Source organism: Gossypium raimondii, chromosome 7 (assembly GCF_025698545.1).
Source record: "Gossypium raimondii isolate GPD5lz chromosome 7, ASM2569854v1, whole genome shotgun sequence".
NCBI classification, from domain to species: Eukaryota; Viridiplantae; Streptophyta; class Magnoliopsida; order Malvales; family Malvaceae; genus Gossypium; species Gossypium raimondii.
In genome coordinates, this window is record NC_068571.1 from 39,069,531 (window position 1) to 39,131,736 (window position 62,206).

At 31.4% G+C, this 62,206-nt stretch overlaps 5 protein-coding genes and 1 non-coding gene across 20 annotated transcripts; 2 read left to right on the forward strand and 4 right to left on the reverse strand.

The window, feature by feature from the left end:
* Nucleotides 1-27,173: 27,173 nt before the first annotated feature.
* LOC105792333 (putative phospholipid:diacylglycerol acyltransferase 2) lies at nt 27,174-30,512 on the forward strand. 2 transcript variants are annotated; one of them, XM_052633260.1, is made up of 6 exons: nt 27,174-28,124; nt 28,207-28,429; nt 28,615-28,901; nt 29,000-29,339; nt 29,440-29,708; nt 29,775-30,512. In XM_052633260.1, the coding sequence occupies exons 1-6, from the start codon at nt 27,649-27,651 to the stop codon at nt 30,256-30,258; spliced, it is 2,079 nt and encodes a 692-aa protein (XP_052489220.1). In that variant the 5' UTR covers nt 27,174-27,648; the 3' UTR covers nt 30,259-30,512. The 2 variants fall into 2 exon arrangements, with proteins under 2 accessions (XP_052489220.1, XP_012476314.1); XM_012620860.2 differs by having other exon boundaries at nt 27,178-28,124; nt 28,618-28,901.
* Nucleotides 30,513-32,264: 1,752 nt separating this feature from the next.
* On the reverse strand, nt 32,265-32,337 carry TRNAA-UGC (transfer RNA alanine (anticodon UGC)). The gene has a single exon. It is a non-coding gene; the product is annotated as a tRNA-Ala (tRNA).
* Nucleotides 32,338-34,015: 1,678 nt separating this feature from the next.
* Nucleotides 34,016-35,807, forward strand: LOC105792322 (GDSL esterase/lipase At5g22810). The gene is made up of 5 exons (XM_012620838.2): nt 34,016-34,312; nt 34,408-34,538; nt 34,623-34,856; nt 35,060-35,315; nt 35,402-35,807. The coding sequence occupies exons 1-5, from the start codon at nt 34,072-34,074 to the stop codon at nt 35,593-35,595; spliced, it is 1,056 nt and encodes a 351-aa protein (XP_012476292.1). The 5' UTR covers nt 34,016-34,071; the 3' UTR covers nt 35,596-35,807.
* On the reverse strand, nt 34,975-42,086 carry LOC105792305 (uncharacterized). Of its 8 annotated transcripts, none has more exons than XR_001133270.2 (12): nt 41,886-42,085; nt 41,370-41,690; nt 40,992-41,057; nt 40,730-40,869; nt 38,956-39,082; nt 38,318-38,469; nt 37,503-37,638; nt 37,007-37,091; nt 36,622-36,893; nt 36,353-36,483; nt 35,983-36,069; nt 34,975-35,303 (listed from the first exon to the last, which is right to left on the reverse strand). XR_001133270.2 is itself a non-coding variant. In XM_012620819.2 (11 exons), exons 1-11 carry the CDS (start codon nt 41,988-41,990, stop codon nt 36,051-36,053), a joined length of 1,554 nt encoding a protein of 517 aa, XP_012476273.1. In that variant the 5' UTR covers nt 41,991-42,085; the 3' UTR covers nt 35,784-36,050. The 8 variants fall into 8 exon arrangements, 2 of the variants coding, with proteins under 2 accessions (XP_012476273.1, XP_052489414.1); XR_008197824.1 differs by having other exon boundaries at nt 34,975-35,306; XR_008197823.1 differs by having other exon boundaries at nt 34,975-35,536.
* Nucleotides 42,087-44,200: 2,114 nt separating this feature from the next.
* On the reverse strand, nt 44,201-48,023 carry LOC105792290 (aspartic proteinase 36). Of its 2 annotated transcripts, none has more exons than XM_012620802.2 (10): nt 47,474-48,022; nt 47,223-47,352; nt 46,859-47,109; nt 46,546-46,773; nt 45,766-45,928; nt 45,543-45,616; nt 45,357-45,453; nt 45,057-45,123; nt 44,799-44,870; nt 44,201-44,602 (listed from the first exon to the last, which is right to left on the reverse strand). In XM_012620802.2, the coding sequence occupies exons 1-10, from the start codon at nt 47,743-47,745 to the stop codon at nt 44,442-44,444; spliced, it is 1,515 nt and encodes a 504-aa protein (XP_012476256.1). In that variant the 5' UTR covers nt 47,746-48,022; the 3' UTR covers nt 44,201-44,441. The 2 variants fall into 2 exon arrangements, with proteins under 2 accessions (XP_012476256.1, XP_012476263.1); XM_012620809.2 differs by having other exon boundaries at nt 44,456-44,602; nt 44,724-44,870; nt 47,474-48,023.
* Nucleotides 48,024-57,570: 9,547 nt separating this feature from the next.
* On the reverse strand, nt 57,571-60,264 carry LOC105792216 (uncharacterized). Of its 6 annotated transcripts, none has more exons than XR_008197463.1 (8): nt 59,936-60,264; nt 59,805-59,845; nt 59,644-59,707; nt 59,312-59,500; nt 58,941-59,012; nt 58,398-58,573; nt 57,902-58,299; nt 57,571-57,808 (listed from the first exon to the last, which is right to left on the reverse strand). XR_008197463.1 is itself a non-coding variant. In XM_012620716.2 (8 exons), exons 1-7 carry the CDS (start codon nt 60,080-60,082, stop codon nt 58,182-58,184), a joined length of 807 nt encoding a protein of 268 aa, XP_012476170.1. In that variant the 5' UTR covers nt 60,083-60,264; the 3' UTR covers nt 57,571-57,808. The 6 variants fall into 6 exon arrangements, 3 of the variants coding, with proteins under 3 accessions (XP_012476170.1, XP_012476160.1, XP_052489005.1); XR_008197466.1 differs by having other exon boundaries at nt 58,182-58,321; XR_008197464.1 differs by having other exon boundaries at nt 58,163-58,321.
* Nucleotides 60,265-62,206: the final 1,942 nt, after the last annotated feature.

The following is a 62,206-nucleotide window of genomic DNA, read 5'->3' on the forward strand; positions in this document are numbered from 1 at the left end:
TCTTCGAGTCTACTAGCTTGTATAAAAAAATAAGCTTCAACGGACACCAAATAGACCTTCGATCAAAGAAAAGATGAAAACTAGTTTGGGTAGAAAAAAGTTGCGGAAATTCACTTTTTCTCCTTTCTTTTTGGTTTTGCTGACACACACACTCAAAAAAAATTGAAGCTAATATTTTTGCCCCCACAACACATGCACACATAGTAAGGCATACCTATAGGCAATGGGCCACCCACATTGTAACACCCCTATACTCGACCCGAACATTGGGTCAAGCAGCGGGATGTTATATTCGTTTCTGAAACAACTTTAGAGAAATTCTTATTAAAAAATTCTACCTAATCAAGTTAACAGTATAATTAGAGGTTAATATAAAAATTTTGATTTTATTTTAAACTGTCATGCCCCAAAATACAGTGGTTAATTGAAATAATAAATCAAGTATTGATTAGGCTTGATAGTCAAGTAGCTAATGCACTCCTTAGAGGTTCTAGGTTCAAGCCACTCTTCTCCCATTTCTTTCTTTTTAATTTCAGAAAATTAAGATAAAAACCACAATAAAATAAATACTATTTGGAGAAAAAACTTAATAAGTAATAGGTTTCAGTCTAATGGTTATACATGTGTTTCTTTCTTTTGGATACTCAAGTTCGAGCCAACCAATTTTTAATTTACTACAGTAAGGGTAATTTACCATGCAACCTCTTAAAATTTGAAAACCCTAAGTATTTATTCTATCTTCCCTAATTACACTATGATTATGTTTCTTTTTCCATTCCAATTAGAATTTGTGCTCTATTATCCCTATTTCTTCTCCATATTTTTCTTTGTAAAATAATTTTATCCATTGCTGAAATTATTTTTGTTTATCGAATAAAAATATATTTTCGATTCAAATTGTTCTTCAACCGGATTTGTAATTGCCATTAGTAACATTCTTAACCCTTGCCAAGAATCAGTAAGTAGTCTTAACCCCGATGTTTGATCTCGAATCTCTAAATTTTTTTTGTCTAATTATAAACTTGTGATCGATTAAATAATATTTTCCAGTTTTTATCGTAGCATTCAATAATCTTGACGAATCTTGAAATCAATTGTTAATCCATGCGAATATCTCGTAATAATATGTAAAATCCCTTATCAATCGCGCGTATAACCCTAATGACATGTCATACATATCCTAACATTTTACTAAGTTCACATGGGCATCATGTCCGTATATATATCATTACCAATCTTTGTAATTATGCACAATTCAACCATATCTTGTACAATATCATACTTTCCATTTACGAGTCATTAGTAGCAACCCATTTTTTAGTGATGTCGGAAAGAGTAGTTACAGGACCACAAATCCAACGAGTAAGTTCATAAATATTATTATTTAATATTTACAAGTCAAATATATTATTATATTAAATTTTGATTTGATAATTTTTGGTAATTGAATGAATAGTTAAGTACAAGTGGTTTGTCCCTAAAGTCAAGTAGTTTTAAAAAATCAGGTACCAAGACCTCGTTTCTATAAACCGAGACCATAAATATTTTTTATTAAATATTTATAGAGTGATTATATAGGTGTATGAAATTTAGTCCAAAAATTTTGACATTTAGATAGTTAATTAAAGAAAAGGACTAAGTTGAAATAATTGCAAAAGTTAATCGGTATAAGTTTATTAATGCTTAATGGCTATAAAATCATGGTTGGAAGGCCTTATGTTGTAATTAGGCCATAATTAACATGAGTGGACGGTTTATGCATGGTAATTTATAGAATTTCATTTATTTTTAAACGGTAAATTGGTAATTTAATAAATAATCATAAATTAAAACAAACAAAAGTTGCCATATTCTTCATTCTTGGATTTCTTCAACCAAAACTCCATGGATGTTTAAGTCAAGCATTCGGCTAAGCTTATTTCACCTTACATGGTATGTGTTTCAAGCCACTTTTTAGTGATTTTTAAGTTTTGTAGGCTCGATTTAAGTTCTGTTTTAGCATATATGCTATGAATAATGATTGACTATTGATTCATAATGATTAAATTGATCTCTAAATTGTTTTGATTTATAATTAAATTGAAATTTTGAGAATGTTACAAATTAGTCCTAGTTAAGTTCTCGATGATATTGGAGCATACATAAGCCCGTATATAATTTGAGAAATGATGTGTTTGTTATTTATAAATTGAATTGGCTATGTTTGGATGATTTTTGTTAAATTTGAGTAATAATTATGCATTTATGAAGTATTTTATGTTTATTTGAGATAATCAATGTGAATTAAAATGTGTTCTATTCTAGTTATGACTGTAGCATTCCGCAACTTAGGTCCGATGACTGGATTAGGTTATAGGTGTTACATATAATCAATAAATATTCATATTCACACCTGAACTGTTTCAATAAAACCAAAATTTACATAGTTTACAATTCATTCCATTTTAAGACCTATGTGCCAAATTTACTAATTCTACTAAATCCTAATATATAGATAAACTCAAACATAAAATAAATATAGTGGTAATTTCCATATGAATTTACCTGTTCAAAATACGAAAAGTGGATACTTTCGGGGCTAATCTGTAATTTCAGCTTTTCTCCGATCAATTCCACTAACTTGATTCTTGATCTAAATAATTAATTTATATAATCAATCAAATACCAAATATTTCCATTATATGCTATCATATGTATGAACCTATATGAACTCAATTTTTTGATACATCTAAAAATTTACATTTTATTTAATTTAGTCCCTAAACTCGGGATAGTCATAACGTCCAATTCCTAACCTTGAATTAAAATCTGGTTGCAATTATTCTCATTAGGGACCTTAAAATTTCTATTTCTAACATAATTTCACAAGTTTTATATTTATTCAATTTGGTTCCTAATGTAACAAAGTTAACAAAAAGCTAAATTAACTTTACAATCTAGTCCTTTTTATATTCTAAGCTTAAAATCTATCAATTTTAAGCCTAATTATTCAAGAAATCAACAATGAAAATTTTCTAAAATTTTACTAGTTTTATAAATTGATACATAGGCTAGCCAAATCAAGCTCCCATTACCTTAAATCTATAAAAAAAATACAAGAAAATGACTTGAAAAACCAATGGTCGGATGTTTCAATATTTTGCTTGGTTTTCTTCTTCATCTTACAACAATGGAGAAATAAAATGGGAGAAGATGACATCTTTTCCCACTAGTGAAGCCTTTTATACTTTAATTACCTTAATTAATTAACTTAATCATTAATTAATTTAATTTAATTATCATTAATCATATTAGTGGAGAAAAACATCATCATCCATTATCTTATGAAAGAAAATGGTTTATTTGCCATTTGGACCTTTGACTAATTGCAATTTAAATCCCTAAGCCTTTGGCCAATTAAAAACCTGTAGCGATTAGACTTTTACAATTTAGTCCATGTACCTAAATTAACTATTTAATTGAAAAATTGATGGACCAAACATCAATACACTCTTATATTAATCTCGTAAATATTACTCGATATATGAAAATGGGGTTCCGAAACTGTCTTTTTCGATACCACTGAAAATTGGGCCGTTATGCTAGCTAAATCAAGCTCCCATGATCACAAATCTATTAAAAATTTGATGAAAATACCTTGATTACCTTGGTAATTTTGGTAGGCCAAATGAATGAAGAACTTTGAAGTTTTCTCTTCTTTTCTTTCTTTGGACAGTGGAAGAAGATGAGACTTTCTAATCTTTCTTTATAACGACCTGGTTTCCAGTGGTGTTGAAAATTGCAACTTCGGGACCTTATTTCCATAAACCAAGTTTGTAAATATTAAATAGGGATGTTCACGGAGTTAGTATATAGATGAAATGAAACTTGATTAAATAATTTAGCCAAAAAGTGGTTAATTAAGCCTACGGACTAAATTGTAATAGTCCAATCGTTATATATTGTTAATTAGAAAAAGTCTTGGGGACCTAGATAGTAATTATCCAATGGAATAAAATGATAAATAGACGAATAATAAATAATAACTAGTGGACGATAATGATGAAATTCATTTTGGTTTTAATTAAAAGATAAAATTTTATAATAAAACATAATTAATTTGATTAAATTTGATTAATAAAATGTTAATATATATATAAGACATTAGTGAAAGGAAAGATGATAACATCATCTTCCTCCACCGTCTAAATTAGAAGAAAAAAAAAAGAAAGGAAGCCATGGTTGAATGTTGAAGCTTACATTCGGCCAAAGCTAAAACCTAAAGTAATTTAAGCATTTTTCATGTAATTTTTATGGATTTAAGGTCATGGGAGCTTGATTAGCTAGCTCATGTACCAATTTGATAAATTGTTAAATTTTTGATAAGTTGTCATTGTTGAGAATTTGGTGAATTAGGTGTGAAATTGATAGAAGAGCTTAGTTTAAGAAAAGGATTAAATTGTAAAACTTAATTATTGATTTTGTACATTAGGGATCAAATTGAATAAAATGCAAAATTTTTATGAAATTTCGGTAGGAATAGAAAATAGAAGGTCCCTAATGAGTAAATGTGAAATCAGTTCTTAATCCAAAACTTTAGATCGAAAGTTATGTTTGTTCCGAGTTTAGGGACTAAATTGAATAAATTACAAATTATGTGTGGCTTTGTATTTGAATGTAAATTGAATGGAAATTGATAATGTGTAATTGTTGAATTATTATTTGTAGCTAAAGATGACACCAAGCCGTTGAGAGAGAAAAGAAAGGTGAGAGCCAACGATGAGTGATGTAAACTTTCAATTTGTATTTCTATGATTTTGGATCTATTTAATTACTACATATTCATGACATTTTACAAACTTGGAAATGGGAATAAGAAAGGCGATTCTTGAGTTTGACGGCTTACTTGCAATCCCTACGAGAAAAAAGCAAGCAACTAGTCATGGTGCTAATGGTTTGGTGCGAGCTATAAGGAGACTCTAGTTGGATTGGGAGGTTAAAGTTGCATAGGTTTATCAGGAAGGGAATAAAGTTGCCGATGCACCAGCGGCAATGGGATTTTCACAAGCATTTGGTGTTCATAGATTTGTTCAGGCTCCGAATGCAGTTCATCTCGTAGTTGAAGATAATCTTAATTATACGAGCACTTATAGAACGATTGTTTAATTTATTTGATTCCTTTAACCATAAAAAAGAAAATCTAAATTGTAATGAGTTATTTAAATTTTTTTATTGTAGTTTAATTTTAAATAAAAATTTTCATTCATAAAAATCTAGAAACTTTAAAGTAACTTTTATTAAACAATACATGATATTTTTTTAATCAATAAATATTAATTCTATTACAATTTAATCTTATTTTTTTTTAATACTACATCAACCAAATTAATTCATTTAATAATAAAAAACTAACAACCTCAACCCACTGAGCTTCTTAAACATTGTGTCTTCACTCTTTCCTTTTCCTCAATCTCACTCGCACTAGGAAGACTTGTACTTATGGTACATTAGTAAAAAAGAAATATTAAATATTAAAATTAAAAAAGAAAATAGATTTTGTAATAGGTGCAGATAGAGGTGATCATTGGTTAGGCCGGGTTCGGATCGGGCCCAGAAAAAATTTTAGGCTCGGGCTAGGCCCAAAATATGGGCCTAAAAATTCGTCCAAGCCTGGCCTGAGAGAAAATTTCTAAGCCCGATTCCGGCCCGACCCATATTAAATATATATAAAAATATATATTTGATTAAAAATAAAAAAAAATATATTTAATATATAATTCTGGCCGGGCCCAGACCAAAAAAGTTTTATTCGAATTCGGTCCGTTTCTTAAACGGGCCTAACTTTTTTGTCCAAACCTATATTTCAAACCTATTTTTTTACTTAAACCCTCTCATTTTTCAAGTGAGCCATCGGGCCTCTAAGTGCAAAGATATCTTTTTCTCTAGGGACAAAAAAGGAAATGAAAATTAAGACCCAGCGGGAGGAGCAGACAGCATCACCAGCCCCACCTGGGCATAACATTTTGGGTTTCTGTGTTTTTCGAAGCGTGTGCTATTATATTTTCTTCCTATGATTGAGGGCCTTTGGATGCTCTCTCGCTGTCGCAGCTGCTGCCAACTGCCACTGCCCACCATTCGCTTTTCTCTAATCTCATCTGCCGTCACCTCCTTTTCTTCTATAGCTACGTGTTTTTGCCAGATTTACTTACTTTATTATAATTAATTTGAATGGTAATTTTCACCAATTATACAATAAATAACTTGACTTTCAAATATATTTTCAGAATTCTTGATGCACGAACTAACTGGTTAGAAAATTATTTTGGTCAGTTGTAAATAAACCGGTGATTTTACAAACACCACCCACCTTTTTACAATTGACAAATCTTTTTGTAGTATAGAAATGGAAAGTGCATCATGAGTAATAAATGAAAGCTTAGATCTCCCATATTTAATTATCAATTTTAGTAATGGAATCATCTTTTTCTTATTGGAATAAAAAAATTATTATTCTAGATACTTTATTTGTTCCTAACTTTAATAAATTATTAACCATATTTATATTAAAGACTTTTATACAATTCTAATATTTTATTACATAATACTGTAATTCCCTGGGTAAATTATTAAAATTGTCACTTTTACTTATCTCAAGTTACATTTTAGCTACTTATATTTGAAATGTTATGTTTTAGTCACTTACATTTAGACCTGATCATGGTGGCCCGGCCCGAAGTCCCGCCTGAAATGTGGGAGGGTTTGGAAAAAAATATAGGTCCAAATAATAGGCTTGAATAAAAAATAAGGCCCGTTTAAAAAACTGGCCAAGCCTCGGGTAAAGTATTTTTGGCTTGGCCCGAATTCACTAAAACACAAAAAAATCTATTCTTTTTTTTTTGGATGTTATTTTCTTGTTATTTTCTCCCTATTTTACTATCATTTTACTATTATGTTACTACTATTTTTTTGTTATTGTTTGGATATTGTATAAAACTTATTTCTCGTTAATTTTGTTATTATTTTAAAGGCATTTGTTAATTTTGTTATTATTTTAGAGGCATTTGCTTGTTAAGTTGTATTTATCTTAGTGTTATTTAAGTCTACATATTTTTTAAAATTTATTTTCAATTTGTTGGGAAATATTTATTTTGATGTTTTTAGTATTTTTGATGTATTATATATATTTAAAAATTATATAAAAATAATATAAAAAATTAATACGGGCGGGCCGGGTCGGGCCTGAGTTTTAGCATTTTTATCCAGGTTGGGCTTGGGGAAAATTTTAGGCCCATTTTTCGGGCCGGGCACCGGCCTAGTAAATGGGCCTAAATTTTTAATTGAGTCTGGCCCGGCCCGGACCATGAGCACCTCTACTTACGTTATCGCATTGTGATATTTTAGTCATTGAGCCATTAATTTCCGTTAACGGTAAGCTAATGTGGCACGTTAAATCATCATTTCAAACAAAAATTTTAGGTTACTTTATACAATCGGTCCCCATATTTTTTTGTTTTGAGCAATTTAATTTTGTTTTCTCTTATTTTTTTAACTTTTTCTTTCTTTCTTTATTTTCCATTATCTTCCGCTTCTCTCTGTTGTCCTCCCTTCTCTATTTCTTTTAACATAGTTTTTCTATGTTTTCCATTTGTTAAAACTAGTCCCTATACTTTTATTTTTTTTGAACAATTTATTTTTTTCGAGTGAGACGAGCTTGTGGACTAGTTTTAACAAATGAAAAGCATAGAAAAAACTACGTTAAAACAAATAAAGAAGGGATGAAAACAAATAGAGAAGCATAAAAGAATGGAAAATAAAAAAAGGAAAGTTAAAAGAACGTAAAAGAAAAAAGTTAAATTCCTTAAAATGAAAAAAAATAAGGGATCAATTGTAAAATTTAACCTAAAATTTTCATTCAAAATGATGATTTAATGTGTCATGTCAGCTTACCGTTACACCCTTAACGGCAATTAACGTCTCAGTGACTAAAATATTACAACACGATAACGTAAGTGACTAAAATGTAACATTGCAAACGTAAGTGATTAAAATGTAACCTGAGACAAACAAAAATGACTATTTTAATAGTTTACCCTAAAATTTATTTGGGAGGAATTCACTTACCCCTACGTAAAACTAAAGTAGTTTTACTCTTCATATCTATTTATACAATTAATATTTTAACAATCCAACCGATAACTTTAAGATACAAAGTTATTTTATTACTTTTAAGCTTATATTTCTATCAAGATAAGAATGATTTATAGTGTTTTTGTAGTTACTTTAATTATGTTGATGTTAGGTAGTTGTTTTTGAAACTTTTATTTTAATAATGCATTTCTTGTGAATTTTTGTCCTTGAAAGTGGCTAGCAGAACATTGGAAATGTGGAGAAAAGAATATGTTAAATTTTAACATGTGAAACCCCATTGTTGTAGCAAAATCGTGGCATCAAGTTTGACGGGAATAGATTGAAACCCGCACATTTAAAGAACACCACATCAACTCGGTTCTTAGTCAATAGCTGATGATGACTTTGCAAAATTAGAATGGTCCAAGTACTCATAAGAGAAGAAAACAAACGAATCAATACCTCGTTTTGGGATATAAATATCTCATTTTTCATAATAAAAAAGAGAGCATCCTGATACAAGCTGAGAACACCGATTTTTAGAAGAATAGAATATGGAAGAGAAGAAGATAAGAACAGGAAAAAAAAGACGAACCAATTGGGAAGAATCACCTTATTTGGCCTGAATTCTCTTCACTCTTCTCTTTATATTTTGTTTCTTTTCTTATTTGTATCTTGGACCATAGCTGGATTTATTTTAATTGTTTTTAATTTGATATTTACGGGCTAAACGTTTATTAACTAGGATAATTATGGAACCTTAATATGGGATTATTAGTAATTTGTTACGGATGTTTAATGCAATATGAAGTTTATTCATTCAAATGTTCTTCATGTTTACTGCTCGCTATTGCCCGATCAACATTTGTGGGTAATTGAATTAATTACTAATTCTGAAAAGGTTGTAATTTATATATTCAAGAGACTCAAATTTTGCTCTGATCAGAAGGATTTAACAGCTGTTGACTAAGGCACAACAATGGCAAATCCAACACATTTTGAGAGAAGAAAACAAAGTTGCAGACTACGTACCTAGCAAAATTGGCTTGTAGTAATAATAGTAATATTATACTGTTTGATAAACCCCTTAGGTTGTAATTGATAAACTTCAAATTTGAATGGTGCATGTTTAATTTTTCATATTTTAATTTTGTAATGATATAGACATATATTATTACCTTGCATAATCTTGTAGGAATGGTGCTTGAAAATGTATTCTTGACGTTAAATTAACATAGACTTATGTTAGTTTAATTAAATAATTGAAACATAGTAACCTTGAGAGAAGCCTATAAACGGTTGAATTCTGGATTAATAAACTGTGATATTTGCTACCAGTAGGTGCATATTAGGGGGAATTAATTATTCTAGCTTATCATTTCATCGTTATCAATTTGTTTTACTATTTTTAAATTGCCTTGATATTTCTAAGCCTTTAATCAAATTTGTGTTTCCTTTCCAAGTTGTCATTTATTAATTTTGTAATTTATGTTTTAAATCAGTCCCTGTGAAGACGATAATTCCAGTATTTACTACATTATTACTTGCTAGCGAATTGTGTACACTTGCACATCATAAGAAAATCCACGACACCAACTGTTGAATTTAATTGAGTTTAAGTAATCAAGTGAATTTCCAATCAAACTCAAACATCTAATTAAATCTTCGTCCTTTAACATTGTTAACTTTGCCACATGGCAAGTCAAGGTTACGTCAAGTGACAAAATCTGATAATTTTTGTTAAATTTGTTTAAAAAATCATTAAGATTTAAAAAAAATAATTTTTTTTAAAACTTTCAGAAATTTAATTTAATTTTAAAAAATATAAAATATTTTTAAAGTGACACGAAGTTACACTACATTTTACTAAAACAATCAAACTCTTTTTTTTTTTTTGCAAAATTGCAATAATTTCTATTCTAAATAAAAGCATGTCATCTAATTTACTTTAAAACCTAAATAATATAGTTACTCTCTTAAATTTATTCCATTTCTTTACTTTCCACGCTTATTCCATATGCGTGACACATAAGTCATAAACATATCATTCAACCATAGTCACAAGCTAGTGCATTTAACTAAAGCCTTTTCCGAATTGATCACATGATAAATCATTTTATAAGAAATTGCATAATTTAAACCCTACCACTTTTTCATGAGCACTAGCATATTTTCACTCAAATACTTATCAATTCAATGCTTCCATTAAATAATCATATTACTATTCAACCAATAGCTTGGCACTTGCCTAAGCATCAAGCAACAACACTGGTTAGTGTACTTGCATACATTATGTACATCCCAAATTTACCCATTTTGACCCTGGGCCCATTACAAATAAAAGACCCAATACCCAATTACAACCCACAAGCCCACATTACAATACCAGCCCACTACCAAACTGAAACCCTAAGCCCAAAACTAAACATTTTCAGCCAAACAAAATGAAAGAAAAAACCCTAGGCGCCGTACGTAGGGCCTTCAAGTCCCTTCTAGCCTCTGCCGCCGCCCTACCCTGCTATGCCCACCTGCCACCGCGCCTCACACGCCTCCGTCACGTCACGTCGCCACCGACTCCACCTGCAAAGAGAGAAACAAACACGCAACAAGGAGAAAGAGAAACAAACAACATAAAACAATAGGAAATATTGAATCTTTTTTCTGTTCTTTCGGCTATAAAGCCTAACATATTGAAAAGAAAACGGGGGGGAATCGGTTTTAAAAAACCGATCTTTGCATCTGTAAAAAGGTCTCTTTTTCACAAATATTCAGCAAATAAAATACAACATTTTCAAGAAGATATATTTTCTGTTTAGGTATTTACTTAGGTTGTTTACTCCTATTTTTTATTTTTTTTCTATTTTATATACGAAAACAAAAAGAAAAGGGAAAAAGGAACTCACCGGGAGTCGCTCCGTCTCCTCGCCATCGGAGACTCCTTCTCCGGTGACGGAACCGATTGAAGAGAGGCATAACGGCCTTTTCCCCTTTATTTTCGGTTGTTTTGAGGCTAGATCCGGGCTCAGGGGGTTGAGATCTAGACAATAAGTTTTTTTGCCTTCACCGGCCACCGTCTTGTGGCAATGGCGCCGACGCCCATGACCGAGTCCAACACTGATGGCCATTGGCCGGAGCGAAGATCAGAGGGAGGGGGCTAGAGAGAGTTTAGAGAATTTTTTTTTAATGAATGGATGAAAATGAAAATTTTTAAAAAAATTTTGACTTAAATAGGGCCCATGAAACGGCGTCGTTTTGAGCTTCAGCACTAATAGCCAAAACGGCGTCGTTTAGCCCTTTAACCCGCGCGTCGACCCGACCCGCGACCCAGGATCCGCGTGTTTTTGTGCGGGTGGGTTATTTACGTGCGCGGTCCTTCCGCTTTTGAAGCGCGTTGCAATTTGCCCCTTTTCGTTATTTTCTTTTATTTTTAATTTAGCCCCAGAGTTTTATTTTGGTTTCATTTTGGTCCACTGCAGCACTGCCTTTTGGGGCTATGGTCTATTTACCATTTTGGTCCCCCCTCTTTCGGCGAATGTCACAATTTAGTCCTTTTCGTTTTTTTATTTTAAATTCGCCCAATATTTTCATTTTTATTTCGATTTAGTCCGCATTTTAGCACTTTTATTATTTAAGTTTATTATTATTATTATTATTATTATTATTATTATTATTATTATTAGTGTTATCATTATTATTACTATTATTATACTAATATAATTGCTTCTCTCTATATATATGTATATATGTGCCCATATGTACGTTTATTTTTATATATATATACTATAGTTTATATATGTACGTATTTACATGCATATATACATTCTTACATGTATTCTCTTTTATTTGCATAAATATATATATTTACATATCCTTTATATTTCTAAAATATGTATTTTGTATATACTCTTTATATTTTATGTATTCCATAACTTTTTATATACATATATACATTCACTTACTTTATGATTTATAACTTAAATATGTTTATATATATACATGAACATTTTATTTCCTACTATTTGTATTGTTATTGTTATACTATTTGATAATTATTTATTTATTTATTTATTTATTCATGTATTCGTTATTATTTTTAGGAAATGCTTTAATTATCTCATATCTTGGTTTTGTTATTTTATGTATTTTATTTCTTTTTGATTATTGCTTATATTAGTTTTACTTGTATTATCATTATCATTGTGTTATACATGTTAATATTGCATTTATTCCTACCATTTTATGTTAAGTTAATTTTATTTCATATGGTTTTAAATAAAACCAAATCCGTATTTAGATTCGAGAAGGTCGTACCCTAACTTACTGGGTTTCGATTTTCATAATAAATCTAAATACACGAATCTTTTCAAACTCAAGTTTTAAACAATCTCGGGAATTAAGAAAAGATTGTGTCCTAACTTACTGGGCATGATCCATTTTCTAAACTCGAGATAATTAAACATCTTTTAAATAAGTAAATTTTGACATTCATTCGCATATCGGGAATTCGAGATATTGTGTCCTAACTTACTAGATACGATGCTTTCTTTCTCGATTAATGTGGAACGCGCCCCTTTTCCCAAAATTTTCAACATTATATTACAAGGATCGTATTTTTAAATTTCTTTAAAGTTTTCAGTTTTTCAACACTAAGACATTAAGTAATCAACTAGGTACCAATTTTGGGCGTATCGAGGGTGCTAATCCTTCCTCGTGCGTAACCGACTCCCGAACCCGTTCTTCTGAATTTCGTGGACCAAACTTGTTGTTTTAATAAAATCAAACCGTTTATTAAAAACAACCACTTTTCGAGGTGATCCAATCACACCTCATAAAAAAGATTGGTGGCGACTTCCGTTTCATTTTTCAAAATTCAAGTCGACCCCGTTTTCATCAAAAAATGGTGTCAACACATTACATATAAACTCATCATGCATAATTTTATTGTATCAACATATTAAAGATAATCATACATTTACATGTCATGATACATATCATTCTCTTATTGTTTCTTCATAGGCATATATCTTTCATTTCATTATTTTAATATTTCATGTACCATCATTTTCATGAATTTCGCGTACATACCGGTAATAGTTCATTTCAAACTCATGTTATCTCACTTCAGAACTTTACCCGTTATATCATTTAAATATCAATGATTACATTTATTTCAGATCAATACCAATAATAATCTATAAATCTTTTAATTCAACCACATAAGTCTTTTACCGTTTCTTTCTTAATCGAAGAATGACTTACGGATATGAGTACATCGTTCTTTGGTGCCATAGTCCAACTATGGTCTTGCACATATAAACACTGTCATGGTCCGACCATGGTCTTGCGTTCATAGTGTCATAACCCAATTATGGTCTTAACCGTCAATTCATCCTCTGCCACAGAACGATTGTACTCAATCCCGCGTTTAATCCAAATTGAGTATTAAATTCGATAATATATTTCCAATAATAATTCATTTTTCAATATTTATAATTCAATTTGGCTTTCATTTGTTAACATCATATACTATTACATTGAGCCTTTATTTATCTCATAAACAATTAGTTCATGCTTTCTATTCACATTTTCATATTCAATTCACATTTTCAAATTATATTCTACAATCACGTTTCCTTTCAATGGCTCAACTGTTTCATTTTGTTTGATTTAAATTTTCACTTAATTACCCTTATTAACAGACTCGGGCTTTGGCGGATACGTAGATTCCAACCAAACACACCAATACGGTACACTATGCCTAAAACGGTACATAGTACCTGATCAGTAATCAGTAACGGTAGCAGTATAAGTAACAGTAACAATATTCAACACACAAAGTGCTAAATTTGTAACAGTAACGGTAACAGTATTCGACACACAAAGTGCCGAATTGGTAACAGTAACGGTAATAGTATTCGACACACAAAGTGCCGAATTGATAACAGTAACGGTAACAGTATTCGACACACAAAGTGCCGAGTCGGTAACAGTAATGGTAACTGTAATAGTAGTCGACATATAAATACCTGATCAGTAAGCCGGCAAAAACCCATACTCTTCCATATCCTATGGCATGCCAACTATATCTGACTAGCCCGACTAGTTAATAGGGTATTTAATTCACTTTTCAGTACAATTTCCATCTTAGTTCAGTATCAATTATAATTCCTTATTTCAACCAGTTTCACAGTATTGCAGTAATTCATTACTTCAGTAATTTCACAGTTCAATGCAGTACATAGAACAATATTCAGTAACTTCACAATTCAATTCAGTACTCAAAAACAATATTTAGTATTCCATAATTCAGTTCAGTATCAGTCTCGATTTCAATACCCAATCATAAATGTTCATTTTACTAAACACTTACCTTAAAATACTTACCACATATTTCTTTTTCAATTCAATTTACTAAATTCAGTTCAATACTAACACATATACATATATATTATTCATCACCAAATAACATTCCCTTTAATCAAAATTGTACAGAATATAGTTATACGAACTTACTAGGCTAATTTGCAGGAACACCAAGATACAAGGGCATTTTGGTAATTTTTCACTTTCCTCGATTTTCTACCCGATCTTGATCTAAATTAATATTTCATTCAATTTATTAATTTAAATAATAAAACAACTCATTTCATGCAATTTGATCTTTTTTGATATTTTTACAAAATTACCCCTAAAGTTTTACTTTTTATTCAATTTAGTCCTAATTCATCCATTTTCCTTAGTTTCTAGATCATTCCATCCTTAAATATTTGCACTATTGGTCCTTCAAAATTTTCATATTTACACTTTAACCCCTCAAATTTTGAGTATTTACTCTTAGGCAACAAAACTTTTCTCATTTTTACGATTTAATCCTTCCTTGCATTAATATGTCATAATATGCTTCCCAATGTTGCCATAACTCAAAATTACCCTTTTTATCACTTTATTTCCTTAATTTACTATATCAGAGATATAATCTTACTTTCTTACTGTAGAAATTTCGGGGTATTACATTTATGGTCAATGTAACACCCTCAACCTTATCTGATTAATCAGATTTGGATCTTGGGCATTGCCATATAATTACAGACACATACTTAACTACTTTTAACATTTACAGATAATGACAACTTACTTAACTAAAAATTTCAAATTAAAATACATAAGTAATTACAATAAGTAATTACAACTTCAACTCGAAGTAATTAAATTGCAACAATATCTTATTCAAAATCCTAATCTATTATAGATACCCCAAAGCATGGATTTCTAAGTAGTATTTTGGTCTTTGAACACGCTGTCAAACTTGCTCTATATGCATAATAGCCTAATACGCCACTTATTAGGCGTAGTCTTGGCATCGTCCCTCCTAGCGTAGACTCATATCAATTTGCCTATAACAAAACACACACTCATATAAGTTCGTAAGAACTTAGTGAAGAAAACATCATTTACCTGTGTCATTTCTGCACATCTCAACTGGTAACTTATGTATATGATCATATCGTTTTGAACTTTCAACTTAGTCATTGGTGAATACTTCTTCAATTTCTATTTTCATTTACACGTCAAATATCACCCTTACTCTTGTATACGTAACTTTAAGCCGTCGTTCCACAATCCATGTTTGATCACCTATACATAACATGTGCATTCCTTCTAATATGTAGTTAGAAAAATCCTTATTCAGAATACGCTTCTTTTACGTTTACCCATCACTTCATTATTCACAGTCGAATCATGGTATTGTATAACACTTTACCGTAGCCCATAGAGACATTATGCCTTACTGATATTTTTAATCACACTTACAAGCCATGTTGAATGAGCCAAAGCAATTTAATACAGAATCTACCAAGAATCATTCCTTTAGGTTACGCCATTGCAAGCCTTACTAGGATACGCCACAAAGGCATTGCTTTTAGATTTCGCCATGTATGTCTTTCTTTCAGGTTTTTGCCACAAAGGCTATCACGTCAGAATTTGTCACACATACTATTGATTCATTGTTCGCCACAAGGGCGATTCTTAAGAATGCGCCATGAAGGCATTCCTTACGGAGTTTGCCACAAAAACATTATTCTGCTACAAAGGCTTTCTTTCATATTACGTCACAAAGGCTTTATTTCATGTTACGCCACAAAGGCTTTTCTTTCCTAAAATTTAAAATTATTGTTATAGATATATCATTAAATTATACAAAATTTTAATTTTTTTCAAATACTGCTAAAAAAATTAACAAGAGAAAATAGTACGTATAAAAGAAATTTTAAAAAATAAATTTTGTTTAATTAGTTAATTAAAAATCAATAGTGTTTAAAAATATGATGATGAATTCACCCAAAAAAAAAAACATGATAATGAAATGTTAGATTTTATAAGATTTCATAGTTCCAGAAAATAAAACATGACAATGTTTAACATTTTAAAAATAAACAAATATTACTAAAAAAACTTTTGGAAACAAAATTAAATATTATTAATTAGTCATTTTAAAATATTTAAATGCATTTTAATTTTTATAAATACTATTAAAATGTTTAAAATAAAATTAAATACTATTTAAAAACATAATTAAAAAGTAAAAAAATGAAATTTAAAAATCCTAAATCCTAAAACAATCAATAGAAATAATTTTCTCTAAAAAATCAATAAAAATATATTTGAAATTTTATATAAAGTTTAAGTGTTTTTAACAGTAATATATTTTAAAATTATACTAATGTTACAAATTTGAAAAATATTATAATTTACTAATTACATATTTTTTAATATTTTTCCTAACAGTTGCAATTTGCTACATTAAATAAGTGAATATTTATTTGAGTAGTTAATCTTTTACAAAAAGAACTATACTAAGAGCAGTGCAAAATTATTGAATAGTATTATATCACTTATTCAAGTATTTATGTATAGAATAAAATAATTGTATCTTTTATATTATATTCAACATCTATTTTTGCATCATTCATAATAATAGGACTTATTAATTTCAAAATTTTTATAGAATAATATGCTTTAAATTATTTTTTTACATTATTCATAGAAATTATAACAAACTTACAAAATGATTTAATGATAAAGAATTTATATCATATATATTCTCTATATTAAGATTCTGAATCATTAATTGTATATCTAAATTTCTTCCTCATAATTAAAGTATAAATTAATATTATATTTCAAAATTTATAGACACAATCAATTCGTATATCGGGTTTATCAATAGTGTACCATTTTTTTCATTTTTTTGCTATTTCTATAAAAAATTAAAATCCCATAAAATGAAAATCATTTTAATATCTACTATCAATATTTTACATATATATTATTGTATTTTAATTTTTGTAATAATATTATTTATTAAATGCTATAATTTTTAAAAATTTTAAGAAAGAAATAAAATAAATTTATTTAATACATATAATCAAAAGGATAAAAGTAATATTTTAAGAGTAAAAAGTGAAAATAAAGCTTTAGGATTAGGAAGAGTAGAAATTACCCATTTCACATGAATAATAGGTATCAAAGAAATTCTTCATGAGTTAATTAAACAGAAAATTCATGAATACAATAGGAGTATATGAGAGTCTATCAAAAGATATCATGAGAAACGTATGAAAGATAGAGCGGTGATAATAAATTAGTCCCACAAACACAAATAATTGGAGCAAAATTATGAAAACAACTATTTCCATTCATGACACACTAGTTTTGTGAATCCATGTTTGGTGTTAGGATGAAGTTTTTTATATAAATAAAATTTTAAAATTAAAATATATTGTAAGTAAGATTTTAGAATCGAATCAATCGAATTGATTAAGTCATTGATTCGTATGATTTGATTGGATAAATCATTTAAAAATAAAAAATAGTTTTTAACTTGGTTAATTTTGACATAATTTTATACCTCAAATTTTATAATATTCCATTAGTTAGTCTAAATATTTTGTTCTAATTAAAATGATTATGTGAACTTTTAAGAATTGTTAGCACCGTTAAATTTTTATTAAATCCAGTCATTACAATGTTATTTTTGTTACATGGGTACCAAATTTATTTTACTTTTTTTCAAAATGTCACACTAACACAAAATGAATTTAACAATGTTAACAAATAACCCTAATTTTTAAGTTCAAGAGTAGAGAGACTAAATTTATGAAAATAAAAGTATAGATATTAAATTCCAATATACAAATAGTACAAATACTTTGAGCAAATTGTAACTTTTAAATTTTTACACTGTAATTTAGTCAAGAAATAAATAATTAACCCAATGTGAAGCATAGTGGAAACTATACTAATTCAATATAATAAGAAGGGTTTGTATCAAGGATGGATCCAGGGGGCAGTCGCTATTGGATATGTTGCCCTGAGTGTAGTATTTTCTTCTAAGTACACTTGTAATTTTTTCGAACAGATTGGTTAATAAAATTATTCATGAATTACATCAATACTTTGTATATTTTCCTTACATGGTTTTTGTACGCAAAACAAAATGAAAGCAAATGTTGTTCATTGGTTGTCTAAATGTTTAACTAATACTAAGCGGTATTACATGGTTGGATCGTAGTAGTAGACGGACCTAAACATGTCCTTAGTCTAATAAAAAATGAGCAAACCGATTAAAAGACTAATATGTCATCTATCAAGTCCAATTGGGGAGATGCATTGTCTTGGGCATCGGAGCAGATGACTCCTAGAAGATAAAGACATAGATGTGACTGATTGGACTGATAGTACATCAAATAGGACCCAAGAAGAATAGATCCTAAATCCGTTTATGGATTTATTCACTTGTATGCGTGATTATGTATGCGTGACTCGTACACTTTGATGTAAGTAAAAGTCTGAGTTTAAATAAATAAGGAACCGAAAGCTGATGCGTTAGGTGTACGAATTCTGTAGTATGTAGTCATTTACAACAATGGAATTCATAGTCTAAAACATGGATAAATGATATCCTCTCATTGGCATTGTATGGTTGATGAAAAGTAAATACGACCACGGGTCGTCCGTCTTTGTGATGGATGACTTCATCACTATTTAATAGTGATTGACTTTTCATGAAAGAAGATGTAATGGTTACCATGAGACAAAATAGGATCATATTGAGAGAGCGAATATTATTCTAAAGAGATCATGATATCCTATGAGGGTAACACACTAATGACAAGGTCATTGGACGAGCACTGAGTAGTTGTTTTCATAATAGTATGTCGTTGGGGAGAGATAAGTCACAATACTATAGTGGAATGACTTCATGACTAAATGAGTTTATAATTAATAGGCAAAATTTTGAAACTTAATTATAAATCAATTGAGCCTCAACTACATATGTCCAATCGGTTCCTTCGCTAGCTCGTTAAAACCATAAATGAATTGCGTGTTTGAATAAAAATTAACGGAATGAATAGAAAAATAGAAATGGGAAATATTCAGGATTGATTATGGCTTTGTCCGAAATGGAGAACTGGAATCATTTGGAAATGAATGTAGGTTTTCAAAAATGGAAATGGAAATTTACAATCCTATATAAGATTATTTTAAAAATGATGAAAGAATGAGTTTATGTTTTTGGACTATTTTGAAGCCTGAAAATGAAAACAATTCATTCAGTCATAGTGAACATGTTGAGTTGTGACATATTAAAAGAATTTTCTCAAAATTTTATTAGAGGTAAAATCATCAAAATTTTACCGGAGTAAAATTGGGATGAGAAAATTATTTAATATATAAATATTAAAGTTTATTTTGGGAAATAGAAAAACTGAATCGGGTTGGATTACATTGCAGAGTAGGGTCAAAAAGGTCCAAGAAATACTCGTAATCGGACCCGATGTGAGAGAGGCCCAAAACCCCTCATATAACATGAAGGGGCAACAACACTAGTAGAAATATGAAAGGGCGAAAACCCTAGTAGAAATAAAAGGGTGAGTTGTTCACCCCTCTCCTACTTTAGGTAGTAAGATGTTTTTCTATTTAAAATAAACCTATACAACTCTACAAGAGTTCTACCTTCTCTTCCTACAAATAAATGGCACTGATAGAGCTACTGATAAAACTTTTGAGAGCTGCCAAAAATAAAGAGAATTTATTCTCAACTTATAATTATATTTTTCAGAATAAAAATTTTACTAGTTTCTATTATAGAAGAGAGAATTTCCGTTTTCACGCTAAAAGGAAAACTTTTCCTAGTTCTGTGTTTTGATTCAATTGGTTCGAGCCCATACTCGAAGCAGTTTGTGGTACGAGAATAGCGGAGATGTTCGTTTGGTTGAAAGTTGGAAAACATCAGGGATCCACTTATCCAAAAATACAGGTGCGTATTCAGTTAAGGTTTATTGCTATATATATCACAAATTGGGTCGATTTTCAAAATTTTAATTTTCTGCTATGCAAGAAAATCGTTTTCAAATAGAATTTTTCCAACAGTCACCCCCTTGGAATTTTTATATTTTTAAATTTTATATATAAATTATCATATATTTTAGATTTGGTGTCCACATGGTATAACAATCGCCCATTTAGCTAAATTGTATTTCATATAAATCGCCCCCTTAAGCCATAAGGTTATACTTTATATTAACAAAGTATTTTTCAATTTTTAATTATTAAATTTAATAATAATAATCAAATATTAATGTATGATGAACCTTGAAAGACTAAACTTAGAGGTTCAATATAGACTTTAAAGCCAAATTCCAAAATTAATTGATTTGGCCCATACTCATACATATTAGGTTAGTGACTTTATTATATTTTAATTTGTATGTCTTGCTAAGAAATTATCTTCCTCTGGTAAGGTGTCGACACTGCCGAGAGAAAAAGAAAGGAGTTTGATGCTGAGACTGAGAGCACAGAGTGAAAAAATACAAATTATCTTCCTTTTGGCTCCTTACGCAAAAGACATCTCGGTAAATATTTTTCATAAATTATGTTCTTTATTTATTTGACTTTTTTTTCCTAATATGTTGTTTAAAATATTATTACAGTCTTTAGGTTTTTCGATTAAATTATGGTCAACAAAAAGATCAAATATTTTTTTCAAGAAAAATGTGTAAAAAAAAATGATCAATTGGTTCCTCATCCTTTTGTTTTTAGTGGAAAAAAATCAAATATCGAATCTTCCCAAGCTCCTGAATGAGATATCAAGTCTTCTCAATCCCAAGCTTCATCCCAAGCTCTTGAATAAGATATCAGGTCTTTTCAAGTTCCAGAACGTCCTCGTAAGGTGTCGAGAGTTGAAACAAAGAAGTTTGATGCTTCTTCGAGCGTGGTCTGGGACTTCGAAAATCTATTTGGGATTACCCTCCAAACCAAAAGGAAAAAGTCCGTCTTACATTAAGTTTGGGCCATATCAACCGATTCCTCCAAGTGAGGCTCTAAAATCTCCTCAGTATATTGAAAAGAATGGACGTCGATTTCTCTTATCTTAGTATAAGTTATTCTCGGATTGGGTCGAGTTTTCACCACGTAAGAATGTCACATATTGTCTTCCTTGTTTTCTCTTCAACAAGTCATTTGGGCATAATGGAAATACTTTTACAAGCTAAGGATTTAGATCATGAAAGAAAATCAATGAATGACCTAAATATCCTTTTGTTACTTATGTGGATAAGGATGCAAACTCTTTACATAAGGATGCAATGAAAAATTATCTCGATCTTCAGAATTCCTTGCAAAATATTGGTAGGATTATTGAGAAACAAAATTCTGAACAAGTTGTAAGAAATCGGCTACAACTCAATGTGTCAATAGATGTTATCAAGTGACTTGTATTTCAATGTTGTTCTTTTAGGAGATGCAATTAAGCACAAGATTTAAGAAATCGAGGTAACTTTCTTGAACTAATAAAACTCTTGAATTGTTATAATGAAGATGTTGGGGCAATTTTATTAGAAAATGCCCCTCAAAATGCATAGTATGTCAGTCTGACTTTTCAGAAGGACATTCTTTCTATTTAGGCGAGTAAAATCCAGGGATTCATTTGGGAAGAGATTAAAGATTCAAAATTTTGCATTATAGTGGATGAAGCTCGTGATGTGTCAAAGAAAGAACAAATGACAATTGTATTGCGGTTTGTTGATAAAAAAAGGTTTTATACGTAGACAATTCTTTGATTTGGTTCATGTGAAGGACACCACACCGTTAGCTTTGGAGAAGGCAATCTATAACGTAACACCTCAAAATATAGGGGGTTAATTGTTTAGTGTACTCCCTAGAGGTCTTAGGTTCAAGCCACACTTCTACCAATTCTTTTCTTTATTTTTCAGCAAGTTAGGATGAAAGTCAATCTAAAATATATATTAAATGAAGTAGAAATTGAACAAGTGTAGGCAGCAGCCCAAATGGTTAAGCATTTGCACATCTTCCTTGCTTTCCCAAATTGAAATCATGCCACCCTCCCTTATTTTCCTTTTAATTTCGTTAATATGGGTAATTTACCATGCAACCCCTTAAAAGTTTGAAAGCTAGCTATTTAGTCATTCTTATCCTAATTACCCTAGGATTTTGATTTCTTTTCTAATTCAATTTTAATTCTCCCTTTTTTCTCTTTTTAATCTTTCTTTTCTTCCTTCTTTTCTTTTCATCAAATTTTTCATTCCACTATTAAAATTATTTTTGTTCCTGAATCAAAATTTATTCCCAATATTAACTCTTTTTTTCAATTGGATTCATGATCGCAAATAGAAACATCCTTCGAACCTTGCCAATAATTCATAAGAACTGTCCAATCCCGATGTTTAGACCTTAAATTCTTGTAGAATTCCTTTCCACATTAATTTTAAGATCGATTAAATGATCTCTTACGAATCTTGTCGATATTTCCCAATAATCTTGATAAATCTTGAAAACAATATCTAATTCTTGCGCAAATTGATTAAACGACCTATTACGAATCTTGTCGATATTTCCTGGTAATCTTGATAAATCTTGAAAACAATATCTAATTCTTGCACAAATCTTGTTTGAATGACCTATTTTAAATACCCCAGATTAGATTTAAACGTGAGGATCGTCGCTTGAAACCCTGGTGACAGGTGTGTGTTATTTTATAAGTGAATCGAGGCAAAATCGACCCTAGAATAGGGCCACACAGCTAACCACATGGGCGTGTGGGCCATCCGTTTGGACCACACAGCCCCTCATACGGTCATGTCCCCCTGAAACCCTAGGTTTTTTTATTCTAACACGGCTTGCCATATGACTGTGTCTCCCCTACACCTTGATTTTTTAATTTCCACACACCCTCAATCTGTTACATGGTCTAGCCCCACGGCCATGTACCCCCTCCACACAGCCCCCACACAATCTGGTCACATGACCTTGTGTCCTCTGATTATCAAATTTTGCAGTTTTGACCCAAAATTTTATAATATGTTCAGTTTAGTCCCTAATTAGTTCCCAAACTATTTTTAATGTTTTAGTTTATTCAAATAAGCTCCTGACGATATGATTAATGCTAGAATTCATGATCTAACTGGCTAAATTATTAATATTATGTATATGTATGATGTGTTCAATTTAGTCTCTAAATAAGCCCGAAATTGTTTTAAAGTTTTATTTGTGCAATTTAGTCCCTGACTTTGTGATATTCTGGAATATGTGATTTAATGACCAAAGTGTTATGGCTATATCATATATGAAGTGTATATACATACTGATGTCATTGTGAAACAAATACTCTATTAGTGCTAATATTAACACCACTCTATTGAAATACTTGTTAAAGCATGTTAATTGCTAGTGAATGAATCAAATACATGTTAATCATAATTACTGCTAGTGTTGATTTATTCTATTATAAAGCGTGACATATTGCATTGTATGGGGTGGAATGATATGTAGGGAGGAAGAGTGGCAATTTAATTTGCAAACAATGTGGTTCGATTAAGAACCAAGTTGCAGTTTTTTTTAATTTGCAATTATGTTGTGCACTCATAACAAGTGGCAGTAACAGTAAAACAACGATGGTTTATCACCAACCCAGAGTTATAAGGTTGGATAAGTTCTAGGGAACTCATAATGTGGTGTGTAGCAGAGGGGTAAGATCTTTTCTGTTAAATTGAAACTATATGGCATTCATAAAGCATGTGCATTCAAAATGTATTTTTTGTGATGACATATTTATACTTATGTATAAATTGTTAAATGAATTGAAATGTTGACATTCTGAAACTGATATTATGAATTTTGAGATACTATTGATAATATGAAAAATCAATACTCTGATTCGCTAGTTCCTAGTAATTATTATATGTGTTATTATTTAAAATGACTTATCGACTGTTTGTACTGGTTTTACTTGTGATGAAACTCACACTGAGCTTCATAGCTCACTCCCTTTTCAATTTTCATCTTTTCAGATAACCCACCAAGTTAGGACGTAGACACGGAATTCGGAGAGCCTCAGCTCATATATGTTTTTCTATATAAATATTTTAGATTTATTGTTTGATGATTTATTATTCAAAGATTGTATGGGTTTATTTTTTAACTGTGGCATGAGACTTAGGTTTTGGTTTTATTTAGCATGCATGACATTTAACTTAATTTAAGATATGGTTTTTGATTAATTAAGCATGAAATATAGTTTTAATAAAACTAAGTTAAAAATCACTTTTTCGCTACTAGATTATAAATAAAATTTGGAAGAATAAATAAGTTTAACTAAGTTTTCAAAAATAATCACACGTACGAGAACAAGGTTAAAATTAATTGGATTTTGTTAACTCGTTAGTTTTTCTAAAAATAGGCTAAGTTTTATTCTAAGATAAATAAACATTTTAAATTGACTATTTTATAAACTCTTACCGTACTAGGTCATTTTAGTGGCAGATGTAATCTTCTGAATTCGGGTCTAACGTTTAGATCGGGTTGGGAAAGTTACATGTGAAGTTCTTTTATGTCATTGCCTTAATGTGGATGATATTCGTGGTCAAGGATATGATGGTGCAAGTGATATGGGTGGCGAATGGAATGGCTTGCAAGTGTTATTTGCTAAAAAGTGTCGATTTACATACTATGTTCACTGCCTTACTCATCGTCTCCAATTAACTCTAGTAGTTGCATCCAAGGAGGTTATTCCTATTTGTCAATTTTTTTCATACTTGACTGGTATAATCAATTTGGTTACTTTTTCAAGCAAACGTCATGATCAATTAAGAGACATTGAGGCATCTTATATCGCAGGGTTGATTGACAATGGTGAGCTTGAAACTGGAAAAGAGAAAAATCAAGTTAGTACTCTCCAACGTCCAGGCGATACCTGATGGGGATCTCATTTGGTTTCTCTCCATAGCTTGATGAGGATGTTTGATTCTGTCTATGTTGTATTACAAGATATCATCAAGTTCGACAACCTTACTCAAAGGAGTGAAGCTAATGGAATATATGATGCAATGGCATCCGTTGAATTTTTTTTCATCTTACATTTCTTGATTGAGATGCTTGGAATCACTGATGATATTTGTCAAGCATTGCAGTATAAATCGCAGGATATACTAAATGCGATGCAGTTGGTATCATAAACTAAAACGCTTCTCTAGAAATTCAAAGAACATGGATGGGATCCTTTGTTTGAGAAAATGAAGTTATTTTGTAAAGATCATGAGATAAAATTCCCCAATTTAAGTGCTTCATCCAAAGATGGGCGAGGTCGATCTTGCATCCAAAGAGATAACCTCACTATTGAGCATCATTATCGATTTGATATATTCATTGCCGGTATCGATTCATTACTAACAAAAATTAATTCTCGCTTTAATGATGAGGTAGTGGAGTAACTTGTTCTTAGCTTTGCTTTGGATCCACGCGATAATTACAAAGCTTTTCAAGTGGAAGATATCTGCAAGCTTATAAATGATTTTTATTTGGACGATTTTATGGAGCAATAAAAGCTACACATAAAGATTCAATTGGAGCATTTTCAACTTGATGATCATCAAAGCATAGAGTTGTAGAAAGCTTCTATAATTGTCGAGTTATGTCAAGTGCTAGCTAAAACAAAACAGTCAAGTAATTATGCATAATTTTTTCAACTATTAAGAACAAATATAAATAACTAAAATATTTAAATATCAATAAAATTTATTAACATATAATTACCGAGTCACAATTGAAGTGATAAAATTGTTACATATTAACCCAAACATCTCCTCTCCCCAAATTTATAACAATTAAAAAGTAGTAGCAGTAGGATTATAAGAATTTCATATTTGAAAAATCACTTATAATTATAATCAATATTTATTATTATTTCAAAACAAATATTACTTAAATAAATTTTATTTGTTTCACCTACACAATGAATATATGATAAATTTAACATTTATGATCTGATGTAACATTTACAAATAGGAAGAGGAGGATGACAAGACTTAAATCATTATTCATGTTGGCAAGTTGATGTAATTAACTAACCAAACACCAACTAAATTAAAATAGTTAGAGTAATTAAATTTATTATAAGTATGTTTATATATAAAAATAGTTTTTAAATTTTTAATTAAATAATATAAACTACAATTATATATCAAAATTTAAAATAAAGGGTATCGGTTAATTACGGTAAATAAGATTATTTTTATTTTGGTTACCTAATTTTCTTTTTATTAATTTGGTCATTCTAAACTAATCAAATCGGTGATTCTAGTGTTAAATGGTAAGGAAACATGTCACGTTAGCAACTCTAAAATTAAGATAAATTATTTGTTAATCACTCTAAATACGAGTCATTCTTATTTTAACGATAAAGTGATTAATTTAATTTATTTATTTTTTAAAATGATAAAATTATCAAAAACAAAATTTAAGTCAGTAAAATAGGAGTAACCATAAATGAGTAATTAAATGAAGAGGTTTAAGATGTTCTGGAAACATATTTAATGAATGATGTTGAAGTCATACACATAGGAATACATTTGCATTTACATTTACATTGTGAATACCTCAGAAATGAAAGCGTAAGCTAAGAGAGACTTCAACTGTACAGAAAAGGTGACAGGTGATGATAAAGGGTGATCAGCTCAGCTCATGCATGTAAAGGACCAAGACAAGTGTCATTCAATATCACTAAACAAATTTTGTTATACCTTTTTCCGTCTTCCACCTATCTATGTATATACAATCCCTCCCTCCGATTCCACACCCACCTTCCTTCTCTTTCACTACCCATACTTACATTCTCTAAAAACCTATGCCAGAAGAAGCCCATCTTATATTTTGTTTCTTATCTCTGTGAGTCCCTGTTTGTTTCTTACCCACTTTTCAGGCTCACCCATATCTTCTTCTTCTTCAACAAGTGTTCTTTTCCCCTTTCAGTAACGCACAATCTTTAATTAAAAGCTCACCACAATTCTCTCACCTTTATAATAATTCACTTGTCTGTCTACACTTGTATTTTTATATTAGTGAGAAGTTCTTGCTCTTACATTGTTTGTAATGTTTTCATGTTTTTTGAGTTTTCCCCTTTGATGGATAGCTTTTGTTGTTGTTGTGCTTTTCGGTGAATTCTACGATTTTTATTGTCTGTCGGAAATGGCCTCTGTTCTAAGGTTTAGGAAACTATGCTATGTAGAGTCAGCGGTTAAGTGTACTTCAGTGGGGTATGAATCTTTTGAGATTGATGAAAAACTCGACGAGAAGGAAGAGGATGTCCTTTCTGCTAACCACTTTGCCTTGGAAATCAACAAGAAGAGAAAACAACCTAAGAGGCAACCAAAAGAATGGAGGTGCTTAGATTCTTGCTGTTGGATTATTGGTTACCTTTGCACCACTTGGTGGCTCCTTTTGTTCTGCTACCACTGCTTGCCGGTTACATTGCTTCGGGTTCCTGAATTACCGGGCCCCGGAGTGAGGCTTAAGCGTGAAGGCTTGACGGCCCTTCACCCTGTCGTTTTAGTCCCTGGCATTGTCACCGGTGGCCTAGAGCTTTGGGAAGGCAGGCCTTGTGCCGATGGTCTGTTTCGTAAACGCCTTTGGGGTGGTGGTAGCTTCACTCAGATCTTCAAAAGGTACTTAAAAAAAATACTACTAACAGTTTCATCATTTGCTCATTTAATGGCTTTCTTGAGATTGAAATTGATTGATGTTTAGGCCTTTGTGTTTGTTGGAGCACTTGTCTTTGCACTATGAAACTGGCCTTGACCCACAAGGAATCCGAGTTCGTGCTGTTCCGGGGCTGGTTGGAGCCGACTATTTTGCTCCTGGATATTTCGTGTGGGCTGTTCTCATTGAAAATTTGGCGAAAATCGGCTATGAGGGCAAAAATTTGCATATGGCTGCTTATGATTGGAGGCTATCTTTCCAGAATACAGAGGTATAAATATAATGGCTAACCCTTTGCTTCTTGCATTGTGTTATTTTCATGTCCATCTCAACAAAACACTGCTCCTTTAGGCTTAGCAGTTGGCAGGAATAAGAATTTGGATGAAATCAACCCCTTAATTATAAGATATTAAATCGAGTGATTACTAATAAATATTTTTTTTTATTGGGGAATAGCAGATTCGGGACCATGCTCTTACTAGGCTGAAAAGTAAAATTGAGCTAATGTATATAAGCAATGGGTATAAGAAAGTGGTAGCGGTGCCCCATTCCATGGGGGTCATCTATTTTCTTCACTTCCTTAAATGGGTTGAAACACCTCCTCCTATGGGGGGCGGTGGTGGTCCAGGTTGGTGTGCCAAGCACATCAAGGCCGTCATGAACATTGGTCCTGCGTTTCTCGGTGTTCCAAAGGCTGTTAGTAATTTGTTCTCTGCTGAGGGCAAAGATGTTTCTTACATCAGGTTAGCTTTTCCATTTCTTCCTTGTAGTAGTAGTTGAGTGGATGAAACATAGTTTACTTGATGTTTTGTGCATGAAACATATACCATATTTGTTGTAGAGCTATGGCTCCGGGAGTTTTCGATTCCGAGATTTTGGGCCTTCAAACATTTGAACGTGTCATGCGGATGGCTCGGACATGGGACTCCATCGTGTCATTGCTGCCTAAAGGTGGAGAGGTCATTTGGGGAAACATGGACCGGTCTCCTGAAGAAGGTCATGTTTGTGACTTCTCCAAGAAAAGCCATTCTAAGACCTCTCTAACCACAAATAATATCAACAACAGTGACGTTAAGAGAGGCTTCCTAGTCAAAGATCTTGCTAACTATGGAAGAATAATCTCTTTCGGCAAGCCAGCCTCAGTTTTACATTCTTCAAAGCTTCCCACTGCTGATTCAAAGGTATTATATTTAACCTTTATCTCTTTTGATATGCACCCAGGAAAATATAGAAGAAAAGCTGCTTCCGTAGTGGCAATCATTAATTATGTTTCATTATCAGGAATTTTCGCGAACGAGTACTTCCGAAAATTTCAATAACTTTTCGTGTGGAGAGGCATGGACTGAATATGATGAGATGAGCAGGCAAAGCATCCAAAATGTTGCAGCAGATAAAGCTTACACAACTACAACTCTTCTTGATCTGCTTCGGTTTGTAGCACCGAAAATGATGAGACGAGCCGAAGCTCATTTTTCACATGGAATAGCTGAAAATCTTGATGACCCTAAATACAACCATTACAAATACTGGTCTAATCCACTTGAAACGAAGTAAGTACACATAATTACACTTGAGTTGTATGTATATGTAATGGATCTAAGCACATTGCTTTTCAGATTATCTGATGCTCCGGACATGGAGATATATTGCATGTATGGTGTCGGAATTCCGACTGAACGATCATACGTGTACAAGCTATCACCTAACAGTAGGTGCAAAAGCATTCCATACCAGATTGATAACTCAGTCCACGGAGAAGATGGTAGCTGCTTGAAAGGTGGAGTCTATTTCGCAGACGGGGACGAGAGTGTACCGGTTCTAAGTGCCGGCTTCATGTGTGCGAAAGGTTGGAGAGGACGAACCCGGTTCAATCCATCTGGTATTGCCACATACATCAGGGAGTACCGGCACAAGCCGCCAACTAGTCTGATGGAAGGGAGGGGGATCGAGAGTGGGTCACACGTCGACATCATGGGAAATTTCGCTCTGATCGAAGACATAATGCGTGTTGCAGCTGGTGCCACCGGGGACGAGATAGGAGGCGATCAGATTCACTCCGACATCATAAAGATGTCGGAAAGAATTAACCTTGGGCTATGATGAGAGTAAGAAAAAATGAGGAGTGCCTAACAAGTAGTAACCAACAAAATGGAGTAAAACTAACATGGGGAAATAAAGGATGAGCTGAAAAAAGGCAACCCAGATAAAAGGGTGGGTTGATGAGGTAGAGAAATTCGTAACGTATGGTGGTGATTTTGAGAGAAAGGTGCATAAAATGGGGTATTCAATTTTCTTGTAATGTTGTAATTTTCCGACTTGTTTCCCCTGTAATCAAATAATAAGTGTTCTACTTAGCATTGGGCATTGATTTTCTTTCTAATGATTTAAGAGGAGAATCATCTTGAGGGATGCCTAATTCAGCAGCTCTTGTGAAAATGGAGGAGCTTTAGACTTCCTTCTCATCTATTGGAGTTGGATTTATTATATTAAATTATAAATTAATAAAATATAATATAATATTATTTTTTATTCATATAACTAATTGATTATATTAATCATAATAATAAGATATATGTTTAATGATGTATTATATAATAATAAAATTACCAAATTCTATTAATTAAATTTATTTTGTTTTTTTCAAATAAAATATAATAAAAAATGAAGTTGAATAAAGAATAGTGTTTTTCCTTGCTGGAAACTTTGATGCGAGCTTGAAGCTCCAGTGAAAATGTAGACGATCAGTGCAGTGCAGTTGATGTGATTAAACACGCTGAACTGAAGCAATCCAAATGCTTCAAAATGGTGCGTTTGCACTAAAAAGGTGCTTAATTGCACTGGACTGGAGCTCCAGTTGAATCCAGAAGTAATACTGCACACAAAGAATCTTATGTAACAAAAGTTATCAAACTTTAAGGCTTAATTTTTAAAAATATTATTTAATTATACGAATATTTTTATTTAAGTGATTAAGCTGTTCAAAAGTTTTTATTTAAGTTATTGAGCTATTAAGTTTTCTTTCTTTATTTCTTTTTCCAAAAAAAGTCTGATTAGAGAGCTTCAGGTGATGATTCGAGTCGATACGGTAGATCAATACCCATCAATGAGTACAAGAGCATACCTTAGATCTAAGATCATATGACGGTCAATCTTGAATATCGGAGAAGAAAACTGTTTGGATTTTGGTTCTCAAATTCGTGATGTCCAAAGTTGTTTCATGAAAAAAAACTGAACTATAAAAGAGAAGGGAAACGAGAGTTTTTTATTGGTGCAGACAGTGAGAACATGGAAGGTCATACAGTGGCTATTTTAACAGCTAAATAACTTCAATGAAAACTTTCTAATAATTTAGTGACCATTTTGTAACTTTTTTGAAGTTAAGTGATAAGAACATAAACTTACTAATAGGTTAATAATTTTGAATGTAGTTTACTCCAAAATTTATTATAAAAATGAAATGTGGTTTTGATAAAGTTGAATTTGTGAAAACTATGGTGTTTAAATTCTATGATTCCCATCATATATATATTTTAGATTTCTCAAAATCTGAAAAAGAAAAACATAAATACTCTTAAAATAATATTTGTTGCTTTGTAAAATGAGTGAGTTTTGGTAATTTTACAATCGAGTTAAAACCAGTTAACAAGTGACACCAACTTAATCTATAAAAAATTGACATAAAAATTAAATGTGGTTTTGGTTGAAATGGTAGAGTTTGAAGGAAGAATTTGAGGATTTTGGTTCAAAAATCATCATGTGTATGTACTTTTTAAAATTATATGTAAAAAACAAAAGTACCCTTAAACTTATATTTATTGCTTTATTAAAATGTTGAACTTTTGATAATTTCATAATTTAGTTGGAATTGATTGAAAGAGACAAACTCAATCAAAACTTTAAATAATAGTGTAGATCACCTAAAATCCTATTATTTTCATAAAAGATATAAAATAACAAAAATAATTAAAGATATTTTTATTATTACCCAATTATATGGGTTAATCATACCCAATATAGTATTGATAAATATAGATTTCTTCCAAACTAAGTATGATAGACATTGGAGTTTTCTCATTTATAGAGTAGCCAGCTAAATGGACATAAAATGGAGATGCAGGGGATCGAACCCTGTACCTCTCGCATGCAAAGCGAGCGCTCTACCATTTGAGCTACATCCCCATGTTGCTCCAATTTGATTTTTACTTGTATATAATTAAATTATAGGCAAAAGAATCCAGTTGACAACCCAGATTTAACGAAAGTGTTGCACATGTAACAGGTTGGGAATTTAAACCTTACTAATATTTTTAATTTAATCTTGATATTCATGTTACAATCTATTTTGTACCGGAAAAAATGAAAACCCAATTGAGTTAAAAAGATGAAAGAAGCAAGAAACCACTATAATCTATGATTGCCTCTTAACATAATTAAACTGTGTGAAGGGAAAGATGAGCGTTGTGAATATGGTGGAGGCCATTTTCTGCAATTCCTGCAGGCCCCTTAATAAGAAGGGTTTGGGTATTAAATAAATTTGTATGTAAGAAAGGATGTCCAATCTCTTTTATCTGTCGAACCATGGTTGAAATTTACAGTATGTGAAAGTGATTGGGGAAGTGGTAGTAAATGAGAGGGCACGCAATACAAAATATATAAAAGAAACCAAAGGGTGAGTGGGTGAGTGAAGATCTTGTTTGTAATGTAAATGCAAGGTCCCATTATTTTAGTTGACCTTTGTTCTGAAATTGGGCAAAAACAGATGGAAAAAAAAGGGTGTAGCAGAAGTTAGGACAGCCTAAAGTGAAAGCTCATCAAGACACGCCACTAGGGTTTAGTTAGTTGGAACTAATGCCCATTTAACTATGCAATTTCTCCCTTTCACTACCACCACATCCCAATTTTATAACCCATACTTTACTTGCTAAAGAAACCATTAATTTAATTGGGTACTCGAATATATTACAACATTTTGATTGAGTCATCAAAATACAAACATCGAATCAATCAAGTCTTTCAGTAACCTAACCATTTGTTAAGAAATTAAATGCTAACTCAAATTTGACGTGAAATATAACTTGATTAAATTTTACACATGTATATAGCTACATCACATATTGCTTGGTTACGAAGTACTATAGAAAAAGCCCTCCTATATTTCAATAACATTGTTTGCTTTGTAGCACATTAGATCCAAGTTGTCTATGAAATAAGTATATACATGTTAAAAATATAGTCTATGTACCATGTCAAATTCAAGGTAAAATTTAACACCCAAACTGGCAATTAAACTGACAAAAAGACTTGATTGATATGATAATTGATACTTTGAAGATTCAATTAGAACATTTTAAAATTTGAAAACTAATTTAAAAAATTTTAAATCATAATTTAAGAATGTCTATCATAATTAATTATTTTTTAGAGGACATCCAAATACAAAAAAAAAAAAAAAAACCTTAAAAACTTTTAATATTCTTTTATGCTAACACTCAACTTCTCTTCTTCTAATTTTGGGCATGATTACCTAAAAAAATTGGCTTCCGGTGCAACATCTACCGTCAAATAAACATTCCAGACTGGCTTTACCCATAATTCCCAAAGAAACTTTTTATACAGCAACATCAATGGCAGCTTACATGGAACATGAATCATCTCAGTAAATCCTGACTCAAATTACCCCAAGAGTTGCACATGTTAATCACACCTATAATACCAAAAATTAATTAAATATTTGGGATTTGGAATTATAGCAACTGAACTGACTTTTTTAATAGAAATTTCAATCATGAAATTCTTCATCAACAAACTGTATATATACAGAACTTCATACCAATTCAAATACATAGTTACCATTTCCAACCTCTTCTCATTTTTCAATCATTTCTCTTAAGTGCATCCAACAGACAGAAGAAAATGAAGTTTTCAAGCAATTTCATAGTTGTATTTGTGCTCTTTGCATTTGTGCTCACAGTGGCAAATGGACAGCCCCTTGTTCCTGCCATGTTCATATTCGGGGACTCGGTTGTTGATGTAGGAAACAACAATAACCTCTACACTATCATAAAAGCAGACTTCCCTCCTTATGGGAGGGATTTTTTGAATCACAAACCAACCGGAAGATTCTGTAATGGAAAATTAGCCTCGGACTTCACTGGTTCTTAATCCCATAAAACCCTTTTTAACACCATCTTGAATTTGCTTGTTCATTTTTATATTGTTTCATCTTACAAATTGGTTTTGTTTTGTTAGCTGAGAACATTGGCTTCACTGATTACCCACCAGCTTATCTCAGCAAAAAGGCCAAAGGAAATAACCTGTTAATTGGAGCCAATTTTGCATCAGCTTCTTCTGGTTATTATGAGACTACAGCAAAGTTATATGTAAGCAAAAAAGTATTAAAGAAAAAAAATGATTTAGCATTATTTGTACTTCTGGATTTTGATACGTGTTGTTTGTTTTTGCAGCATACACTGTCATTGAGTAAGCAATTGGAGAACTACAAGCAGTATCAAAATAAATTGGTGGCCATTGCAGGGAAATCCAATGCTTCTTCAATAGTATCGGATGGAATCTACCTTATCAGTTCTGGGAGCAGTGATTTTCTTCAAAACTATTACATTAATCCTCTTTTATACGAGTCCTATACACCTGATCAATTCTCGGATGTTCTCATTGAATCATATGCTAACTTCATCCAGGTTTCTCTCCGTTACGTCCAAAAGTCTTCAAAACATAGAAATCTAAAATAATCTAACCCTAAAGAAAGACTTCCATTGTTGCACATATGTTTAACAGCACAATGAATTCAGAGATGACTAAATCAAGCCCTCAAAAAGCTCAAAATAAGGGATCTTAATACATGTGGTTACAACTTGGTTAAAGTTAAAAAGTTGTGTGACAGAATTTGTACAAGCTCGGAGCAAGGAAAATTGGAGTGACGACATTGCCACCGTTGGGATGCTTACCAGCAGCCATAACAGTTTTCGGATCAGATAGCAACGAGTGTGTGGCTAAGTTAAATAAGGTAGCAGTTTCATTCAACAACAAACTCAATGCAACATCTCAAAGGTTACAGACAAAGCTCCCCAACCTTAAATTGGTGGTCTTTGACATCTACCAATCTCTCTATAACCTTGTCACTAAACCTGCTGACAGTGGTACATCATCATTTCTTTAGTATTTAAAGAAACTAATAGTTCAATTTGCAGGCAAGGCACTGATAGTTTAAGCAATGTTTGAACAGGTTTTGCAGAAGCAAGAAAAGCTTGTTGTGGAACCGGATTGTTGGAAACATCAATATTGTGCAATCCCAAATCCATTGGGACATGCGCAAATGCATCTGAATATGTTTTCTGGGATGGATTCCACCCATCAGAAGCTGCAAACAAGATTTTAGCAGATGATCTGCTGAGCAGTGGAATTTCTCTTATTTCCTAAGGCCCAAAAAGGAAAACAATACTCGCTTATGTCATAATGAATTTGGTTGTACTCTTTGTTTCCATGTTGTGATTTTCATTTCTATTTATCACTTGAATTATGAATGGAAAAAGAACTGGTTCTGCTTAGAACCTGTGATTTTCCATTTGTTTCATAAGTATCTGTAATAACCCAATTCAGACGTACAATAAAAAAAATGATATCTTCTTCCTTTTATTGGCCAATTATGACACTCAATTATTAGGCTTTCTTCTTCGCAACTATTAATTGTAGGAATATATTTAGGTTTAATAGATAAGTACCTCATAAAGTATCTCTTAATTGGATGATGGATTATGTCCAAAGCTTCAAAAGATAAGAAAGGATCCCATTAAAGTTTCTATTCACCTCTATATGAGCAAGTTGAATGAATGATTCATGGACTTGTATGTTCAGTAATGTTGCCCCAAGAAAGATTATTCAGAAGTACCAGATCTGCAACATGAAATTATCAAATGAGTGTTTGGTAACGTGCCGTATCCGAGCTTGCAAAACCAAAGGAAAGAGCAAGCAGCAATAACAATGTGCTAAATCAGGCTTGTGTCCAGGCATAACTAACTGATTACGAATTCTACACTGATAAATGAAATTGTAGCTAAACTTTTACTTGAGCATGATAACTCAGGATACCAAAATTTTGCAAAATTATGACAAAATCTAGGACCATCGTTTGGAACATTGCTAGAAGTAACAATTACAGATAGGATGAGGAGCTTACATGGTGTGTCCATGACAGATATCCAACAATCTACAGATTTTTTCATTAGTTGCGTAATCCTCCATCATATCCTTCTCACAAGAATCCTTTAAAGCATTCCACTTGTTTAGTATGCTGGTTATCCTTCTAAGCTGTTGCAAAGGTCATGGGAAACACAGATATTGCAAGAGTAGAAATATAATATATAAGTGCAATAAATTGGCAGTTCTCTAATATTTCTTCCGCTTAACTATTGGCAATGTCAAATGAAAGTCAAACCAAAAGGATACAGCAAGAGTTCGGGCGTCTGATTTTCTGCCAGAGGTGGCCAAGCTCTCATTTTCCTTTTTCTCATCAAATTGGTGATCAAAAAGATCATCTTCTATCACATCAGATTTGCTCAATAGAATAAACACATATTGGCGTAGATTAGAAGCACTCATCTCATCTTCTCGCACTCGAACAAGGAACCTTGCAATAACATTCCATAGTGCACATCGTGCTTCAGAATCATCTGAAGTAAATGGGAAAATATCAAACAGTCCCTGCAAGAAAGGCAAATCTGGGTAGCCCTGAGGTGTCAATACTCGTACAAATTTGATAACAGTCCAGATTTATGAAAAAACTCATAATGCAAATAGAAGCTTGTATAGATAGAAAATATAAACAATATACCTTGTGATATGCTTGAAGCTAGATCGGGAACATCAGACAAAATATTTGCAATTAAAAGTCCAGCAGTCACACAGGAGGTAGAGACCTGAAAAATAAACATTAAGAGCGAGCATTATCATCCAAGACTGTTTAATGTGTAGAACTCCAGCCAACAAATGATGTTTATTACATGATCCACAATCTTTTACCGGGAAGAAAGACAAATATTCCTCAAACATGGAAAAGGTAAGAATGTCAAAATCAATAATAAGGAAGAATTCACCTAATGCAGGCTTTCTATCACAATTTATTTCATGATGCTAAAACAAAGTAGCCTTTATCGTATTTAATGGAAATGAACACGAAAGGAATATAGATTCTAATTTCAAGATGCAATTCCAGTAAAGGAATCTCCAAGCACTCAGAAACAGAGAATGAACAAGACAACCAATAATTGACAAACTCAGAGTCTATAACATATATCAGTTTTTACGGTAACGAAAGAGCTGCAAATTACCTCAACTTTATCAGGAAATTTGATCAAGTCACAGACTAGTTGGAAAATTTCTTTATTTGAGCAGATTTCCTGAGAACATACATCTATAACACAGAGGGCTTCAAGTGCACGAAGAATAACATCAAGAACAGGATACCTGATATTGAATGTAAATCAAACACAAGGCATTTAGCATTCCATTATCTAACAGAAAAAAAGACAGTTTTTTATTCAATATAACCATATCATCAGAAGAACTTATTGGTTATCCCATTTTAATTCACACAAGCATTTGTAGCTGTCAAGCATGAAAGTATGCTACCAGCTAATTCCAGATCCAATGTTTACATTCATGGACAGTTTATATAGCATAATAAAGCCACAAGCAGACTGCAGACCAGAATTTCAAGCAGGAGGAAGAATAATTTCCACAGCTTTAACACATTACTTAAAGAAAGAAGACTCCAAGCACAGAATAGAACTTTTGTGAGTCTCAGCCATGTTGTAACTGTGTTTGTTTATACAGTTGCGTATAACATAACTACTAGCCAGAACAGCATAGACATGTCTTTGACTGTGAGTGTGTTAAAATTGCTCTTTGATGAGGCTTCTGTCAAAGTGGGACCCGAACCAGTGTAAAAATCAGCTTGTTGGAAAACAGATGCTCGTCAAATCAGTTTCCCCAAAATTTTTCAATTGGATAAGGTGTGTAATTTTAAAAGCTTCAAACATAAAAACATGTGGGACAAGAGAAATAAGCTTGTTAACAGTCCAGGACTCATTTCATTTCAAACTAAACTTTCAACTCTTTCGATGCAGATAAGATAGAATAGTACCTTTCAGGTATTCTGTCATTTGTAAGTTTGCTCATCTCAAAAGTTAAAAGATTAACCAGTACGCTTGCTAAACCAAGTTTCATCAAAGGCGACAGAAGAATATGCTCAACTTCCTTCTGACTTTCTAACATGGACAATAGAAGTCCAACACTCTGTTAGAAAAACTTTCTTTAGATTCCATCACAAAAAATACAGGAATTTACAAAGAAAACAGTAACAAAACTCCAAAATGACATATGAACTTGAATTAGTATATGCTTAGCAAACTTAACCCTCTTCATTTTCAAACATAAGAGCATTATTCATGACTCTATTAGGTACTAACTAAAGCACCACGCAGTAATAGAATCCAAAATATCCAAAAATTCAATGGTCTCTTGAACATACCGGAAACCCAACAATTCTCTATCAAGTTTGTACTTAACATCCTCAGATAATCACCCTTTACAAAATAAAAACTATAAAATGTATAGATCAGTCACTCATGGTTGCTACAGCAAAGAATTTTTCAATTCTAAGATCATTTTTTTGAAACCAGCCTATACTGTTAATGGTATGAATATGACCCTGTGCAGGTACGAGTTAGAAAGATTTACTGGAATTCTACATAAGAAATGAATAGTAGATGTTGGTATAACCTTTTCAATAAGCTGTGGATTTAACGTGTTTTCCATGACCCATAAAATGCGGCTTAAAATGTGTTCAAACTGCAATGCTTCTTCCCATTTTATGCATTCACCACCTTGAAGACCAGAACTTAAAAGCCTGTCACAGAATATGATCTATAAGAGTGGTGGAGAATCAAAACAGTTAGAGCTAAATATGTGCATGTAACTATGATAGGCAACTGAAGAACATATTACATGATGTCACTGTTGTCAGAACAGATTTCCTTTGCCCCTTTTCCCTGCCCCTAAATGCGCCCCTAAATTCATTGGTCCATGTGTTTTTTTCTTAGGACATAAAAGTAGTTCAATTTCTCTTATGAATAGCCATGGTGGTTCTCTCTTGTGCTAGTATTCTTCTCTTTGGAGCAAAAATCCTCCAATCACCGGACTTTTCCCTCAGTAATCTATCCAAATCCATATGTTTCTTTATTGGTTCTTCCTGGTCTTTGAAGTCATAAATTGAATTCATGCAAGTTATAAATTGATGAATTAATTTTGAGTTTTGGGGTTTTCATTTTAGTGGTCTTGATGACTTTTTCTTAAAATAATCTTCTGCAAATGGTTTAGAAACTAAAGTAGCAATTTTTTAATAAAAATTATAGATATGGTAAAAACTTATAGATTACTTTCGCTTCAATAAAATATCTCCCATATTTGCATCTGAAAAAAATGCAAAGAAGAAATGAAGTTTGATAGAAAAAAGAAGCTTTTAGGTTGAACACAAAAGATGAAACCACCACTATTGTACACAAGGGAAACTGAATAACTTTTGTGTTTTAAGGAAAAAAAATAACATTTGGACCAATGAAATTTAGGGGGCACATTTAGGGGCAGAGGAAATCTGTTCCTGTTGTCAAGGCATGCACCTAGGGGTTGGGCCTTAGTGCCAGACAATATAAGTGCCTCAAACCCTTTTGAGATAGGCAGATTTGATCATGCACACAACTAGGGTGTATTCTTTTTTAGACAATAGATATAAAAAAAATCAATTCAATTAAAATTCTCCTTAGTTTCTTTTTTTTTTTTTAACTCTTTTCATTAGTTGTACCTTTACTAGTAGAAATAGATAAAATCAGACTCTTAATCCTCAATATGTGTACTCATCAACAAACACGGGCCATAAGGAAATCATGTATATTGGCCAACAAATGAAAATTAAAGTTTTTGCATGTTCTGTGGATAAACTACACCAATATTTAGAGTTTATTATCATAACTATATATTTTAAACTTATTTTACATGTATACACAAACACATTCACATATTGTGCCTTACTTCTATCAGTAATATGCTTTTTCCACATCTTGCAAGCAATATCCAGATTCTAGTGCCTAGAGTGTGCCTTACGACCTTGACAACACTGCTTGCAGGATGTGGTACTTTCATTTCAGAACAAAGAGTAAATGTTCTCATCCCCTTCTCTAGGCATCTAATATGCTAATTACTTGCAGAGGAAAATGACAAAAGAAAAAAGGAAATTCCAAAAGGTGGAAGACTAGATTTTAATGTCTTCCAAGAAAATTGTTGTGACGATGCATATAGTTAAATAAAACAAAGAGTGCCATAATAACGGTGTTAGCATAACTATGGCCTAAAAGAACCACAAAGAACATCAACATAGAGATCAGGACAGCATAGCAAACAAAATAACAATATTTAGAGTGAAAAAGAAATGGGAGAAATTATAATGTTCGGTTATAAGCAAGTAAACATAAAACATAATTTATGATTAACTATAAATTACCGGAAAGCTTCACATAGACATTGGGTGTCATCTAAAAACAACTGATCTACTATCACAGCAATTAGTCCATTTGAAGAGACTATATGCTTCAAGGGAACTTCATGGCAAGCTAAATTTCCCATAATTCCGAGACAAATCTCCTGAGACAAAGAAAGGACATAAAAACTCTCATGCGTGATGCATCAAACTCCCTAAGAACCACCTAGTGACCAACTAAATAATCAATATAGGAAATTAAAACAGGGGAAAATTTGTAACCTACAGTTACACGAACGGATTGGGTAACCATAAGGTTTGCTAAAAGAACTTCAAGTACAAAATTTTGCACCTGCATAGATATAATTGTGTGAGCCCAGGGCATACAATACAACGAGTAAAACTAGAAACTCCTGAATTACAATCAAAAAACAGTACATTCCCCTATTATTTTTAATAAATCGTTTGTTCCTAATCTATGATTTTCAGCCACCTAAATAGCTAAAGAAGTGGGTGACTGAGACCAACAGTATATAGAACAACCATCAATCTTCTTTATATTTCAGTTTTATATACCTAATCTCCAGTAATCTTTAACACTTAAACAAATTGTACTATTATTTTCACTTAAAATGCCATAAAGACAAGGAGCAAGTTCAAGTACCATGAGCTCAGCATGAGTTTGATTTGCAGCAAGATCCCACAGAACACAACCACACTCCTCCCAGACCTCTTCCCCAGCTGATAAACGAGCAATTTCCTCCTTATGCGAATCTTCATCACCTTCCCCTCGAAACTCAGATTCAGTAGGATCATCAACAATATCCATGCTTTTACAACTATCATTTGATGAATTTACAACTTCATTATTACAATTTGATCCCCGAATTTCAGTATTATCAACGTTCTTTGGTTCAACTGGAAGAAGTTTCCTTATCAATGAAATTACATAACTCGGATCAACAGTTGTGGAAATATCAAATAACTACATCAAAAGAAAGAAAAAAAAAAGAGTCGTTAACTAAATAAATTCAAAATTGCAGGCATATTTTCAAAACTAAATAAAAAAAATTTAAGCTAATTCAAAGTTAAACTAAAACCCTAACTTGTAGAATTTTAGATTGGAGAACACAAAAACGATGAGCAAAGAGAAAACATGGCTTAGGTGTTGATTAGCAACCTCATCGGGCGGTGCGGAAGGGTGATGCGAAGAGACAAAACGGTCTTCTTCCAGTTGCTCTCCTTCTTCTTCTTCTCTTGTAGGAGTTGATTCCGATGCCGCCATCTGTTGGGTTCCTTAGAGAAACCACAAATGTTTACAGTTTTTTTTTTTTTTTTGATAGACAAATGTTTACGGTATTTGTTTCCCTCTCTTTTGTTATTGATTGGTTATTGAACTCTCCCCCCTTTTTGTGAAAAAACAGAATGCATTTTATATTCTTAAACCCGTAATTTTGCATTCTTTGCTAATTATGCCCTGTTTTATACATTTTGCTCAATTTCACCCCTTATTTTGCAAGCAATTTTTATGGTTACAACCGCGCCTCACTTTGAATTGGTTATTTGTTTATATCAAATTACAGATTAAAAATGCGAAGGTTAAAAGATGCTGTTTATTTTCTTGAAAACAACTTTCAAAAAATGATTTTTAAAAAATGAATTAATTTTCTGGAAAAATTAATATTTTCAGTGTTTTGGATGATTTACTTAACATTTTCCGGTTGTTTGACCAATTTTCCTAAAATCATTTTCTAAAAGTTGTTATTAGTGAAACAAGTACAACATAAATATATTTATTACAATATACTATAGTAGTATCTTCTTTTAACAATTGAAATTTATTTTATAGTAAGATAATATTTTATAATAATAAACATCATATATAAGCATAATAAAAAGATCTAATTTGATAATATTTTATAATAATGATAATAATAATAATAAATATCATATATAAATTTAATAATAAACAAAGCCAAATTAAAATTTCATTTAAATTGCATATACATGCTAGTTTTTTTATCTCTGCGATGCACGAGTCAATTATATGTATAATTTTTTAGAACATCAAATATTTGTAATATTAAATATATTATTGTAAATCATTTGATAAAATATATAATGCTAAATTATTTATTTCAAAAAAAAGGTAAATGATTTTCCTTGAATGTATGATCAGTTGTGTATTTTAGGAGGAAAATACATATTTGTATAACTTGGTGATTAGGATATATCATATATGAGATCACAACTTTCTGAAACTTGGGCGTTGGTGAATAAAAGTAATTAAATCCTACCATTTTACATATATATTTTTAAAAGTGAAAATACTCCATTGTGATCATGATTGAATAAGGATGAGGCTATATAGTTACTAACAAATTTTATTATATTTCTGATATTATTGATTCTGTGCATTGTATATGAATGTATAATTATCTCAACTTTTATTAAATTATAATTATTTTGAATATCAATTTAATTTTATGAAGCAAAATAAAAGGCATTCTTATTGATTCATAAAAATTTCTAAACTCGTGTTTTTATATATGTATTATAGATATAAATGTAAAAAGTATAATTTATATAAATAGTGTTTTTCAAATGATATTTATAAATAATAATTTTAAAAAGGTAGTTGTCGAAAAACTATGAAAAATATATTATTTAAATCAATAATATTTTTATGAAAAACAATAGTTTTATTTAACTTTTATTTTTATTTTTAAAGAGATGCTTCTTTTGTGAGTGTAGTTGATGGTTTTTTTAGGTGGAATAACATTTATATCTTTTGTTAATATGATTTTTTTTTTTTGAGTTAAATTTGGTCCCTAATCGTTTAAAAGAGTAAAAATCAACCATCAAACTTTCAAAATGGCTGAATTGATATTCATTTAATAGAGATGTCAACTAAAACCTTAAATTTGTGAACATGATAGCAGCATGACAATTCTTATGTACTTCATACTTCTTTTTTGAAAGGTTTTATAAATTTTAAATTATTTATTGACATGAGATATAAAATAATATCATGTTAGCATGAATTGCATGTGAACTACCATGCAGATTGTCCCACCAACATCGTTAACAAAAATCAAGGTTTTACTCATTATTTATGTTAATAAAAAAAACGATTCTATCTCTTTTGAAATGTCAATGACCAAATTGATAAAGAAAAATGTATACGTTCAGGACTAAATTTGATATTATATATATTTTAGAATATTTTGATTCCACTTTATATTAACCAATAATTTGTGGGGAATAGTTTAAGTAAGTGATTTTGGATTAACCCATTAAAATGCATTATTTAAATGAAATGGAGTTATGTTGTTATAATATACTGAATGGTTGTATAAGAGATTCATCATAAAATGTGGGATACTCATTGATACAAAAACTAAAAATGAGAGGAGAGACTTTGTATGTTGGAATAATGTGGTTTTTGAGAAGTTGGGGAAAAGAGACGGATAAAAGGAATATACCACTTAGAAATGATCAACCTAATGCCACAATTTTTTATTAATTTTCCTTTTTAACATAAATTAAAAGGAAAAACTTCGGTTAGTATAAATTGAATTGACTGTTAACATGATCACCTGTGAATGTAATTTACAGCATTTACCTGAAGCCACACTCCCATGGAAAAATAACCTACGTTTCGACCACAAGCTACCGGGTGAGAAAGTACACGACGAATCCAAGTTTCCTAATGCCTGAACCCTTGCAGTATATGCTAGGAAAACAGTAGAGCGGCAAGCATGATCATATTTAGAAGCGAAGCTATGATGCTCTGAAGTTGATCTGGTGACGAGCCATCGTTGCTCATCTGCCCTGCATTCACAAATTCTGTTCTTCCGGAGTTAAGATTTGCAGACACATTGACGGACATTGAACCTAATCACATACAGAAGAGAACAGAATCAGCAATGATATAAACTCGATCTTCTAAAATTTTCTGCCTAAAATTTCATTATTGTTAATCTGCAACACCGATGTGTTGAAACTGCAGGTTTACCAGGCTAAGAAGTTTGTTGCACCGTAGATTATCAACAGAACATATTGTCATTTGGAATCATAAGATCCAACTTACAGTCATAGTCAGTCCATCCGATCCGTTGATTTGCCAGATCATAAACGATGATTTTGTCTTTCAGAACAAGATCTGCCAAACAAAGATCAAGGCCAAACCTATCCAGTTCAATGATCGGAAGCACGAAAATTTCTTGCACAAGGTAATCATATTCAGAATTTAATGAAAATTGAACGCTTTCCTGAAGGTCCAAAATTCATGAAGTCTCCAAACTACATAAATTCCAAACAATCAAAACATTCTGTTCGATGAAAATACCTCCTAAAATTGTTATTCCCTGACCCTGAATTTTCTGAAAGCCAATGCACCAAACTGCAGCACCACCCTGTAAAAATCAAAGCGACCTATTCCATTCAGAAATTTGGGATATGAGAAAAAGAAAAAAAAAACGCCTTGATACAGAAACAAGGAAGTTCATCACACTACAGTTAAATTCAAAGCTTGTTTCAATAACTTCGACTTTGCGACTGAAAATTTGGCTAAAGATTAGACTAAAGCAGCATATAAGCATAAACTGAAAGTTCTCGGTATCTGGAAATAAATTAAGGTTGAACTCACAATAGAGTTCTGCTGCACAAGATAGTCGGGTGGATTTAAAATCAAGGAGGCAGCACCAGCAAAGTTCAGACTAACTTGAGGGAATATGTCGGTGACACTGAATCGAATGTTAACATGATGTCAGTTATAACCGTGTTAGAATACTTAACAGCTGAAACAAAATGAAATAATAAGTCGGAATTTGACCTGGAGGTTATTAGATAACATTGATTTCCTTTGGAAAGAACAGGGCGCACAGTTTGCGAAACAGTTTTCGTGATCTGGACAAGAGAATCAAATGTAAATCAATTAAGCTCATGCTCCGCAATCATACACTACTTGTTTCATTAACCAGAAAGAGAAGCATCGCAGATGAAGAGCATAATTTTAACTGAATTCAAGTATGAGTAAAACCGAGCAGTATACTTACAGCATCAACAAAAGCATCATAAGCTTCATCAGCTAGATATGCCAAAGTTGTCCCGGAATCAACTATTGTTCCTTGACTACTTGATGTTGAAAACACTGACGGGTCAATTGATAAAACTTGTCCACCAACGGAAATGCTCCGCAGATCAAGATTGTAGTGAGGCCTGAGATTTAGAGGTGCAAGATTGATTAAGCAAATTGTCACAAGCCCTTTTATATTCCAATCATAAATAATATATTATCAAACAAGCTGAACAATGATCTTTTATATCCTTCTCACATGATTAGTCTCGGTAAGGGGTATCTCAACTAGTACAATGATTACACTAACCATGTTCAAACACCAATCAACCCTAGTTTAGAGCCAAATGCTAAATACAAGGACTAGGGTTAATTCAGTCAGAAACTACACCGTAAGACTGAAAACTTCCAGTAGTGTCTTTTTTCTTAACACTCTCGGATATAGCGGCCTAGCAAACCCATTGCTCCTATGCGGTTTGTAAGCTAGGACGATCCGGACCAGAGAAAATAGATGTCTATGAGTACTAATTAGTAAACTGAAACAACAGAATGATCAGGCTTTTTTGCATGCTCGGTTTGATCTCAACCACTAAGAAACCTGTGTATGATCATGTATCATATAACCGCTATTGCATAACATCAAAAATCGGAAGGAACAGAAACAGTAAAAAAACTTACAATGCAGGGACCATTAACACAAATGATTAGTAAGAAAAAACGGTAGCTTCTACAATTTCAAACAAACGATAAAAGAACGTACTGTGATGGGACGAGCGGAGTATAAACCATATTGGGTTCCAAAATCTCTCCGAAAACAAGTATACCCCCACCACCATTTTTCCCTCTTAAGCAATGAGAAAACACTCTAGGTGCTATTCCCTGTGATGAAAGTTGTGAGATTACAGACAAACTCTGCTGTCCAAACCCGAAGATTCCATCAACTGCTCGATCAGACTTTGTCAAGTCTCCGGTCTGTAACACGCTGCACCTGTTACACAATCCACAACATAATAAGCCATCAAATCAAAACACACACAACTAGTTTAGCCACATCGAAAAACTATTTGGCTCACCCAAACATAATGGGAGCTGTAGAGTTTGCAGTCATGGATCCCTCAAGAATTGTACTGATATGCAACAAATCAGCTACATAATACCCTGATGTTCCACTTCCATCTCCATACTGAAATGTGTAACTGCATTGATTTCCCTGTCCGGAACAACCCGAATCGGATGATTGAACGCCCGCATTACATCTTTGGTCTGAACATGAGACCAATGAAGATGTTGATGAGCTTCCAGGATCATACAAATTAAGTTCAATCTGGCAGGGAAAAAAAACAAACCCGACATAGTAGCTCTAAGTTCTTTATGTTTCAATCAAAATACCAAATTGAACAATAAAAACAAAGGGAAAAAAAAAAAGGAGAAAATTACTTGAAGTCCACTAGATTCAGGACAACCATTGCAGGAATTGCAACCTATCCATAGAACATCACTTCCAGTATCAATTTGTACATAGTATTCCTTTGGAGGAGAACCTATTTGTAATTTTGTATAATATAATCTACAAAAAAGAAAGAAAGAAATGGAAACCCGATGAGAAATTTAAACTCAATCCAAAATTAGAAATCGATGATCCAAAAACGAAGCCCAATTTGAAAACAAAAAGTAAACAACTTATTTACCCAACAAGAAATGGATCATAGGTGCCTCGAACAGGAAAATCCACGACACCACCAGAAGACTGCAACAACCTTCCATGCCTGAGTCTATCGAATTCTCTGAGGCGACCCAGCTCCACTTCATGACTCACTAGTGGAATCCTCCTCTCCAGTTTCAAACTCGCTTGAAAACCACCCATGACCAGACTAGCCTCCAAAACCAAAATCGTTACCATGATCCAGGCGGGAAAAACCGCCGCCATTTCCCTTCTCTTACAAAAACTTCGTGACACCATCTCCTTGGTTTTATTTTTTTTCAGCAAAAGTAATTCTCTCCCTCAAACAAAACAAAGATGGGAAAGTAACAACAAAAACAACGACAAAATTGGGTGTGTGTTATCTTTTTTGCGGAAAACTAGAAAACAAGAAGAAACATGATTTTAAGACAAAGATTTAGAGGCAATGAATTTGGGTCAAAGAAGATATATACACATGGGAAAGTCTGAGAGACAAGAGCAATACATCAAATAGCAGAGACGATAAAAGCAGAAGCTTTGAACAAGACATGGATTACGTTACGTTTAAAGAGTTGCATATTTATATATTAAAAAAATAATTTAATGTACCAATATGATTTACTTTAACGAAAGGTTTAAACTTTAAAGGCTAAAGATCTTGTAGAGTCCATTACTGATATAAAAAAGAATACTTTATAATTAGGTTTAAAACATTAATTATTTCATATGTCTGCCAACTTTTTCCTTGAATTAACTTTAAAGCTTATATAAAGAAACAGTTCTAGAAAGAGTTGAGATGCAGCTGAAGATACAGCAATCATAAGTAAGTGAGTTGCCCAAATAATTAAAATTCTGTAACTTTCATCTTTTCATAATAACTATCAACTTCATTATAGTCGGATAATGCACTCCAATCTATATCTTTTGTATCGTATTATTGGCATATTTAATGTCTTACGTTGTTTTCTATTGTGTTTATAAAATATTAAAATTAATGGCATTTCATGTTTTATTTTATTTATATAATGATAATTCTTTTGAAATAATAATGATTACTTATTGTATCATACAGTCATTTCCGAAATCATGATATATTTGATCGTTTCTTTACCTATTTGACCCCAAAAAAAAACTTTAAATTATAACCATAAAAGCAAATTATTGGCATATTTTTGTTTACTCACAATTTGTGGGGACAATTTTCCTTTACAAAACTTACCATTTATTTAAAATATGGAAATATTAATAAAATAGGTTAGAATCATACATATGAAAGTTTAAGTAGTGTGTCATGTTTATCAAATCTAACATTTTAAATTAATATGATATTTATAATCTGAATAAATATTATTTTGAGGATATCTTTCTATTTTATATTTTTATATAAAATTTAAATAAACACATATACATGATAAGATTTAAACTCAAAACACTACAATCTTCATTATCTTAATATTATCATTTTAATCAAAACTAGATTTATTTTTAAATCAATTTTTTATTAATTTACTTTTATAAAATTACTTAAAAGTCCAAAATCTTTTCCATTAAACCAAAGAATAAATTTGGGATCAATCTCAAATTTACATATGATTTTCAATCCAATGTGTGATTTAGTGCAATTATACACAAAAAAATTTGATTGTGGTTCAAATATATACGTGAAACTTTAATTTTGATGTAATTTTAGATAGCTAAAGAAATTAATACTTTAATTTATTTTCATATTAGATAAATATTCTTATTTATATATGCAACATAGAAATGTAAAATAGTGGTATAGTAATAATATCATTTGGATTAAAATATGCTCAAAGCCTTTGTACTCTTCATACATTTGGAATTTAGTCACTCTACTTTTATTTCAAGGATCGATCCTCTATTTTTTGATCTAAAATGTAAGTCCATTTGCTAACAATGTTAAAAATTTTCTATTAAATTCAAGTTCATTTCAACATTTTTTCACCACATGGCTACCAATCATGTATTTTTTTATTATTATTTGAGAATGTTACACCTACAAATTTAACAAAAGAATTTTAATGGTGTTAATAATTGGACTTGAATTTTAAAATAAAAATAAAGGGATTATATCCCAAATGTATAAAGAGTACATGGACTCGGAGCATATTTTAACTTTATTTTCTATTTGTAATAATTGAATCAAATCAAAATTTTAGGTATAAATTTAAACAAAATTAAAGTTCATATATCATATTACACCTTGAATCAAATGTCAACATTAAACAATTTTTTATGAAAGAAATATCAAAATCGAATCAAACATTTTTCTTTAAATATTGTTGTTTTGGGATTATTTCTCACAATTAAAACCCTAAGATATTGTGAAGTTCGTGAAATGTTGGTTACTCTATCTTTGTGAAACGCATGATTAAGAATCCAAGCTGCTTACAAAGAAATGACAAACCCCCAGTCCATCCAAATAGCAAAAACAAATTACTGAAATCATTTTGTTGCACCAACATCATTCAACCCGCAATATCAATGCTTACTTCAAATGTAGCAAACATACCCACCAAAAATTTTACTTGCGTCATCTCGTAACTCTATCCTTTTTCCGTAAACTCTAACATTAAGTAACCAGGCGATTTTTGCTAGTACCTGCACTTGAATATAACCACTAATAATCTTGCTCATGTCACCAATTAACCCTAACCCATTTCCTTAAGCTTTAAACCTTTGGGTCCTGTATTAACTAACCACGTCTTCTAGGCTCACCTTGAACCGCAATTTGGGTGATTTTTAATTGTTGGAAATATACTATCGCAAACAAACCGTTAGCACTGACAGGAAACCAAATTAAGTATAAATAAATAAAGCAATCACTGTGTCATGGAAGAACCACTTCCTTAGAAGCGATTTCGCCCTGATCAGTGTAATCGAAAATGGACGTCGCCACCCAAGGTTAACACAGTACTTCCAAATTCGTACACCCGAATGAGGAAAATGAAACTCAAAAGGATTGCTCATCTCGTAAAATTTCAGAAATAAGCTGGAAGAAACTCAGGTAAACCACACTAGGTTCAATTCCTAGGAAAGATTGGAGGGGTCACAAACGGTCCCGCTTAAAACCCAATCTCCTAGACAAAATATCACACTAATGTAATTTAGTAAAACAACGGAAATTTTAGAGAGCAAGAACGGGAGAGAAAAGAGGAAACTGAGTTTTCTTGTTTTTCTGTATTGTGAAAAATGAGTAGAATAGTCTGTTATTTATATTGTTTTCAAAAGGGGAACAATGGTAAAATAGTAATGTCAATTTCAAAAAAATATTTTGAAAAAATATTATTGATTTTGCATTGCCAACATTATTCATCTAGACAGTTCTCTTAAATAACAAGGAAACTTGTTTGTGCCGCTAACAAACCATAATTCATTTCCCTAAACCTAAAATTATGGTTCCTAACCCAAACATGAACCATAAACCTTAACTTGAAACATTTGATTAATTTCACACCAATTTGTTTTCTGGCGTCATACTCAAGCTTAAACGACTTATTAAGTCAAGAATTTCAATCGAGTTCTAACTTCAAATGAAGACAACCTCAACTCTCTAAACTAGAATGCGTTTTCATAAACATGAACCTCCTCAACTTTTATAGCATTAATCGAGTATGAAAACATCTTCAATGACTAACCCTAAATAGGATTTATGGTTTATGATAAACCTTGTTTACAATTAGTTTGGATGATGTTTCCATAGTTGAATAATGTTTCAACACTTATAGAAGACAGTGGTCATAAAAAATAATTCAACAATGGATTTATCTAGTAAATCTAAATTTCCTCTAGTTAAAGTTGAAGTTGGATCAAAATCCTTGACCTAGCAATGGATTTATCTAGATAGGTTGGAGGAAAACAATTCAGCAATCATTTATCAAATGATTTAATTTAAGGTTTAGAGTTAAGGGAAATGTGATAGTTTTAAGGTTAGTGGGTTGTGGGAAAGGACTTCATTCAACATTATATTTATAGGCCAAACAAATCATGACCTTGACATCAATGAATGTTGATGTTTTATTAATTCATACGAGATTTCATCAAGTAATTTTGAAAAATACCCTAACCTCATCACCTTACAATTTTAAACTTAGGGCTTAGGCTTTTATTTCTCAATGCCAAGTTTCTTTTTAAAGATTCCTAACGATATCTTGTACAAATTAAGAGGACTTCAATGCCCATAAGTATAGAGGTCCTAACAAACTTGGCCTTTAAATTCAGGTTGAGCCCTAACCCTTTCCCACAACCTACTAACCTTTGGGATTCAAGTTCAAGGTTTAGTCTTTAAGATTTGGGAAAATGAGTTAGGGTTTTTCAATGATGCAAACCCTCAAAGATAATCAAGGAGATACTTGAAGACGAACTTCTAGTCAATGTTCCTGGAAATGGCTATTCTGGTGGCCTATTATTTGTTTGTAAGAGACCAGATAAATGACCATTTTCATTAAGATTTCAGGATGCTTAATTAGCTTAAAGGCACTTAATTTGAGATAAGCTCAAAACATAAAGGTAGGGATGATCTTACTGCATAAAACTATTTTACCAACAAAAATGATCTACGTGCTTTTTATTTTAATTATTCAACTTTAGGGTTTTAATCTAATTTATTATCAATTTTTTTAAATTCTCGTAATATAGTGATATCATTTAAATATGATTAGTTACTTTTAACATTTAAATACAATGTATGAAATAAAATAAAAGTTAATTGAATTAAACAATAAATAAATAAAATCTAATTAAAATGGTATATATTTTTTAAATAAACAAATAAAATTCTATACAATCATGAGTGTTGTTAGCCTTAATGTGTTCCACACCCCATTAGGTGTAGGTTATGTCCAAGATTCCAGTATAGTAAGGGTTGGACATGATTTTCATCACTACTTCAATGTTGATTCCTTTTAGATGTTAGTGTTAAAAATAAAACTTACCACCAAGAGGAAGACGCTAGTGAATAATGTTGAAATGGATGGAAGGGATAACATGTGTTTGGAGTCATTGGGCCAGATAGTTTAACTTGAAGAACTACATTAACTCGAGCCCCATACTTGGCATATCTATCATTAGTGCCCTAATCAAGGATGAGCTAAGTTTGAATGACTAGCGCCATCACCAAACTAATATGAGAACACACTCGAATAGTACACAAGTGGGACAACTCCAACAAGTTTGACAAGTGGGTCAGGTTAGACAAGTTTGAGAGCTTGAACACATATGCTCTAATACGCCCATCTTCGACTAGTTGGTACGCATCATTCCCTCATTAGAGGATATTATCCTTTCGTATATAAACACAATTGGTAAGTCATTCAATATATATTGTTGATGATTCAAAAATATTGTTCTAGATAAATTCATCAACAACAACATGTTGATCATTAGTGCCACTAAGGTTAATATAGTCATGGCCAATATCAGGCCAACACTTCTCTTGATCTCTTTCAAATAGTAAGAAGTTGGTCGAGGTTCTTTAGCTCCCGTGGAATCTTAGACCAGGTTGAACTATCATTTCACCTAGTCAGTATGTTGCCACTCAATGATGTGGAAGAGTATAAGCAATGCCTGCTCCTCCCTAAATGAGTGTGCTCGTATGCATATTAATCAATTTGTTGTTGGATATAAGTAAAGTCCTTTCTATAATTGGTATAATCTAAGTGACCATGAATCTATTCAAATATTGAAGGTAAGTCATATTATATATATTCAAAATGTAATTTTAATATATATTTTTACCTTATATTGAAAGGGAAAATGTATGGCCGAGAAATGATAGGTGTTAACCATGGTAATCATAACTACACCTGTGTTAGTAGAAGTAGGCAAAAACCATCTATTTCATCAATTTCAATTTGGGTCAACCAACAAAGCGCCTTATAGAGGAATGCCAAAATTGCTAACCCTTAGCTAAGTGTCTTGGACAAATAAAAGTTTATCACTACTTGAAAATACATACAATGCACCATATGTTAAACTTGTCTGACATCAACACTCCTTCAATCATGAAGAGTGTGTAAACTTTAGCACATCGGCCAATCTCTTTGGCAGTTACATTAGCAAGTGATAGTTGGTTGATTAGGGTTTCCAACCATGTCATTTTCATTTGGCACCTATCGAGATCCTTTTTTTCTCACAATCTTTACCCAAAAATGAAATAAGTAGTGGCAACATCTCAAATGGAGTTTCTCCAATTAGAACATCACCATTGATCGAAAAGCTCATTAGTATAGCTATATCTTCCAAAGTTGTTGTTGTTCTGCTGTGTGAAAATGGAAAGTATGAGTCTTTGGCATCCATCTTCCTACTAAGGCAGTAAGCAAATTCGGTATAATGGAAGTGCCTCATTTGAGATATTGTGTAAGTAATTAGCAATTCAACCATTCGAAGCGTTAAATCTCATATTATGACTTTCTCAAAGTTTTCTATCTTCCTCACTTTAATAATTCTGAAAACGATATAATCTAATAATAATAGATTTTAACAATAAAAAATTTTAATAATGGAGTGAGTAAATTAATCGGGTTGGTGTAAATTGTAATTATGTAATTTTGTTGTCTCGATAAAATCATTTTACCATTGATAGAAATTTAGGTTAAAGAGGTTAAGGATTTAAATTATATAAGAAAGGAGAGAATTTAAAGTTTAAGTTTTAGTGTGGAAAGCAAAAAAAAAAAGGGTTATACTTATTTATCGAGTGAGACTTGTATGTCGAGGTTAAGTCAAAGACATTGATTTGAGTTCTGGAAAGCCTAAATAATCTCAAGTCAAAACTTGCAATATTAAGATGAAGTCAAAATTTAGTTGTTCATATTTTTAAGGGATAAATATTAAATTATCATGAATTATGGTTTATTGTGCAATTGTGTATATGAACTTTGATTTTATGCAATTTTATACATGAAACTTTGATTTGATCCAATTCTTGTAAATTATTAACGTAATTATTGATATAACATAATTTTATGTTTATATATTGCATACATAAATAACTATATTTATCCTATATAAAAATAAATTGATGTATTTGTTTCTTTAAATGCATATGATTAAATCAAAATTAAAGTTTCAAGTATACATTTAACCCTAATTAGAGTTTCACGTGTATAATTGCACCAAATTAAAGTTCGAATATGCAATTGCGCATTAAATCAAAGTTCGTGTATAATTTTGAGATTTATCCCTATTTTTAAGGATAAGGAAGGAGTGTATAAAGCTGTAATTCCGCGTCATTTTTATCCATTTACATAAGAGAATGATAAATTTTTAGTTTGATTTAAATTTTTTTACGAAGAAAAAACTGAAAATCAATAAGAAAAAATTAGATTTATCATTCTTCAAAAAGATAAAAAAAGCCATAAAATAACAATTTCATATAATCCTTTTCTTTTAAAAGATATAGATTTTGTCAGAAATTGAAAGGACACAAACCTTGACACCGATAAATATTGGAAGTATCCTTAAAGAAATAATTTCAAACAACAATATTTGAATTAAAAAACTCATCACCCACAATAAATTAAATCAATCTTTTTTTATATTTAATTTTTTTTTCTTAGCCCTATACACAGCCACTACTACTTTATCAAAACCCAATGCACAATCATTGATTTTATTTTTGCATGTTTTTCACTTTACTTTGGTCGGTTTTGAAAGCAAAAAAGAAATAAAAATAAATAAATACATATAGGTCATGTTTCCACTAAACAATCCTTAAGGACAAAGGTGCAAATGCAATGGGCTGCTTTTGGAAAATGACTAATATATCCCCAAGTGGCCTTAACTTCTAAGTTGTAGCAATAAAGTGTGGTTATGGGATGAAGAATGTGAAGGACATTTTTGAGAAATAACGTAAAAAAGTTGAGGCTATGTGGAGGGAATAGTTGAGTTGGTTTTCCAAAGCAAGGGGGGTTGTGGCGTTGACCGAAGGCCGCCAACCAAACAGGGCATCAAAGTACGGCTCCATTACGGACACTGCCTACCAATAAATTATGTCATTAGGTGTTGTATGTGGGGCTTTCTTTTCTTGGTATCTATATTTATATTTCACTGTTTGACCTTAAAAAAATTTGCCCAAAAAAGGTACCTTCAATAAACTCTTCTAATTTCATAACATGAAGTCTTTATAGGTTTTTAAGAAGGATAAACATTATGGATCGTGTCATCTATGCTGGTAGTTGAACACTTTATAATGTGTTTCTGTATTTGTGGTGGGTGCATTCTATTTTAGGTTTGACTTAAACACATTTTTCTTTTATATGTATTTTTTGAATTTTTTTCAATGCCGTTTCCTTTGATTGTATGACCATAAAAAATATATATATATACATCTTAACATCAATTCATAATTATTATTAATTATACTAACTGATTCGTATTCTCTTTATTAATTCATTGTGTATTTAATTGTTAAATATGAATTAACATTGATTAAATTATAGTTGTTGTGATCAAATATAAGTGTTTTAAGTTTTATCCGAAAATGAGAATTAACATTTGTGTTGAGAAAAGGAATCTTGATTTTATGAAAGCATTGGGTTTCCTTGGTGTTTTTTGTTTACACATTTGACCGTGAAGATGTTAATTTGTCAACCATCCAATGAAAATAGACCCCTTTTTTTTCTTTTCATAAAATATAACCCAGATATTTGAAAGAGAAATAAATAATGGAAGAAAGAATGAATATCCAAAGAGTTTAAGTGTTGGGTACTTTGAGTAAAGGTGATATAATTAAAATATAAATGACTTGTGAAATCAGATATACCCTGCTCCCTTCTTTCTCATTCTCTGACTTATGCTCAACTTTCCTTGCAAGATAAAACGACATCTAATCCTTTTATACCAAAATATTAATAAATTAATTAGAATATTCAATAAAAGATTTTATCTCTATAATTCAATCCAAAGTGTCATAGGAATTGTATGAAAAGTTCGTGTTTTTAAAAACTTTCTGGGCAATTATATTTACCTATAATTTCAATAATGAGAACTTGTTTGGACGTTATTTTGTTATTCTTTTTTGCTTTTTTTTTAAAAAAAACTTTAAAAGAAAAACACTAAAGGAATAGAATATGGAAAAATGGAGGTGTGAGTGAATGAATGGGGTGGTGGGGCACTTTGTCCTGCTGAAAAAACATTATCTGCTTTTGTGGGTCTCCTTTCAAAGCTTATGGCTGCCTTCCCTCTCTCTCTCTTTCTGTTTGTTGGTATATTCAGTGAGCCCCATGAAAACCTTAAGGCTTAAGCTTAATCCTCTCCTTTTAACATTGATTGATCGACAAGTAAAATACACACCAGAAATTGCCAAAACTTAATATTAAAAGGCTTGGCCTCACAGCCTATCCACTGTCGTACCCAGAAGCAAATGAAGTTGCTCATATAAACTAGTTATATACAGACACAATCATGTTTTTTTTTTTAATATTATCCTAAGTCCTATGAATTCATAATCTCTTCCAAAGGAACACACTTGTCCATATTTAATTTTAATGCATTTAAGTTTATAGCGCGAATATAGTTTAAAAAGTATATGAAATCGAACGCCAAGTTGACAAGTCCGTCCCCGTATCAATTGAACAAGCCACTTAGGGTGCAGCTTGATGGTTGATGAAACAAATTCATATGCTGAAATGCAAGCTCCACACCTTCAAAAATGACACCAACATTTTCTTAGCGTTGCTCACTGCTCACGGTGCGGCGTCACCATAGTTTCGTTGCCGATATCAATGCATCTCAATTTGGTGACTAATGCCTTCTTTTGTTGGCCACCGATTAAAAACAGGGACAGTGATGACATGGGTTGCCATTTTTCCTGCCTTTTTTAATTGGTGGGGCTTTTCTCTCGTTGCAGGTGCATCATTTCTCACCATTTTTTTTTTGGTGTTACAAGTCAAATACTTCTCTTTCGGATGAAGCTTGATTTATTTGATTAAAAATTGACTTCATCAATGTACTCAAAATAAAAAAGCTTTGCTTCCAATTTAAGTTTCCCTGTAATTGCCAATTTACCTGCTTAGTTACTTTGTCCGCCAAATCCCAATGCTCCATAACAATACTCCCTCAACAGCTTTGCCATCCGGTTCAATATTGAAGAGATAAATACAATTTATTCTAATTGTTGAAGAAAATAAAACAAAATTCATTCAACTCTACACATCATCAGTAATGGGAAGATTATTATACCACAACAGTACCTTTGAAAAACTCAACACCAAGGTTTTCTGCAACAAAATTGAGGTCTCTCAAAACTGTGAACTTGTTCAACCTGTTGAGCCAACAGGCTTTTAGTGTAAGAACTAAGCTACTCCAGGCAAGCCAAAAGTATCTGCAAGGAATATCAATGGGATATTGATAGGCATATAACTTAAGTCTCACACAAAACTAGAATATAAGAAGGTGAAGTTGAAATAAAACTGACACTAGCATAAGGATACTTCTTTACTTTTCACTCGCTCTCTCAAAATGGAAAACCTAAGGCTTTGCTTGGTTGCAGAAATCTTTTCTATATGGTTTCTTGACTTTTAGAAATTATATTTGAAAAGTATCCCTTCAATGTAAAAATGGAAAAGAAAACAGCAAACAGGACCATGTTTCCAACAAAGCACATCATTATTTTCATTTGACACTAGTATCCCTTGAATGCAAAAATGGAGATTAACCCATTAAGATAATACGGTACCTAAAAAATGCCAGGCTACCTATTTTTCCTCCAGAAGAACTTTCGTGCAATAAATAAGCGATGACAACTCTTCTTGCTTTGCAAAACCAAAGCCTTGCCATCTTATTCTACCAAATTTGTCAAGCAGGAAAATATACCTTCAAACAAGTGAAAAAGCATCTTCTCAGACTAACAAAACAGAACTGTATGAATATTAGTTATGTTATTGATTAGGATATAAGAAACTTTTGATTACCCAGTTAGAAGGTTCAGTATCTTAAGCTCCTTTCGGAAGTAATAATGATCACCAAATGAATAAACAATATGCCTCTGAAGAGCATCCTTCGCTCCATCACTAGATTTCCTCATAAATTGAAGAAGCAGTCGTTTAATGGGATTCAAGCATAAAAGCCAAGAGTCTATAAAAGATACCTGATAACAGCAAATATATTATCATTTAGCAACACATAATAATTTCCAAACACAAGTATTTTAACAAATAACTTATATAAAACATAAAAGCAGCTGCCAAGAATTTCCATTCAAATACAGTAAATAAAAGGACAACTTCATTATCAATTATAGGCTGATCTGATGAGCTGTAAGCTCAACTAGGACGGTCATAACTCATAAGTCATACCAGCATGGTTATCTTCTATTCTTGTTCGTTGTTTTATTTGTTTGTTATTATTATTGACCATGTAACTATAAGTTCTTTCTAGCAACAGAAAACTGAGAATAGTTGATTCAACACACATGCCAAAAAAGAATGAAAAGTTAAATAGCAAAAATATAGAACCTCATATAGCTGCACGCTCTTGGACTCACTAAAGGCGTCATAAAAAGGCTTGCTCCAAGAATCGACCATAGCCTGACAAGGAAAAGGAGTTAAAATGCATCATCAACAACAATAACCAGAAACAAGAGAAAAGAAAAGTTAGCAACCAACAACATCTTTTGTTTCTCATGTTTTTGTTGTTTTCATGATTGCAATTTAGTGCTAACCCCTCCATTGCCATGGAGTCGCTGATATGCCTCCTATCACAATTTTAAAGCAATGCACTATCTATTCGACATTCTCTTATCATGATAAAAATGGAAGTTTTGTAACATCATTAAGAAATACATAAATTTAATCCAAAAAAAAAACATAGAAAAAGGAAACCATACCTGAGAGTTTGCTCTAAATGATAGACAGACTAAAGATGCTTCAGGGACAGCCAACTTGCTAGCATCAACGCCACTTGCATCAAAAACAATCGGCAGCTTTGATTTTCTACCATCAGAATATATCACATCCACGGCAGGAAACTTCCTTGCAGCAATTCCGGGAATTAGAATCTTATTTGCCAGTGCAATCTGCCAGAAAAAAAATAACAATTAAAATGTTTACAGAAAGTAACATTAATTTTACTCAGAAATCAGTTGCAATTCAACCAATTTGAACAGATTTGCAAATGATATAGCCTATATGTATATAAAAAGAACAAATCAGTTAATACCTTACCACCGTGTTGTTTTAGCTCAGACATATCATCAAAATATCCTCTATTCAATTCATCAGCACTGCCCTAAATCAAATTAAAACAATTATTTATATTAAATTTCATGGAAAAAAGAGCACGTAACAAAATTTCAATAAACAAACAAAGCTTAAACTTACAGTCTTGCTCGTTCTTTCTTGATATTTTCCTTGCTTGCAAGCTGCACACACAAGACAAAAAGTTAAAAAAGAACTATAACTTAAAAAAATCAAATATTTTAAAGTTAAAAAGGGGGATATGGAGGAATTGCCTTGTAAACATCGAAGAAGCGAATGGATGATTTTGAAGCGAAATGTGGAGGAGGTGAAGGGGAAATCTTTGGGTCATGACTTAGGAGGTACTGACAATTTGAAATCGAAGCTCGTGCCCGGTTTATCACTCGGTTTACCCTCAACATTTTCGGTTTTCGATTTAGATTTCAATTCCCCCTCTAAGAACCCTAAACCTTTGGAAGAAATTTTTAGAGGTTCTTCGTTTTTGCCAATTTTGTTTTTGTAGTTGGAAATAAGTAAGGGGCTGTCGCTTAATGCCCAAAACCTGAACAATAATTTGCGTTGTTTGGGTCACGTAATGTGCAGTTAGGCTTTGCTTCTTCCTTTTCCTTTAAGAAGGTTCAATAAATATTTGTGGACTATTATTTTCATTTAAATTAATTATAATATTATAAAAATATTTTAATATTTTATTCTGGCATTAATGTTTGATATATCGTTTCAAATTTATTAAATATTTTATATATAAATTTAAAATTTAAAATTTAAAATTACTAATTAAATTATTTTATTTTATTTTTAAATGCAATTGTGAAAATAAAAAATTTGATTAAGATACAATTATTTTATATCATAATTTTGATTAAAATAGAACTTAAACTACTTGAAAATTGACTACATGATAGTCAATTGTCATATTTCATATCTGTAAACTAAAATTTTATCTCTTCTTTAAATAAGTGTTTTTATTTGGATATTATATTAGTAGTCACTCAATTATTATTAATTTTTTGTCACTTAACTATGAAAAGTTACAAAATAACCACTCAATTATTCAACTTTTCATTTCTTTTAGTCATCCGCTATTAAATAATTTAGAGAAAGATGATATGGTAGCTTTTAAAATTAGCATCATAACAAATTTAACCCTCAACATTCACATATTGTGTCAATTTAGTCTCAATATTAAAGAATTTAATCCTCAATGTTTACACATTACTTAATTTTATCCTATTGTGACATGAAAATATAGTTTAATACAATGTAAATCATAAATAAAAGCAAAATCATATTTTTTTAAAAATTCCTTTATTATTAATCTAGACAACCCTCAAATACATAACTTTCCTTATACTTCAAATGATTAAGAACTTGATAATTCTCGATGATAATTAATTTATTTTTGTTAGTTTATATTAACTTTCATTGATGAAGCAATTTAAAGCTAGAAATTTATTTTTCAAACTGTTAAACTTAATTAGATTGAATAAATGAAAGGAGTCTTTTTTATTATTATTTTCAAGCAATTGAGTTTTTTTTCAAAAACTTGGTGTTTGTTTCTTATTTTTGTTAATTGTTTTCATTGAATCAAATACAAAGACAATGTCAAAAGTCACAAAAAATGATGAAACTACATAATGTGTAAATATTAAGGTTTTCTTTTTAGAATCAATATTAAATTGGCACAATATATAAAATGTTGAGAGTTAAAGCATTATTATGTCAATTTTAAAAGTTACCATGTTCACTTTCTATTATCACTTAATAATTGATGACAAGAAAATCTAATAATTAAATATTTATTTTATAAATTTTCGAAAAAACTAGCATTTACTTTTTCCTGGCAAAATAGAAATCTATAGTTATCCCTATACATTGAGAGGCCTTAATTTTGGAATTTAGATGATCTAATTTTAAGCCAAGTGAAGGTATTGATAGGTTTTTGAAGGGTGATTCGGTCATTTAAATTGGTTGGCTTTATGTTGACTTTTAGTCAAAATTATGTTTGTTGTGTTTTGCAGGGTTCCAACGTGTAAGCAAAAGAGGTAGCATGTCTATCGTGTTTTTAAATTTTAACTATTCACTTTACCTTTTTTTTTCTTTTACTATTTTCACTTTCATTCTGGGTTTTTCTTTTTCATATCTATCGTGTTTTTGGATGGACGATATTTACAATTGTAATAATTAATTTTATTGTTATCATTATTTTTAATTTTATTAGAGATAAATGCATAGTCCATCCAAAAGACACCCTGATCAATTTCTACTTTTATTTTTTTGTTTGATTGAGCATTTAACTTTTTGCGTTTTTTTCTTTTTAACTTTTTAGTGGAAGATCTTTTGCAAGTGTGGAAGGTTGCTTCTATCTTTTTCCTTTTGGTGAGTATTTTTCTGTATGTTCCTTTTTTTTACTTCAAATTGTTTAGTTTTTAGTAAATTTGTTGGTTTAGTCACTAACCTATTTGGTTTACTATATTCATTGATAGCTAATTTTTTCCATTTAATTTAATTATATTGTTGAATTTTGA

What these genes read in the sequence shown, in the direction of transcription:
- LOC105792333 (XM_052633260.1), top strand. Translation starts at nt 27,649, where the DNA reads ATGGCCTCTGTTCTAAGGTTTAGGAAACTATGCTATGTAGAGTCAGCG. An exon ending in TATCTTTCCAGAATACAGAG is followed by an intron (nt 28,430 to 28,614) that starts GTATAAATATAA and finishes ATTGGGGAATAG; the next exon opens with CAGATTCGGGACCATGCTCT. An exon ending in TCTAATCCACTTGAAACGAA is followed by an intron (nt 29,709 to 29,774) that starts GTAAGTACACAT and finishes ATTGCTTTTCAG; the next exon opens with ATTATCTGATGCTCCGGACA.
- LOC105792322 (XM_012620838.2), top strand. Translation starts at nt 34,072, where the DNA reads ATGAAGTTTTCAAGCAATTTCATAGTTGTATTTGTGCTCTTTGCATTT. An exon ending in CATATGCTAACTTCATCCAG is followed by an intron (nt 34,857 to 35,059) that starts GTTTCTCTCCGT and finishes GTTGTGTGACAG; the next exon opens with AATTTGTACAAGCTCGGAGC. An exon ending in CACTAAACCTGCTGACAGTG is followed by an intron (nt 35,316 to 35,401) that starts GTACATCATCAT and finishes ATGTTTGAACAG; the next exon opens with GTTTTGCAGAAGCAAGAAAA.
- LOC105792305 (XM_012620819.2), bottom strand. Translation starts at nt 41,990, where the DNA reads ATGGCGGCATCGGAATCAACTCCTACAAGAGAAGAAGAAGAAGGAGAG. An exon ending in AATTTCCTGATAAAGTTGAG is followed by an intron (nt 37,092 to 37,502) that starts GTAATTTGCAGC and finishes TTTATTTTTCAG; the next exon opens with GTCTCTACCTCCTGTGTGAC. An exon ending in CAGACGCCCGAACTCTTGCT is followed by an intron (nt 36,484 to 36,621) that starts GTATCCTTTTGG and finishes CCTTTGCAACAG; the next exon opens with CTTAGAAGGATAACCAGCAT.
- LOC105792290 (XM_012620802.2), bottom strand. Translation starts at nt 47,745, where the DNA reads ATGGTGTCACGAAGTTTTTGTAAGAGAAGGGAAATGGCGGCGGTTTTT. An exon ending in TATGATCCATTTCTTGTTGG is followed by an intron (nt 47,353 to 47,473) that starts GTAAATAAGTTG and finishes TCTTTTTTGTAG; the next exon opens with ATTATATTATACAAAATTAC. An exon ending in ACAGCTCCCATTATGTTTGG is followed by an intron (nt 46,774 to 46,858) that starts GTGAGCCAAATA and finishes ATTGTGTAACAG; the next exon opens with GTGCAGCGTGTTACAGACCG.
- LOC105792216 (XM_012620716.2), bottom strand. Translation starts at nt 60,082, where the DNA reads ATGTTGAGGGTAAACCGAGTGATAAACCGGGCACGAGCTTCGATTTCA. An exon ending in TAAAACAACACGGTGGTAAG is followed by an intron (nt 59,501 to 59,643) that starts GTATTAACTGAT and finishes TTTTTCTGGCAG; the next exon opens with ATTGCACTGGCAAATAAGAT. An exon ending in CATTTAGAGCAAACTCTCAG is followed by an intron (nt 59,013 to 59,311) that starts GTATGGTTTCCT and finishes TTTCCTTGTCAG; the next exon opens with GCTATGGTCGATTCTTGGAG.